Source organism: Drosophila ananassae (genome assembly GCF_017639315.1).
Source record: "Drosophila ananassae strain 14024-0371.13 chromosome 4 unlocalized genomic scaffold, ASM1763931v2 tig00000073, whole genome shotgun sequence".
In the NCBI taxonomy this organism is placed as follows: domain Eukaryota; kingdom Metazoa; phylum Arthropoda; class Insecta; order Diptera; family Drosophilidae; genus Drosophila; species Drosophila ananassae.
Window position 1 is genome coordinate 548,219 of NW_025319042.1, and position 60,948 is coordinate 609,166.

A 60,948-nucleotide genomic window follows, 5' to 3' on the forward strand; every position below is an offset into this window, starting at 1 on the left:
TACAGAACAAAAACTTAGCGAAGAAGCACCTTTACTTTCGGCAACATTACCAAATGGTTATCGTATACAGATAGTATTTCCGCCAGCATGTGAGCCTGATAAAGTAGTCATGTCGATTCGTAAGCCTTCTAGCATGCAGTTAGCACTCGATGATTACGAAAAAATGGGGGCTTTTTCTGAAACTGTTACAGAAGCAACTGATAATCCAGTTGACCGTCATTTGGATTTATTGTTAAGGCAAAAAAAAATAAAAGAGTTTTTAGAATACGCTGTAATAAGTAAGAAAAATATTATAATTAGTGGTGGAACTTCCACTGGTAAGACTACTTTTACTAATGCTACTTTGCGTGCTATTCCAGCTGAGGAAAGAATTATTACTGTTGAGGATGCAAGGGAAATCGTTTTGAACGATCATCCCAATAAAGTCCATCTAATTGCCTCTAAAGGAGGGCAGGGCAGAGCAAAAGTAACCACTCAAGATTTGATAGAAGCGTGCTTACGTTTAAGGCCAGACAGAATAATAGTTGGTGAGCTCCGTGGAGCGGAAGCTTTTAGTTTTCTCAGGGCGATAAATACTGGTCACCCTGGATCAATATCAACCCTTCATGCAGATAGTCCAACAATGGCCCTTGAGCAAATAAAATTGATGGTTATGCAGGCAAATCTTGGCATTCCTCCAGACCAAATTATACCATACATTAAAAATGTGATTGATATTGTTATTCAGCTAAAAAGAACCGGTGGGGGCAAAAGAAGCATTTCTGAGATATTATTTACTAGATCTGCGAGCGAAAATGCTTAAATTTATACATAAGTTAAGGAAGAGTAGTTTATGAGTAATGGAAATCACCTACGTAATATTCTCATAGGAGGTGTAGTAGCTTTTAGCGTACTTGAGTTTTGCTTCTATCTATCTGGTATATTGTTTGTTCTGTTTGCTGATGGTCCGGATGCTGTGGATTTTAAGGCAATTAATCCTAGTTTGACGCCTTTCCCTCAAGCTCTTTGGCCAACGATTTTTGATCATATACAATATTGTTGGCATCATCCAGAGTTATATAGCCTTGAGCTCAAAATCACATTAATTATATCTTCTGCACTGCCTATCATTGTTTTAATGATTATCTTATGGAATTTAAGAGAAAGGATAATTGAGTGGCGACCATTTAAAAAGAAGGAATCACTTCATGGAGATTCGCAGTGGGCATCAGAGAAAGACATACGAAAAGCAGGATTAAGAAGCAAAAAGGGATTATTGCTTGGTAAAGATAAAAGAGGATACTTCATTTCTGATGGGTTTCAGCATGCATTGTTATTTGCACCTACAGGTTCTGGTAAGGGTGTTGGCTTTGTAATTCCTAATTTATTATTTTGGACTGACTCGGTAATTGTACACGACATAAAATTAGAAAACTATGAAATAACAAGTGGTTGGCGAGAACGACAAGGACAAAAAGTATACGTATGGAATCCAGCGCAGCCAGATGGAATAAGTCACTGTTACAATCCATTACAATGGATTAGTGAAAAACCTGGACAGATGGTTGACGATGTGCAGAAAATAGCCAACCTAATTATGCCTGAACAAGACTTTTGGCAAAATGAAGCAAGAAGTTTATTTGTTGGAGTGGTATTATACTTACTTGCTGCACCAGAGAAAGTCAAATCTTTTGGTGAAGTTGTGCGTACGATGCGTAGTGATGATGTAGTCTATAATCTTGCTGTTGCTCTTGATACAATGGGTAAAATACTACACCCTGTAGCATATATGAACATTGCAGCTTTTTTACAAAAAGCTGATAAAGAAAGGTCGGGTGTTGTATCAACCATGAACTCATCACTTGAATTGTGGGCAAACCCATTGATTGATACTGCAACTGCGTCAAGTGATTTTAATATTTTAGATTTTAAAAAGAAGAAAACTACAGTTTATGTTGGTTTAACTCCTGACAACTTGACTAGGCTCAGGCCTTTAATGCAGGTTTTTTACCAACAGGCAACTGAGTTTTTATGTAGAAAATTGCCATCAGATGACGAGCCTTATGGCGTATTGTTTTTAATGGATGAGTTTCCTACACTTGGAAAAATGGAGCAATTTCAAACAGGTATTGCATATTTTCGTGGTTATCGAGTTAGGTTATTCTTAATTGTTCAAGATACTGAGCAGCTCAAAGGAATATACGAAGAAGCAGGGATGAACTCCTTTTTGTCAAACTCGACTTACAGAATAACTTTTGCAGCCAATAATATTGAAACAGCTAATTTAATATCGCAACTTATAGGAAATAAAACTGTACAACAAGAATCGTTAAACAAACCTAAGTTTTTAGACTTGAATCCTGCTTCAAGGTCGTTACATATCTCTGAAATACAGAGAGCATTGCTATTGCCTCAAGAAGTTATTATGTTGCCACGCGACGATCAGATAATTTTAATAGAGTCGACTTACCCAATTAAATCAAAGAAAATTTTGTACTATAGTGATAGCACCTTCACAAAAAGACTGCTCAAGCAAACTCGTGTGCCTACACAAGAACCATATGACCCAAACAAAGTTCTTTCTGCCGCTGCGAGCAAAGATAAGGTTAATAATGAGGGGAATAATGCTCTTGAGGGACCTAATTCAGTTGATTATCCTGCTGAAACTAAAACAGAAGATGCAGTATATGATGAATCAAATGAATTTGCAGACGAAGATATTGATGATGAAGATATCGACGATAAGTTTGAAGATGATGATGACGGGTTTGATGATGAGGAAAAGAGCGATGATGGGTTTGATGACGAAGAAGAGGAGGATGAATTTGAAGATGAGGATATTGATGATAAATTCAAAAATGACGAGAAGTAAGGTTAACTTCGCCTATTTTTTAGCTTAGGAAAGTGCAAGTTATGCAAATAATTAGGTTTTTCATATTAAGCCATTTTTAATTAATTAGTATTAGATTAGCTATTTTAACTAGGGGAGTAGTAATGATTAGTAAAAAAACATTAGCGGTTACAGCGCTTGCTTTGCTGTTGTCACAACAATCTTTTGCGAGTGAAACAGAAGGGTTTTACTTTGGTAGTGGGTATTACGGTCAATATTTAAATTACACGGGTGAGTTGAAAGCAAAAATTGGAGATACTGCTGCTACAGCTACCAATAATGTATCTGTAAATGACAGGAGTGCTCAGAACACAGAAGGTCAGTCACTAAGTAAGTATAAAGGAGATTATAATCCGCCTTTTGCTGCAAATGTAGCATTGGGTTATACAGGGGAATTGAATGGCAATAGCTACAGAGCTGAATTGGAAGGAATGTATTCTTCTGTAAAAGTGGATAATATTGGTTTAACAAGCGGCCAGATGACAATATCCTACACAAAGGATAAAACTAGACCAGAAGAGAGCTATGGAGCAATAGTCAATCATGACCAAATTGAGAACATATCTGTAATGGCAAATGTTTATCATCATTGGAAAAGTGACCGTTTCTCTTTTTCTCCTTATGTTGGGGTTGGAGTCGGTGCAACAAGAATGACAATGTTTGAAAAATCGTCAATAAGACCCGCAGGTCAATTAAAAGCTGGCCTTGATTATCGCATAAACGAAGATGTAAATATGCATATCGGATATAGAGGTTTTGGTGCTATTGGTAGCAGTGAGTATAAACTAGACACCTTAAAATGGGATCCCAACCATGATAATGGCAAAGATAAGCCAAAAGGTGGAATGGCTGAACAAACAGGTGATAATCAAGTATCTACTACCATACAGAACGACTTTTTTCACACACACGGCATAGAGGCTGGTCTTACTTTCCACTTTGCTAGTAAAGCTTAACTGCCCTTTAGAAAAACAATAGATCTCTTGGCATCATTCCAGCGCAGGCCAGGTTTTCCTACGTCATACCGCGATTCATTCGCGGTATAGATTCCGCTAACACGTAGCAGAATGACGATTTTTCAAATCGTCTTAGCTATAAGACTGGATCCTATCATAGGATTACAGAAGCGGAGCTATACATTGCTTCACAACAATGCATCTCTTCATTCCTGCCAAATCATATACATATTCCTGAAAAGCTAATTCGTATGAGGGGATTATTTTATCAATATTGCTTTGATCTTCACCTATCTCCAATATCGCAAACCCATTTTTTTTAAGACACCTCCTTAATATTGGAAAAATGCTCAAGTAACAGTTCAAACCATCAATACCACCATCAAGGGCAGTTTTTGGTTCCTTTTGTACTTCGGCTTGCAAGTCTTTCAATTTACTTCTTTTAATATATGGAGGATTGCTAATTATCAGATCAAATAAATCGCTGCACTCTATCCACGAACTTGGAAATATTTTGGCTCTGCTGAGAAGATCATGTTTTTTTGTGTTCTGATAGGCAACTTTGTATGCTTCCAAGCTTTTTTCAAAACCGACGCCAACAGCATATTTATACTCACTAAGTACGGATATCAATAAACAACCTGTGCCTGTGCCAAAATCTGCAATTTTTAGTCTCTGCTTTTTATTTGGGTAATATTTTAACACTGTTGAGATTAATGTTTCACTATCTGGTCTTGGATCCAAAACATGCTGATTAACTATAAAATTTTTACTCCAGAATTCACGATTACCTATTATTTGCGATATTGGATATCTTTCCGCTCTTTTTTTTGTTAATTTCCAAAATAAAAGTTCTTTCTCCATCGGCACTTGATCAGCATGGTTCACAATTATAAATGATCTTTCCACTCCAAGTACGTGCTGCATGATGATTTCACAATCTAAATGTGGTGATTCAACTTTATGTGACGATAATAACTCCGATCCTTCTTGAATTAAAGTGCTGATTGTTTTCATTATTCTAAAAATATGTTTCTTTCAGCCAAAAATAGCAAGATGAGCTTCCAGTTTAGGGTAGCTGCACTAAATCCCAGTGTCAAGCACGCAGCTGTACGAACATTGCAATTTGCAGATCCAAGTAGCTTGACTACTTGGATCCAGCTAAGTTGGTGAGCATAAAAGTATAGCTAATGCGAGCTTTACGTCATACCGTCACGGTATCTCTAGATTCCGCTAACACGTAGCGGGACGACGAGGTCAGGGTGTCATCCTAGTACCTTCTCCTGTCATCCCAGTGCCCTGACTACTTGGATCCAGGAAAAAGAATGGTGTCATCCAAGTAGCCTTCCTCCCCTGTCATCCCAGTGCCCAGACACTGGGATCCAGAAAAGTTTGCTTGTAAGCAAGCAAACTAGCACAGAAAGTGGTTACAACATTTTCGATGAGATTATATGGAAAACTGGATTCCAGTGTCAAGCACTGGAATGACACCTTCCTGCCCAGTTCATGTTGCCATAAATATTAAGAAATTTACCAAGCAAAAAAAAGGCAAAAGAAGCCCTAGTCATTGTCTATTTTCAGTATTGGCGTTTTTTAAGTCTTAAACACTGCAATTTAGCTGCTTTTAAATGCAACTCACCTTAGTTTAAATGTTTAAGAAATTTACTAAGCAGAAAAAAAGGCAAAAGATATCCCGTATTAGCTAGTTGTCACTCTCTAATCCTGCAAATTGGCGTACTATACTGTCTTAAACGCTTTATAAGCGCGTTTCAGCTTATATAGGTAAAAACCCAGAAATGTTGTGAAGACGTAAAGTGTGCATAGTGCAAAAAATTAAAAATAAGACGCCAATTACGTAATACTGTTGTCATTTAATCTGCACAGATTGAAGATAAATGAATACCTTCAGTACCATGATAATGGGGCTGGCGAAGGGTGTCAAGTAAGTTTTTTCGTTTCTACTGAATGACAGTTGTAGCTTGGGAGGTAGTGCAAGAAGTCTACTGATGGCTTTCAAGGCAGTTGAGCTTAATTATTAGAGTAGTAATGTTTATTTTTATATTGACTATTGAGGTTTATTATTTTATAACTAAAAACTTAGTTATTTTAATGAGCTTGAGTTTATAACATATGCCTACGATAAATCAATTAATACGTAAGGGTAGATTAGGATTGACCCATAAGAAAAAGGTACCAGCTTTGGGAAAAAGCAACCCTCAAAGGAGAGGTGTTTGCACTAAGGTGTATACTACAACTCCTAGAAAGCCTAACTCAGCACTCCGTAAAGTAGCCAGAGTAAAAATTAGTGGGTATGGTGAAGTGACGGCTTATATACCTGGTGAAGGTCATAATTTACAAGAACACTCTGTTGTTTTGATACGTGGTGGGCGGGTTAAAGATTTGCCAGGTGTGCGTTATCACATAATAAGAGGTGCCCTTGATCTGCGTGGTGTGCAAAATCGAAAGAAAGCTCGTTCAAAATATGGTGTAAAGAAATCTGGTTAAAGTTTATGGCTCGTCGGAATAAAGCAAAAAAAAGAGAAATAAGTCCTGATTCGCGTTACGGCAGTGTTTTGCTGATGCGTTTCATTAATACAATCATGAAATGTGGTAAAAAATCTACTGCAGAAAAGATTATCTATGACGCTTTGTCTTTAGCTGAAAAGAAAATAGGCGAAGGTGGGTTATCAATTTTTGAGACAGCAGTAGGAAATGTTACTCCTTCTATAGAAGTGCGTTCTCGACGCATTGGTGGTGCAACTTATCAAGTACCTGTTGAAGTTCGACAAGATAGAGCGGTTTCTTTAGCGTTAAGGTGGATTGCTAAAGCAACTTCTGCTGCTCGAAAAAAGAGTGGAAAAACCACTGTTGATTGTTTGCAATCTGAAATACTGGATGCTTATAATAAACGCGGTGGTGCGTTTAAGATGTGCGAAGAAAAATATAAAATGGCTGAAGCTAATAAGGCATTTTCTCATCTTCGTTTTTAATGTTAGCTAATTAATTGTGATATGGAAATTGGAATATCTAAATACAGAAATATAGGGATAATGGCTCACATAGATGCTGGTAAGACTACCACAACAGAGCGTATTTTATTTTATACTGGTAAGCAAAATAGAATTGGTGAAGTGCACGATGGTGCAGCTTCTATGGATTGGATGGAGCAGGAAAAAGAGCGTGGTATTACAATCACATCTGCTGCAACAACATGTTTTTGGAATGATCATAGGGTCAATATAATAGACACTCCTGGTCACGTTGATTTCACTATTGAAGTTGAGAGATCTTTAAGGGTTTTGGATGGTGCAGTTGCTGTATTTGATGGAGTTGCTGGAGTTGAACCTCAATCTGAGACAGTGTGGCGTCAAGCTGATAAATATAGCGTTCCTCGTATCTGCTTTGTTAATAAGATGGATAGAATAGGGGCAAATTTTTATCGATGTGTTGATATGATAAAGACGAAGCTTGGTGCAGCACCTTTAGTTATTCATTTACCAATAGGGAGTGAGAAAGATTTCAAAGGTATAATTGACCTTATTTCTATGAAAGCCATTATATGGCAAGAAGAAACGTTGGGCGCTAAATTTTCTTATGAAGATATTCCTTCTGATTTGCTTGATAAGGCTCAAGAATATCGAAATCTTTTATTAGATGCTGCAGCTGAGATGGATGACGAAGCGATGAATACTTACTTTGAGTCTAATGATCTGCCAGTAGATTTACTGAAAAAATGCGTGAGAAATGGGACCATTAAAGGAAAATTTGTTCCTGTGTTATGTGGATCAGCTTTTAAAAATAAAGGCGTACAACCACTTTTAGATGGTGTGGTTGACTTTTTACCTTCTCCTATTGATGTTGATGTAATTGTTGGAATTGATCCTAAAGATTCAGAAAAGAAAATTGAGGTCAAACCTTCAGAAAAAGAGAAATTTGTTGCTCTTGCATTTAAAGTGATGACGGATAAATTTGTAGGCAGCTTGACGTTTATCCGTATTTATTCTGGTAAATTAAAGTCTAAATCTACCGTTTCAAATGCGTTAAAAAACGAAACTGAAGGGATTGGCAGAATGTTACTTATGCATGCAAATAACCGAGAAGATATAACTGAGGCTAGGGCTGGAGATATAGTTGCTTTAGTTGGGCTAAAGAAAACAACCACCGGAGATACTTTATGTTCTGTTGATTTTCCTATATTATTGGAGCGTATGGAATTTCCTGAGCCTGTTATTGAAATTGCTGTGGAACCTAAAACCACTTCAGATCAGGAAAAATTAGGTATTGCTCTAAATAGGTTGGTTGCAGAAGATCCTTCTTTAAGAATGTCAGTAAATGCGGAAAGTGGCCAGACTATATTGAAAGGCATGGGTGAGCTCCATCTTGAGATTATTGTTGATAGAATGAAGCGCGAATTTAACGTTGAGGCTAACGTCGGTGCTCCTCAGGTTGCATATCGTGAAACTATCACTAAATCTGTTGAAATTGATTACACTCATAAAAAACAATCTGGTGGAGCTGGTCAGTTTGCTAAGGTTAAAATAAAATTTGAACCTCTTGAGCCTGGTTCTGGGTTTCAATTTGAAAGTAAAATTGTAGGTGGTGCTATTCCAAAAGAGTATATTCCTGGGGTAGAAAATGGCTTGGAGTTGATAAAAGAAGGTGGTATAATTTCGGGATTTCCGTTGATTGATTTTAAGGCTACCCTTCTTGATGGTGCTTTTCATGAGGTTGATTCTAGTCCTTTAGCTTTTGAACTTGCTGCTAAAGGTGCTTTTAAAGAGATGGCAAATAAAGCTGGTCCAAAAATGCTGGAGCCTATAATGAAAGTTGAAATCATTACTCCTGAAGAATATATGGGTGATGTTATGGGTGATATAAATAGTAGAAGAGGAAATGTTGCTGATATGCTCGATTTAGGTAATAATAGTAAAATAATTACTGCTTCGGTACCTCTTGCAAATATGTTTGGTTATATCAACGTTTTGCGTTCTATGTCTCAGGGAAGGGCGCAGTATAGTATGCATTTTTCTTGTTATGAGCAAGTGCCACAATATGTGGTTGATGAGTTAAAGTTAGAGTATAATTAAGGGTAATAATTATGACAGCAGTAGTGGAAGCATTTGGAAAGCCGCATGTAAATGTGGGAACAATAGGACATGTGGATCATGGGAAGACAACGTTAACAGCGGCAATAACAAAGCATTATGGAAATTTTGTAGCGTACGATCAGATAGATAAAGCGCCAGAAGAAAGGAAGAGGGGGATAACGATAGCAACAGCGCATGTTGAGTATCAGACAGAGAAAAGGCATTATGCACACGTTGATTGTCCTGGGCACGCTGACTATGTAAAGAACATGATAGTAGGTGCAGCACAGATGGATGCGGCGATATTGGTAGTGTCAGGGGTTGATGGGCCAATGCCACAAACGAGAGAGCATATATTGCTGGCGAAGCAGGTAGGTGTTGGATATATCGTGGTGTATATAAATAAAGCTGATGTTGCTGATGCTGATATGATAGATTTAGTAGAAATGGAAGTGAGGGAATTACTGAGTAAATACGGATTTCCAGGGGATGAAGTGCCTGTGGTGGTTGGTTCAGCGCTCAAGGCGCTGGAGGATGACAGCAGCGAATATGGAAAGAAATCAATAGACAAATTGATGGAAAAGTTAGATGAATATGTAGCGGTTCCACCAAGGCCTGTGGATTTACCATTTTTATTGCCAATCGAAGATGTGTTTTCGATATCGGGGCGAGGAACGGTGGTAACAGGAAGGATAGAGAAGGGAGAGATAAAGACGGGAGAAGAGATAGAGATAATAGGTCTGAAGGGAACGCAAAAGACGATATGCACAGGTGTAGAAATGTTTAAGAAGTTGCTGGATAAGGGAAGTGCAGGACTCAATGTAGGAATATTGTTAAGAGGAACAAAAAGAGAAGAAGTAGAGAGAGGGCAAGTATTGGCAAAACCGGGGACGATAACGCCGCATAGAAAGTTTAAGGCGGAGGTTTATATATTAAAGAAAGAGGAAGGAGGAAGGCATACACCATTTTTTGCGAATTACCAGCCACAGTTTTATTTAAGGACAACGGATGTAACTGGGAGCATAAAATTGCTAGATGGGAAGGAGATGGTAATGCCAGGAGATAATGTGAGTGTAGAAGTAGAATTGCAAGTACCGATAGCAATGGATAAGGGATTGCGTTTTGCGATAAGAGAAGGCGGTAGAACTGTTGGTTCTGGTGTTGTTTCTGAAATTTTGGAGTGAGAGTTTGAGTTATAGGAGTGTAGCTCAATTGGTAGAGCGCTGGTCTCCAAAACCAGAGGTTGTAGGTTCAATTCCTATCGCTCCTGCATTAATGTTGTGGTGGAAATGTTAAAAAGTTTGTGTGGTTTTTTCTGTGATATAAAGCAAGAAATACGAAGAATTGCTTGGGTAAAGAAACAGGAGGTGTTGTCATCTCTATTTGTTGTAATGATTGTTATATTATGCTTTTCGATTTTCTTCTGTTTTGTGGATTTTATGTCTCTTTACGTAATTAAGGCTTTATTTGGAATTATTTATGGAATGTGAATATAAATGGTATATCATTAAAGTTGATTATGGATATGAGCAAGGTATACGCGAATTGGTAAGTAATGCTGTTTATTTTAAGGAAGTGTTTATTCCTTATCAAACGGTATGTAATTCAAAGTCTGATATAAAAGAATTATGTGAAGTGTATGTATATATGCATCTGTGTGATGAAAGCAAAAATATTTTGAATCAAACGCCTGGATTCTGCAGTGGCGAATCTGGTAATTTTGAGATGATTTTAGATGATGAGATAAGTTTAAAGTGTAAAGAATTTAATAGGTATAAATGGTATATCTTGAGAGTTGCTTCTAATTGTGAAGAGAAAGTGCGCCAACATATATTGGAAAATTCTATGAGATTGGGTGTTAATGATTACTTTAAGGAAGTTTTTATTCCATATGAAGAGCTAAGTGAAGTAGAGTTGAAATCTAAGAAAATTGCTACACGAAGGAAATGCTTTCCTGGTTATGTCTTTTTATACGTGAATTTATGCGATGAAGTATTGAATTTTATCAATAGTATACCAAAATCTCTTAAGGTTTATGGATTTTTGAAAAACGGTAATATTCCAAAGGTGATTTTGGATGATGAGATTCACTCAATGTGTAATGCACTTTATAATGCTCAAGAGACAAAGAAGTTAGGTTATGGTTATGAAAAAGGTGAAAAAGTGAAAATTAATGATGGTCTTTTTCAAAATTTTACTGGTAAGGTAAATATGGTAAACGATGAGAAAAAAATTATTAATGTGGAAGTATCGATTTTAGGTAAGCCGACAATAATAGAGCTTGATCTGGCTCAAGTAGAGAAAATAGAGGATTAATTATGAGTGTTATAGTTGCTAAGATTAACTTACTTATGGAAGCTGGGAAAGCAGTTCCAGGACCGAAAATTGCTTCAGTACTTGGTCCACGTGGTATACCTGTTCCTAAGTTTTGTGAAGCTTTTAATAAAGTTACTAGTGCTGCTAACGCTAATTATAAAGTAGGCGATTTAGTAACAGTGCGAATTTCCATAAAGGATGATCGCTCTCATGATTTTACTGTCAGCGGTCCGCCTGTGGCTTATTTACTTAAGCAGGAGGCTAAATTAAGTAAAAGTTCTGGTAATCCTGGTAAAGAATTAGTGGCTAAATTACCTATGTCTGCTATAATTAAAGTAGCAAAGTGCAAGATGGTTGATATGAAAGTGGATAATGAAGATTCAGCAGTGAAAATGGTTGTAGGCACTGCAAAATCTATGGGTATAGAAGTTGTGGAAGGTTAGGTAAATGAATACATATAATGATAATCCTAAGCAGTGTTTGAAGAAGATTGTTGAGTCTGCTTCAGCAAAATTTAATGAATCAGTTGATATTGTGGTCAATTTAGGCGTAGATTCACGTAAATCTGAAGAGCAGGTGCGTGGTACAGTAGTTTTGCCTAAAGGTATCGGGAAGAATATTAAAGTAGCTGTTTTCGCTCAAGATAAACATTTATTAGAAGCTGAAAAAGCTGGTGCTGATATTGCAGGAGGAGAGGATTTAGTTGAAGAAATAAAAAAAGGTAGAAAGTTAGATGTTGATTGGTGCATTACTACTCCTGATTTTATGGCAAAAATCACTCCTATTGCAAAAGTATTGGGTGCTAAAGGGCTGATGCCTAACCCTAAATTTGGTACTGTGACTTCTAACATTGCAGAAGCTATTAAAACCATTAAGTCTGGTCAGGTAAAATTTAGAACAGATAAAAATGGTGTTATTCATGGTAAATTAGGAAATATTAAATTTGATATTGATGACTTGCTAGAAAATTTAAAAGCCTTTCTTAAAGTAATTAAAGATAATAAACCTATTTCTGCGAAAGGAATTTACTTTAAGGGTGTTTTTTTAAATTCAACTATGGGTAAAGCTTATAAGATAGGCAAAGTGGAAGATATAATTTAAGGGAGTGATACCGTGAAGCGTAAAGATAAGGATGAATTTATACAGAGCACAATAAACGTATTTGTAAATAATGATTTCTTGATATTAGTAAATTTTAAATCTATAAATGCTAATGATTCATTAACTCTGAGGAATAGTCTGAAGTCTATAGCAGGTGGGGTATTAGTAGTTAAAAACACTCTAGCGCGCTTGGCTTTGGGAAGGACTGGTAAATTCTCTTATTTATCAGGCAAATTTTCCGGTCCTGTTGCTATTATATACTCTAGTGGCATAGTAGAAGCTGCAAAATTAATAGTTGATTTTACTAATGCTAACAAAGAAAAAATGTCTGTGATTTGCGCAGCTCATTTAAATGAATTGTTAACAGTGGAAGATGTTAATAAACTGGCTAAGTTGCCTTCTCTGGATGAATTGCGTGTTAAAATTATGCGTTTAATATCTTATGATATTCCTGCTCGGTTAGCGTTGTCTATTAATTCATCTTCTATGAGGCTTATGAGAGTTTTGGATTATTATAGTTCTAAAAAATAAATTTGTTGTTAAGTAAGGTGGTAATTATGAGTAATGTAACAAGTGATTTGGTTGATAAAATATTATCTTTAAACCTATTAGAGGCTTCTGAACTTGTAAAAGTTTTAGAAGAGAAAATAGGGTTGCCTGCTGGTTCTTTTCTTGGTGGAGCTGTTGGTGCTGGGGCGCCTATTGGTGATAATGCTGCTGCTCCTGCTGCTCAAGAAAAAGCTGAGTATAAAGTTGTGATTAAAGAAATTGATGCGAGTAAAAAAATAGGAGTTATTAAAGCTGTGAGAGAGGTTAATTCTACATTGGGTTTAAAAGAAGCAAAAGAGTTGGTTGAATCTTTACCTAAAGATTTGACTGCTAATGTTCCTAAAGACGAAGCAGAAAAAATCAAGCAAAAACTTATTGAAGCAGGAGCAACTAAAGTGGAGCTTGAATAATATTTAATGTATTAATTTTATATTGATATAGCTCTTTTAATTAGTTTGGGGTATTTTAATGGTTGATTCTTCTTATATGTACGCTTCTGGTGCTTTTGTTCCTAGAGTTTCTTATTCTAGGTCGATTGATTTAAAAGATTCTTTATTGGATTTGGTTAAGGTTCAAAAAGAATCATATGATTCTTTTACTCCTAAGAATAAGGGTAATGAAAGACTTGAAGTTATCTTTCATACAATCTTTCCAATAAATGATCCTTTGCGTAGGGCTACTATTGAGTTTATAAGTTGTAGGGTAGATGATCCTAAGTATGATGAATCTGAGTGTATAAAGCGTGGTGTAACTTTTTCTGCTCAGGTTATTGCTTCTATACGTCTTGTTGTTATGCAGGATGGTATTTCTCTTGATGAATATAAATCGATTAAAGAGAGTGGAGATCATTCTAAACTTGCAACCGTTGTAAAATCTATAGAAGAGCAGAAAGTCCACTTTTGTGGGTTGCCTATGATGACTGATAAGGGCACTTTCATCATTAATGGTGTGGAAAAAGTTATCGTCTCACAAATGCATAGGTCTCCTGGTGTATTTTTTGATAGCGATAAGGGAAAAACTTACAATTCTGGTAAATTGATCTATTCTGCTAGAATTATTCCTTATAGGGGTTCTTGGCTTGATATTGAATTTGATGTTAAAGACCATTTGTATTTTCGTGTTGATAGAAAAAGAAAATTGCCAATTTCAGTTTTATTAAAGGCGTTGGGTCTATCAAATAATGATATACTCGATAGATTTTATGAGAAAATAAAGTATGTAAAACATAAAGATGGTTGGAAAGTGCCTTTTGTTCCTGATAAATTTAAAGGAGTGAGGCTGCCTTTCGACTTAATGGATATTGAAGGTAATGTGCTGCTTAAAGCTAACGTTCGTATTACCTCAAGACTAGCTAAAAAGCTATATGATAATGAATTGAAAGAGTATCTGGTTCCTTTTAATTCTATATGTGGTTTATTCCTCGCAGAAGATTTAATGGATAGTGCTAGCTCTACGAAAATTTTATCTGCTGGTGAATCTATAAAGCTGGAAGACATAAAGAAGCTTGAGTTATTATCTGTAGATGAAATATCAGTGTTGAACATAGATAATTTGTTTGTTGGACCTTATATATTAAATACGCTTTTCTTAGATGAAAACATGTCTTATCAGGATGCACTATATGAAATATATAGAGTTTTGCGTCCTGGTGAAGTTCCTGTTTTAGAGATAGTAGAAGAGTTTTTCCGTAATCTTTTCTTCAGTCCGGAATATTATGATTTGTCTAACATTGGTAGGTTGAAGCTTAACTCTTACCTTGGATTAAATTATGATGAGGATTTAACTGTTTTAACGCATGAAGATATTATTGAAATTGTGAAAAAAATAGTATTGTTACGTGACGGTCAAGGATCTGTAGATGATATTGATCATTTAGGAAACAGAAGAGTAAGATCAGTTGGAGAGTTTATAGAAAATCAATTTAGAACTGGGTTGTTGAAATTGGAACGCGCAATAGTTGATTCTATGTCCACTTCTAGTTTAGATAAAGTTTCTCCATCTGATTTTATTAATCCAAAAGTGTTAACTAATGTCTTAAGAGATTTCTTCAATTCTTCTCAATTATCTCAATTTATGGATCAGACTAATCCGTTATCTGAAATAACACATAAAAGAAGGTTATCCGCGTTAGGTCCTGGCGGTTTAACAAGAGAACGGGCAGGATTTGAGGTGCGTGATGTTCATCCAACTCATTATGGAAGAATTTGCCCTATTGAGACTCCTGAAGGGCAAAATATAGGGTTAATCAACAGCTTAGCTATATACGCGCGTATTAATAAATATGGTTTCATTGAAAGCCCTTATAGAAAAGCAGTCAATAGGGTTGTTACTGATCAAATTGAGTATCTTTCTGCTATAGACGAAGGCTCACATCATATAGCTGACACTAGCGTAAAGCTTGATGAAAATAATTGCTTTGTTGATGACATGCTATACTGTAGATATGCTGGTAGCTTCGTCATGGTAAGTAGCGACCAAGTTAGTTACATTGACGTATCTCCTAAGCAGGTAATATCAGTTGCAGCTTCCTTGATTCCATTTTTAGAAAATGATGATGCTAATAGAGCATTAATGGGCTCAAATATGCAACGTCAGGCCGTACCTTTATTGAAGCCTACCGCTCCTCTGGTTGCTACTGGTATGGAGTCTTTTGTAGCTTCTGGCTCTGGTGCTGTAGTTTTAGCAAAACGCGATGGCATAGTTGATAGTTCTGATAGTAACTCTATAGTTATACGTGCTTTTGATAAAGAAAGGGTTAACTACTTGGACGTAGATATTTATCATCTAAGGAAATTTCAGCGTTCTAACCATAATACTTGTATTAATCAAAGACCGCTAGTGTGCGTAGGTGATTATGTTAAAAAGGGTGATGTAATAGCTGATGGTCCTGCAATTAACAGTGGTGAGTTGGCGCTTGGTAAAAATTTGCTAGTTGCTTTTATGTCTTGGCAAGGTTATAATTTTGAAGACTCTATTATTATTTCTAGTGAAGTTGTTAAAAAAGATCTCTTTACTTCTATTCATATAGAAGAATTTGACTGTGTTGTACATGATACCCCTTTAGGATCAGAAAAAATAACTCGTGCTATACCTGGTGTTAATGAAGAAAATCTATATCACTTGGATGATAGTGGTATAGTGAAAATTGGTACAAGAGTTGGTCCAGGCTATATTCTGGTAGGTAAAGTTACACCTAAACCTTCTCTTTCATTGCCTCCTGAAACGAAGTTATTAATGACAATTTTTGGTGAAAAGTCATTCGATTGTGCGGATTCCTCTTTATATACATCTCCAGATGTTGAAGGGACAGTAATTGATGTACAAGTCTTTACACGCAGGGGGGTTGAAGAAAATGAAAGGGCATTACTCATCAAACAAAAAGAGATAAATGACTTTGAGGAAGAGCGAGATTATATAATCAATGTTACTAGTGAATATTTCTATGATGAACTGAAGAAACTTCTTATTAATTCTGGTTCTCAAGATCGAGAAAAATTTGACTCTATTGAACGTGAGCAATGGTGGGGTATAGGATTAAAAAACCAATCCATTTCTGAGCAAGTTAAGAGCTTAAAAAAAGATTTTGATGAAAAAGTATCACATGCAATAGCACAGTTTAAGCGAAAAGTAGAAAAATTACATGAAGGTTATGACCTGCCTCAAGGTGTGTCGATGTCAGTAAAAGTTTTCATTGCTGTGAAACATAGTCTGCAACCAGGGGATAAAATGGCTGGTAGACATGGAAATAAAGGTGTGATTTCTCGAGTTGTGCCAGTGGAAGATATGCCTTATTTGGAAGATGGTACTCCTGTTGATATTATTCTTAACCCTCTTGGTGTTCCTTCACGAATGAATGTAGGGCAAATACTGGAAACGCATGTAGGTTGGGCTTGTAGAAAATTAGGGGAAAAGGTAAGTAATATTCTCGATGAGATCAATAAGATCAAAAGTGCTTTTTGCAAGGGAATTAGGTCCCTTAACGATGATAATTTTACACAATTTGCAGTAGCATACCTTGATAATAAAAAAATTGAAAATATTGATGATGATGAAATAACGGCTTCTGTTTTAAATACACCTAATAAGAATGCACTAAATGACGAGTTGAATGAGTTAGTAGAGAACTATTTGAACTCTTGTAAAAGTTCATACAGCAATTTACGTAACTTCCTGATTGAGGTTTATAGCTATGGCAGTAACGTATCTATCTGTAATGATATTCGTAATATTAGTGATAATAATCTCATTGAATTTGCACGCAAATTACGTGATGGCGTTCCTGTTGCTGCACCTGTATTTGAGGGTCCAAAAGATGAACAAATAGCAAAATTATTTGAACTTGCTGGTTTAGATAACTCTGGACAAGCTGTATTATATGACGGTTGCAGTGGTGAAAAATTCGACCGCAAGGTTACAGTTGGTTACATGTACATGCTTAAGTTGCACCACTTGGTTGATGGTAAAATTCATGCGCGTTCAGTAGGGCCTTATAGTTTGGTTACTCAACAACCTCTTGGAGGAAAATCTCATTTTGGTGGTCAGCGTTTTGGTGAAATGGAATGTTGGGCATTACAAGCCTATGGTGCTGCTTATACTTTGCAGGAAATGTTAACTGTGAAGTCTGATGATATTAATGGTAGAGTTAAGATTTATGAATCGATAATAAAAGGTGACAGTAATTTTGAATGTGGAATTCCTGAATCCTTTAATGTGATGATAAAAGAACTACGTTCTTTATGTTTAAATGTAGATTTAAAGCAAAATGATGTAGTGATTGAAGATATATCTCACACTAACATTGCACAACCTTTTAATGAGGTTAGCATATCGATTGCTAGCCCTGAAAGTATTAAGCGTATATCTTGTGGTGAGATAGAAGATGTTTCAACTGCAAATTATCGTACGTTCAAAGTTGAGAAAGGTGGATTATTTTGCCCTAAGGTTTTTGGCCCTGTCAATGACGATGAATGTTTATGTGGAAAATACAAAAAAAGAAGACACAGAGGTCGCATATGCGAAAAATGCGGAGTAGAAGTTACATCTTCTAAAGTAAGAAGAGAAAGGATGGGTCATATAGAGCTTGCATCTCCTGTTGCTCATATATGGTTTTTGAAATCGCTTCCTTCAAGAATTGGAGCATTATTAGATATGTCTCTCAGAGATATTGAGAATATTTTATATAGCGATAATTATATCGTAATAGATCCTCTTGTTTCGCCTTTTGAAAAAGGTGAGATTATTAGTGAAAAAGCTTATAATGAAGCTAAAGATAGCTATGGGATCGATAGTTTTGTAGCTATGCAAGGTGTTGAAGCTATAAGAGAGTTGCTAACGCGCCTTGATTTACATGAAATTAGGAAGGATTTAAGACTAGAATTAGAATCTGTTGCTTCTGAGATAAGAAGAAAGAAAATTATAAAGAGATTGCGTATTGTTGAAAACTTCATTAAATCTGGAAATAGGCCTGAGTGGATGATACTTACAACTATACCTATTTTACCACCTGATTTGCGTCCTTTGGTATCGCTTGAGAGTGGTCGTCCTGCAGTTTCTGATCTGAATCATCATTATAGGACTATTATTAATAGAAATAACAGGTTGAGGAAATTGTTGAGCTTAAATCCTCCTGAGATTATGATTCGTAATGAAAAAAGGATGTTACAAGAAGCAGTTGATTCTCTTTTTGATAATAGTCGTCGTAATACTTTGGTAAATAAAGCTGGTGCTGTTGGATATAAAAAGTCCATTAGTGATATGTTAAAAGGAAAACAGGGTCGTTTTCGCCAGAACCTCTTAGGAAAAAGGGTAGACTACTCTGGACGTTCTGTAATAGTTGTTGGTCCAACTTTGAAACTAAATCAGTGTGGATTACCAAAAAGAATGGCTCTTGAACTATTCAAACCTTTTGTTTACTCAAAGCTTAAGATGTATGGTATGGCTCCAACTATTAAGTTTGCTAGTAAGTTGATAAGAGCAGAAAAACCAGAAGTTTGGGATATGCTTGAAGAGGTAATAAAAGAGCATCCTGTTTTGTTGAATAGAGCGCCTACGCTACATAGACTTGGTATTCAGGCTTTTGAGCCAATCCTTATTGAAGGCAAAGCAATACAGCTTCATCCGCTTGTCTGTACGGCGTTTAATGCTGATTTTGATGGTGATCAAATGGCAGTGCATGTGCCAATTTCATTGGAAGCTCAGCTTGAAGCTAGGGTGTTGATGATGTCCACTAATAACGTTTTAAGTCCTTCTAATGGCAGACCGATTATAGTTCCTAGTAAAGATATAGTACTTGGTATATATTATCTGACTTTACAAGAACCTAAGGAAGATAATTTACCATCTTTTGGTGCTTTTTGTGAAGTTGAGCATTCCTTGAGTGATGGTACTTTACATATTCATTCTAGTATAAAGTATAGGATGGAGTATATTAATAGCAGCGGTGAAACTCACTATAAAACTGTTTGTACAACTCCTGGCCGTTTAATATTATGGCAAATTTTTCCTAAGCATGAGAATCTAGGCTTCGATCTAATAAATCAGATATTAACAGTCAAGGAAATAACTGGTATAGTTGATTTGGTATATCGTAACTGTGGTCAAAGTGCTACAGTGGCATTTTCTGATAAATTAATGGTACTTGGCTTTGAGTATGCCACATTTTCTGGTGTCTCTTTTGGTCGTTGTGATATGGTTATACCTGAAACTAAAGCTACACATGTTGATCACGCGAGGGGTGAAATTAAGAAATTCTCTATGCAATATCAAGATGGGCTAATAACTAGAAGTGAGAGGTATAACAAGGTTATAGATGAATGGTCTAAGTGTACGGATATGATAGCTAATGATATGTTAAAAGCAATATCTATATATGATGGAAATAGTAAGTACAACTCAGTGTATATGATGGTTAACTCTGGTGCAAGGGGTTCTACTTCACAGATGAAACAGCTAGCAGGAATGCGAGGGCTCATGACCAAACCTTCTGGTGAGATTATAGAAACACCTATAATTTCTAATTTCCGTGAAGGATTGAACGTATTTGAATACTTTAATTCTACTCACGGTGCGCGTAAAGGTTTAGCTGACACTGCACTTAAAACTGCAAACTCTGGATACTTAACTCGTCGTTTAGTTGATGTATCTCAAAATTGCATAGTTACAAAGCATGACTGTAAAACAAAAAATGGTCTTGTTGTGAGAGCTACAGTTGAAGGAAGTACTATAGTTGCATCTCTAGAGAGTGTTGTGCTGGGTAGAACAGCTGCAAATGATATATATAACCCAGTGACAAAAGAATTATTAGTAAAAGCAGGGGAATTAATTGATGAGGATAAAGTAAAGCAAATCAGCATTGCAGGTCTTGATGTTGTAAAAATTAGATCGCCTTTAACTTGTGAAATAAGTCCTGGTGTATGTTCTTTATGTTATGGAAGAGACCTTGCAACTGGTAAAATTGTTTCAATAGGTGAAGCAGTTGGTGTTATAGCTGCTCAATCTGTTGGAGAGCCAGGTACTCAGTTAACGATGCGTACTTTTCATATAGGTGGAGTAATGACTAGAGGCGTTGAATCCTCGAATATTATAGCTTCTATTAATGCTAAAATAAAGTTAAACAATAGTAATATAATTATAGATAGAAACGGAAATAAAATTGTGATAAGCCGTTCCTGTGAAGTCGTGTTGATTGATAGCCTTGGTAGTGAGAAGTTGAAGCACAGTGTACCTTACGGCGCTAAGCTTTATGTAGATGAGAGTGGGTCAGTAAAAATTGGCGATAAAGTTGCGGAATGGGATCCTTATACATTGCCTATTATCACGGAGAAGACTGGTACAGTGTCTTATCAGGACTTAAAAGATGGAATTTCGATCACTGAAGTGATGGATGAATCTACAGGAATATCAAGCAAAGTAGTAAAAGACTGGAAATTGCATTCTGGTGGAGCTAATTTACGTCCTCGTATTGTGCTGCTTGACGATAATGGTAAAGTAATGACACTCGCAAGTGGCGTTGAAGCATGTTATTTTATACCAATCGGTGCAGTGCTCAATGTACAAGATGGCCAGAAGGTTCATGCAGGTGATGTTATTACAAGAACACCAAGAGAGTCAGTTAAAACTCGTGATATTACTGGTGGTTTACCGAGGGTTATAGAGTTATTTGAAGCACGTCGTCCTAAAGAGCATGCTATTGTTAGTGAGATAGATGGCTATGTAGCGTTTTCTGAAAAAGACCGTAGAGGAAAACGCAGTATATTAATTAAACCTGTAGATGAACAAATTTCTCCAGTTGAATATTTGGTATCAAGAAGTAAGCATGTAATAGTCAATGAAGGTGATTTTGTACGTAAAGGTGATCTATTGATGGATGGTGACCCTGATCTCCATGATATTTTACGTGTGCTTGGGTTAGAAGCTTTAGCGCACTATATGATTTCTGAAATACAGCAAGTTTATAGATTGCAGGGTGTTCGTATAGACAATAAGCATTTAGAGGTGATCTTAAAACAAATGCTACAAAAAGTGGAAATTACTGATCCTGGTGATACTATGTACTTGGTTGGCGAAAGCATTGACAAGCTGGAAGTTGATAGGGAAAATGATGCTATGAGTAACTCTGGCAAACGGTCTACTCATTATCTTCCTATTCTGCAGGGGATTACTAGGGCAAGTCTTGAAACTAGCTCCTTTATTTCTGCTGCCTCTTTCCAAGAGACAACAAAAGTACTTACAGAAGCAGCATTCTGCGGGAAGAGTGATCCTTTAAGTGGATTAAAAGAAAATGTTATAGTAGGAAGATTAATTCCTGCTGGTACAGGTTTGATTATGAATAAGATCAGAGCACTTTCACTTTGTGATAATGTGGATAAATATGAAAAATATTTTGATATTGAAACTTATGACGAGGAATGGTTGATGGATAATGGTTGTCATTTACACTCTGGTGAGGAAGAGAGCGTAGTGGCATACGATCAGTCGAATTGAGTACAGCTAGTGTGTCTCTTGACCAAAAAAGCCAATAATATTTTCTTTCACTTCTGTGCTATCTGTCATGTTATTTACTCTCACACGAAATTCAGATGAGCCTTGAAGCCCGCTACTGTACCAACCTATGTGTTTGCGGGCCATCTTTATTCCTGTGTCATTTCCATAGTACTCAAGAATATTGTCGTAATGCTCGAGTATGATGCTTAATCTCTCTGAAGCTGTTGGCTCAGAAGTTTCACTTCCACTGAGAAAGTTCATTGCTTGATTAATCAGCCAAGGTTTACCGTAGGCACCACGACCTATCATCACTCCGTCTGCTCCAGATTCTTTGAGAGCATTCTGAATATCATTTAAATTTTTAATATCGCCATTTACTATAACTGGAATTTTCACTTGCTCTTTAACATTTCTAACGAATTTCCAATCTGCTTGACCATTATAAAGCTGCGCTCTTGTTCTTCCATGCACAGTGATCATTTTTGCTCCTAAGTCTTCGGCAATTTTCGCAAGTCTCGGGGCATTGCGATTTTCATCGTTCCATCCAGTGCGCATTTTCACCGTAACTGGCATATTCACTGCTTTGACCACAGCTTCAATTATCTCAGCGGCTTTTTTCTCATCACGCATTAGCGCTGATCCTGCATAACCGTTTACAACTTTTTTAACAGGGCAACCAAAGTTTATGTCTATAATTTTTGCTCCCATGTCCTCGTTTAATTTTGCAGCCTCCGCCATAACATCTGGCTCACACCCAGCAAGCTGCACAGCAGTTAATGCATCGACTTTTGCTTTTTGCAAACTCTGGCGAGTTTGCATAATCATAGCTCTGCTTGCGATCATCTCTGAAACTAACAAACTTGCACCAAGTTTCTTCACAATACTTCTAAACGGATAATCAGTCACTCCAGACATTGGAGCTAAAATAACTGGAGAATCAATTGTCAAATTTCCTACTTGTAGGGACATATATTCTATGTGTTCAAACCTAGCGCATTTACACATACTGTTACAACACTTTGTATAGCCGAACTTACTTTTTCCATAAGAGAAGGCTCTACCTCTACTATCTCAGCTCTCTCATAATGACCAGGTGCCAAGTATACCGTTTCTTGTTCTTTATTTCCCCATAGCTCGTTGTTCTGCTGATAACCTTCATTTATCATTCCCGCATTTGGCAGAAACAATGTATTTACATCATTACCATTATTTTTATAGTAGACGTCAATTTCAATATTAGCCAGCGAAGCTAAGATAGAAATTTCTTCTATGAAAACATGGTAACTTTGGCTGCTGATTGCCTCTAGATAAGATCTATAAATGGATTTGCCATTGAGAAAAGAATTTGCTGCAGTATCACTATTATAATTTCTATCATATTTTCTTTCACTAATATTGAGATTACTAGCACTAATGCTTCTTAAATCACCTATAACTTCATTTTCTTTTAATGTTGTAAGACAACATAACTTTTTTATTAATTTATTAGTCTTTTTTTTGATCTTCTCTACCCGTCTGTTTGTATGCTGAACCAAATCTTTTATTGAGTCCGACATACCAATCAAATGATTTGGATTTTCTAAGAATGCACCAAAAACTTTCTGCATCTGTCCCTTCAATAACTCAGGCATCCTTGGATCATTCAAAGAGTTAAATTGACTTAAAAATTTGTGCCATCCCATTCTCATATCTTGTGCTTTTTCAGTTTTATATTGACCAGAGCTATTATCACCAAATACCGCATGGAAAAAGCAGTTGCCATCACCTGTAGTATTATATTGAACAATTTTTGTTTGCTTACTTTCTACTGAATCTAAACTTACTCCGCTATCTTTACGACTTATATTTCCTGGACCACCTAATACAGGGCTTGGCGTGCCAGCCCTGCTTTGTTCATCCTTTTTCAACGCTTTTGCAAATTCTTTTCTCTTCTCTATTAATTGCTCTGAACTAAGTTCATATTTTAGCTGATCATCAATTTCATCAAACGATTTGCCTGCTTTCAGCATATCTGTAATTTTCTTAGCATTCTCTAAGGCAAATATTCCACAATTATACTTATCATCTTGTTGTTTAGCTTTTGAGTTTCTAATACTACTATTGTCTATTCCTAGAGTTTTCTGTAGCGCACTTGATACCTCTTCTGGTAATGGTTCACCAAATGAATCGCAATAATATGCTCTAAACTTTTTACTCTTTTCATCATGAGAAATAACCAATGTTACCCAATGATTGTTATTTAAGTTAAGAATTGAAGATAATACTAAATTGTTATCCCCTTTTACTTTATCTTTATATTCTTGCAATCGGTTCCCCAGAAAAGATGTAAGATTATCGAGGCAAGAAAAGAACACTCCTTTGGAAAATTCCCTGTGACCTTTTTTACGATATGGCATCCATCCATAGTAACTTTTTGCAATCTCTGCAATATCAAAATTACTTAACCAAAATTTATAATCTTCTTTTTTATTTGTCTTATATACAAAAGAATCCTTATTTTCTTTGCAGTCAAAAATACCACTATCCCTATCAGGAGTTTTCGGTCTTGCTTGCTTTTCTGGAGTCTTGCCTTGCAAATCTTGTAGTTCTGTATCTTTTTCTTCACTCTTTTCCCCCTTTGAAGCTCTTTTTCCATTAATATAGTTCTTCGCTAAGTAAAATAAAGGTTCAACAACCATTTTGTATGCTACTGTAAGAATTATTCCCATTAAAACCCAAACTACGGGGTTAGAGATGAGCATAGCAAGTGGAAAGGTCAATAGAGGGGATCCTATTACCGCCCCTAAACAGCCAGCAGCGAATGTGGCTGCTAGGCATACACAAGTAGCGTAGATAACGAATTTCTCACCAGCAAAGTCAGTGCTCTCTTTCTGATTATTTTTTGTAATACCCAACATACTACACCCTATGAACGCTAAGTTAATTAAATTTTAACAAATTCTAACAAAAAAATCAACCATAATAATTTTAGTAGTATGAGAATATATTGAATATTAAGAGCTTTTGGAGTACAGTAACAATGTTAGTAATAGCACAATATATGCACGATATAGAATATATACGCAAAAACCCTGAAGGATTTGAAAAGGCAATGAAAAGCAGGGGAATTAGAGAATCTACTGCGGAAGAGATATTAGAAATCGATCACGAGAAAAGATCATTAACCACTAAACTGCAGGATTTGAATAGGCAGCGCAATGAAATTACAGAGGAAATAAAAAAGCTTAAAATGAGCAAGAGCCCCTGTGAAGAGCAAATAGAGTTGTCAAAAAGCATCACAAATGAGATAGAGGCAATCAGCTTAAAAGAACAAGCAGAAAAGGATAAGTTAGTGAATGTTTTATCTAACTTGCCGAATATTCCTGCGCAAGATGTGCCAATAGGCGCAGATGAGAACTCTAATTTAGAGGTGAGAAGATATGGAGGAAAAAGACAGTTTGATTTTGTACCAGAATCTCATTATGAACTCGGAGAAAAATTAGGTTTAATAGACTTCGAACAAGCGGCGAGAATTTCCGGATCAAGATTTACGATATTAAAAGGACAGTTAGCTAAGCTTGGACGAGCGCTAATAAATTGTATGCTTGAAATGCATGTTAATGAATTTGGCTATACTGAGGTGTACCACCCGGCTTTGGTGAAAAACGAAGCTATGTATAATGTTGGTCAGCTACCGAAATTTTCTGACGATTCGTATTTAACTACCGACGAATTGAGGTTGATTCCCACAAGTGAAGTGTTTTTAACAAATTTAGTTGCTGACAAAATAATGGAAGAAAAAGAACTGCCTATTCGCTTTACTGCGTATTCAGAGTGTTTTCGTAAAGAAGCAGGCAGCGCAGGGCGAGACACGAGAGGCATGATAAGGCAACACCAATTTGGTAAAGTGGAATTGGTGAGTATTACAACTGAAGACCAATCAAATGATGAGCTTGAGCGTATGACGAGTGTTGCTGAAGAGATATTAAAAAAATTAGAATTGCCATACAGAGTAATGCTGCTTTGCAGTGGCGATATGGGTTTTGCTGCACAAAGGACTTATGACATAGAGGTATGGTTACCTGGGCAAAATAAATATAGAGAAATATCAAGCTGCTCAAATTGTGGTGCATTTCAAGCAAGAAGGATGAACGCTAAATACTCTTCAGAAACTGATAAAAAGATAAAAAAATATGTTCACACTTTAAACGGCTCAGCTTTAGCTATAGGAAGAACGATTATTGCCATAATGGAGAATTATCAAAATTCTGACGGGTCGATTGCAATACCAAACGTGTTGCAAAAATACATGAGTAATGATACTGTTATAAGCAAATAATAATTTTGACATATAGAAAAGCGAGGAAATAAAGATGAAGGTTCTGGTTATAGGTTCTGGTGGGCGTGAGCATGCTCTACTTTGGGCTCTAAAAAAATCTCCTATCTTGACTGAGTTATATGTAACTCCTGGTCGCCAAGCTATGAAAGATCTTGGGGCTCTTGTGGATGTAAATATTCAAAATTCAGTGGATGTTACACAATTTTGCAAGAGAGAAAATATAGAGTTGGTTGTTATTGGTCCAGAACAACCAATAATTGATGGGCTTGCTGATGATTTAGTTGCAGAGGGAATAAATGTTTTTGCTCCAAGTCAAGCAACTGCAAAACTTGAGGGATCGAAGTCTTTCACCAAGGGACTATGTAAACGATATGGTATACCAACTGCCAAGTACGAGTGTTTTGTTGATGAAGGGTTAGCTAAAGATTTTGTACGTAGCAATAAAATAAAGTTTCCACTTGTAGTGAAAGCAAATGGAATTGCAGCAGGAAAAGGGGTGGTTATATGTAATACAGAAAGCGAAGCTTTTTCAGCAATAAATTCAATGCTAGTGGAGAAAAAATTTGGTGAATCAGGTGAAGAAATAATCATAGAAGAGTTTTTAGTTGGAGAAGAAGTAAGTTTTTTTGCTCTTATTGATGGGTTGAAAGTAGTAACTCTTGGGTGTGCAAAAGATTATAAGAGAGTTGATGAAAGTAATGAAAGCCAAAATACTGGAGGTATGGGGTCGTACTCATCACCTTCAATTATAAGTAAGGACATGGAGCAAAAAATTATCCAAAAAATAATATACCCTACAGCTCAAGCATTGGTTAACATGGGTACGTCTTATAAAGGAGTACTCTTTGCTGGTTTAATGATTTGCAAAGATAGCCCAAAACTTCTCGAGTATAACGTTAGATTCGGTGATCCAGAAACGCAATCTATATTACCTAGATTTGATTCAAATTGCGATTTGTTAAAATTGATGTTGTCAGTTGCAGAAGGAAAGTTAAATGTCAAAATGGTGGAACTTAACAACAAATCTACAGTTTGTGTAGTTGTTGCAAGTAAAGGCTATCCTGGTGATTATCAAAAGGGAGAAGTAATTAAAGGATTAGATAAGATTGAAAGCATTCCTGGTGTGTTGGTGTTTCATGCTGGTACTAAATTGGATGAAAGTGGTAACTTAGTTTCCGATGGCGGAAGAGTGCTAAATATAGTAGCAGAAGGGAGCACTATAGAGGAAGCCAAAAGTAAGGTGTACTCAGCATTAAATTTTTTAGAATGGCCAGGGGGCTTCTTCAGATACGATATCGGTAGTTAATGTTAGCTGTCGGTTAGCAGGTGGTTCACAGAAACGAAAAACTTCCTTGACAAACTCCGCCAGCCCCCTTATCATGAAACTGAAGCTATTGTATTTGCTTTCGCCAATCTGCAGATTAAAAGATAAGGATTACTTAATGTATCGGCGTCTTATGTTCAATTTTTTGCAGTATATAGATACTGTATGTCTTTACAAAACTTCATCTACATCTAGATTTTTATCTAAATAAGCTGAACGCGCTTATAAAGCGTTACAAGACATCAAAAAATGCCAATACTCGACAGAGATAGTAAAAGACTAGCTAACTCGGGGATTCTTTGTCTTTTTTTCTGCTTGGTAAATTTCTTAAACATTTGCAGCATAGGTTAGTTGCAATTAAAAGCAGCTAAATCTTGCTTGTCAAGCGTTTAAAACATAAAAAACGCCAATATTTTAAAGCAGATAATAACCCCAGGGCTTCTTTTGCCTTTTTTTTCATTTGGTAAATTTCTTAAATATTTATGGCTAAACGACAATCGTCATCCCGCTACTTGTTAGCGGGATCTAGAGATACCGCGGCGGTATGACGTAGGGAAACCTTTCTTGGGTTAGCTATAAAACTAATCAGCATCTTGTTTAGCACATATAAATTAAGTTTCACAAATATAGTGCTAAACCTTGAAAATATGTTATAGCTACTTCTTCCAATTTAGTGGTGGGTTTTGACAGTACACATGTTATTTTACTAGCTACCAACTCAAGTGTCACAGAAGTTGCAATCATTTTAAATGTCACAGAAGTTGCAATCACTGCATTTATATTCTGTACTTTAACATTTACTCTACTTTCTATTAGAGGCTTTACCCCCCCTACATCATTACGTACAGCAGTATGATTTATTTCATTTTTAGTTCCACTACTATGCTGCAACAAGATATCCCCATTAACTTTTATTTCAACATTTTTGTCACTACTACCATTGTTAAAATTTAATCCCTCATCTCTTCTACTTTGTCTTTTTTCTTTTAATTTTAATTCAGTTTCTCTTTCATCAAGTACGGAAACGGTAGGAAATGGGATGTGAGTTTTTTCCTGACCATCTTGATTTATAGCTCTTGTTGTATTAAAAGCTTCGTTGCTTTTACATGATATTGTATAAGTAAGTGGTGTGTAGATTTTTTCTTCACTATCTGGATATTTTATAGTTATTGTTGCATTAAGAATGTCTTTCAGAATATCGTTTTCTCTAGCTATGTCTAAAATTTCTTGAATAACTTTGCGATCATGTAATGCGGCAAGTAACTTATCAGTTACTTTTTGATTATTTTTATGTTTTATGGTTATTGTTGTGTTAAGAATGTCTTTCAGAATACCGTTTTCTTTAGCTACTCTTAACATTTTCTCAACAGCTATACTATCTTTACGTAGTATAGCATAAGCAAGTGGTGTGCAAGTTTCTTCCTGACCATCTGGATATTTTATAGTTGTTGTTGCGTCAAGAATGTCTTTCAGAATATCGTTTTCTTTAGCTACTCTTAACATTTTCTCAACAGCTATACTATCTTTACGTAGTATAGCATAAGCAAGTAGTGTGTAAGTTACTTCCCGGCTATCTGAATGTTTTATAGTTGTTGTTGCGTCAAGAATATCTTTCAGAATACCGTTTTCTTTAGCTACTCTTAACATTTTCTCAACAGCTATACTATCTTTACGTAGTATAGCATAAGTAAGCGGTGCGCACGTTTCTTCATGACCATCTGAACATTTTATAGTTGTTGTTGCATCAAGAATATCTTTCAGAATACCGTTTTCTTTAGAGATTTTTAAAATTTCTTCAATAGTTTTGCTATTTTTACATGATATAGCGTAAGTAAGCGGTGTGTAAATTTCTTCCTGACCATCTAGATATTTTATAGTAGTTGTTGCGTCAAGAATGTCTTTCAGAATATCGTTTTCTTTAGAGACTTTTAAAATTTCTTCAATAGTTTTGCTATTTTTACATGATATGGCATAAGTAAGTGGTGTGCAAGTTTCTTCCTGACCACCTGGATATTTTATAGTTGTTGTTGCGTCAAGAATGTCTTTCAGAATACCGTTTTCTTTAGCTACTCTTAACATTTTCTCAACAGCTATACTATCTTTACGTAGTATAGCATAAGCAAGTGATATAATAGTTGGTTCTTTACCCCGATGTTTGCTTACTTCCGTAGTAAGAATCCTTTGTTTTTCCTTTTTAGATATTTTTTCTAGTTCTTCAGCAATGCTACTTTTTTTGCCTTTTATTTTTGATGCTAATTTTAAAATACTTTTTTCATCTTTCTCTTTCAATTTCGAATCGTTTACCTGATGAGTCATTTTTTTTCTCAAGGTCTTTCTTATTAAACTAAGCATAACATTTTCTCTCTTCGTGGTTATAATATTTGCTTTTATGAATCAGTTGTGTTGATAATGTATTAATTGCATAGTTCAGACATTGTTTTATAAAGCAAAATTTTAGTAGACCACCTTACAAGAACGTTTCTTGCTAATTCTGAATCCGAAAAAAGGACGCAGTAAAGTTATTTGTAAGGGAAGAATGAAACTTGTAGCTATAGCTAAACTGACTTACGATAATTTGAAAAACCGTCATCCCGCTGCTTGTTAGCGGGATCTAGAGATACCGCGGCGGTATGACGGTTCGCAGTGGTATGACGGTTCGCGGCGGGATGACGATAAGCTCGTCATCCCGCTACATTAATATTGTATTAATAAAAACTTAATAATAATCCTTAATAATATATGAACTAACATGTTCGCAATTTCGTATGACAGAGGAAACAAAAGATGGATATGCTTCCTTATACGTTGCAATTCAGGAAGGTAATATTGAAGCTGCAGAACTACTAATAAAATGTGGCACAAACGTCAATGATCATTATGAACGCAATCGTACGCCACTGCATATTGCCATCGGACGCAAACAATTAGAAATAGCAAAATTGCTGATAAAAAATGGAGCAAACGTTAATGCAAAAACTCAAAATCATGGTAAAGATGATCTAACACCAATGCACTTTGCAGTTTTTGCAAATACGCCAGAATTTATAGAATTACTAGCTAGCCATGGTGCATTGATTAATGAAAGAGAAAGTACCGAAGGGTATACTCCTCTTCACTTTGCTGCTTTATATGGGAACAAAAATATAATACAAGCCTTAATTGATAAGGGACAAGATATTGAAGATGTGGACAATAATGGGCGAACAGCTCTGTTTTTAGCTGCTAGGCAGTGCACTGAAGCAGAAGATGATAGCAGAATAGAAATTATCAAGTATTTGATAGACAAGCTCAAAGCAGATGTAACAAAGAAAGACAATAATAACAATGCAGTACTCTTTCCTGCCGCTAATAATTGCCCTGGAAAAGTGGTAGAATTCATCATTGAGCAATATATAAAAATCTTTGAGTTAGAGAATTTTATCAACCACAAAAATAATGATGGAATGGATGCTTTGGATATTGCGCTGAATAGTGGAAACGAGAAAGCTATTGAAGTATTAAGATCATATGGAGCAGATATCAAGAATAAGGTAGATGGTAGCATTCAAAAAATTACTGCAGAAAAACCAAGTAGTACCCTAGACAGAGCAGAAAGTGCAGAGGTAGCGCCTCCAATTAAGCAAAGAGTATAAAGCTTTTTATAAAGCGATTATAAATTTCAGTAAGTTGCAGAGGCTCTACAATGGGAAGTGTAGTATGTTAGCAGATACAAATGACTAGATAAATTATATTTCATTAAAGTCATTTATCTTGAAACATAAGCAGGATTTTGTATAGTTGTTTCAATTTGGGTCTGTATATTGAAACAACGCGTGAAAATGACAGGTCATTGTACAAGAGATACCTAATTCGCCGACAAGAATACTAGATAAAGAAACTTACATTTCAATTATTTTACAATTTCTGTATAATCTTAAAAACTCAATTAGTGCGTTATGAAGATAATAATAGGTAATGCTAGTAAGGAATTAGGGGAATCAGTAGTTAACCGGCTAGATGTTCAACCATCCTCTGCTTGGATATCAAAGTTTACCGATGGCGAGGTAAATGTAGAAGTAGCAAATGATCTATATAATCAAGAAGTATATATAATACAATCTCTTTCTCCCCCTGTGAATGATAACCTTATGGAGCTTCTGCTTATAATTGATGCAGTAAATAGATTAGGAGCCAAAAGGATAGTAGTAATTATTCCTTATTATGGATATAGCAGACAAGATAGAATTATCAAAAACAATAATATGCAATCTGCTTTAAGTGCTAAATTAGTTGCAAATCTTATTCAAACTGCAGGTGCAAGTAGTGTTGCAGTTATTGATTTGCACTCAAGTCAAATTGAAGGATTCTTTGATGTACCGATAACTAATTTGAACTGCTTTGAAGCATTTGTTGACTCTATACACACGGAAAATTTGGCAATTGTTGCACCTGATGTTGGAGCAATTGGTAGAGCACGTGCTTTTGCAAAGACTTTAGAGGAAAAGTACAAGATAGGGTTAAGTGATAAGATTATTGTAGTAGATAAATATAGGGAGAAAGCAGGCACATCTCAAGTAATGAACATAATAGGAGAAGTTGCAAACAAAAATTGTGTCATTGTTGATGATATAGTTGACTCTGGTGGAACGTTGTGTAATGCAGCTCTTGCTTTAAAAAGTTACGGAGCAAAGTCCGTAACTTCATGCATCACACACGGTGTGCTTTCAGGAAGTGCAGTTGAGAAAATCTCTTCCTCTTCTTTAGATAAATTAGTGATTACGGATACCATACTTCACAAACTTGAAAAAACTGGTAAAATAGAAGTTGTTTCGGTTGTAAATATTTTAACTCACTTCATCCAAGGAGGTAGAAATGCCAGCTAAGTCAACAGAAGACGTTATTACTTCACTAATAGAATTTGCAAATAAGAGAAAAATAACAATTACCAAGGAAGAAATGCTTAAAATTGCACAGCTTGTAAGGATTAAGTTATCAAATGACGAGATTGATCACTACTCCAAAGAACTGACAATGCTGGATTGGATACATGATACTTTATTGCAAGTTAATACTGAAGGTGTTTCTCCTATGCGTTATGGCAGTATAGACAAGGACATTCATGTACGCGATGATGTTATAAATTCTCAAAATATTAAAGAAGAGATATTGTCCAATACAAAACCTGAGCATGGGTATTTTGTAGTGCCAAAGGTTATAAGCGATTAAAGTAAAATAAGGCTCATATCAAACCTATAATAGATCTACTTTCAAAAATAAGACCAATCCGGTAAAGAAGCATTTGTGGGAGTGGAAACCATTTTTTGATTTTTCTTTACTAAGTCTACTAAATATAGTTTAGAGTTGCTTGGTGATTCTGTTCTTGTAAAAATGATTTCTCTACCATTTGGTAGCCATGCCGGGGATTCAATTTTATGCCCCTCTGAAAGCAGACGTTCTTCTTTGCCATCTGGCTTCATAACTCCTATGTAAAATTTTCCTGACTGAATCTTTGTAAAAGCTATCAGATCTCCTTTTGGCGACCAAACAGGCGTAGCATATCTTCCACTTCCAAAACTAATTCTTTTAGGTTTTTTACTTTTGTTAGTAAAATCGATAACGTACAGTTGCTGACTCCCACTTATATCAGAACTAAAAGCCATATACTTTTGATCTGGAGAAAAAGAGGGAGAAGTGCTTATAGCTGAACCTTTAGTAATTTTTTTTGTTCGTTTACTACTTAAATCCAAAGATAATATATTCGTTTCACCACCCAATGAGTGGGAAATTAAAAGAGATTTACCATCGGGAGAAAATCTTGGTGCAGAAACAACTCCTTCAAATGTGCTGATTATTGATTCAGTGTTATCTTTTAAATTTTTTAATATTATATAACTTTTACCATTTGCGTACGAGATATAAACAATACCCTTTCCATTTGGTGAGAATCTCGGTGTTGACACAAATCTATCGCCATTTGTTAAGTATTTTATATTACTTCCATCTTGATTCATCACAGCAATTTTACGCACAGATTTGTAGTTGCTATCTTTTTCTTCAGCGATATACGTGATTTTTGTGTTGAAGTGCCCTTTCTCACCAATTAATCTATCATGTATCACATCCGAAACGAGGTGACCAATTTTTCTCCAGTCTTTTGCTGGAAAAACAACTGACTGAGTAAGTAATTCTCTTTTTGTAAAAGTGTCAAATAAACGAAATGATAGCTCTAATGCACTACCAGATATTTCGCTTAAACTTACTGTGACTACAGTATCGCTTTTCCAAGATTTAGATTCAGCTTCCGCGCCACGTTTTACATTAAATAAGCCACAATTAGATAAATTTGTTCCTATTACCTTTGCAATATTTTCGCTTAATTCGCTTTCCAACGCTGTTTTACATGTACATTTAGATACAACAAGACCAATGTTGCCAACACTGCTTTTTTTTATATCAACATATAAAGCAGCTTTTGTAAAATAAGGAATAAATAACGAAATAAATAACACCAGATGAACGAATAGCTTCATTCATTTCATACCTGTTCTATCTGAACCTCAATTATAGGCCTTTTTAGTAAATATTCCTTTAAGATACTCAATATTGAACTTTCAATCTTATTTTTAATTTTTTTTGTTGGCTGCAAACTAAACAACGACTCAACTTTCTTGACAATTTTCTGTATGGTAGCTGCATCTTCTAGCACTTCAAAAACACCAGGTACAAATACTTTTGGTTTAGCAAGCAATTTATTTTTCTTGTTTACAACTGCTGTTACCACAATAACTCCGGCATCTCTCATTCTTTTACGCATTTTTATAACACTGCTCTCCGGATGACGTAGCAGCATACCATCAATACCAAAGTAGTCAACATCAATTGAATCAACTTTTTCTCCGTTCTCCAAATTAACAATATCACCTGGTGCAATCATTATTGCTTTTGCCACACCGCACTCTTTAGCAAATTTTACATGTGCATGCGTGTGAATATATTCGCCGTGAACTGGAATAGACATCTTCGGTTTTATTAAAGAATACATTTCCTTTAGCTCTTCTCTTGTTGGATGCCCAGAAGCATGAACATGCTCTGTTTTTTCAGTAATAACTTCTACCCCCATCTCAATAAAGGCATTGAGCATGTTGTGCGCACGAGTTTCATTTCCAGGAATGATTTTTGACGAAAAGATCATGGTATCACCTTGCTGCATTTTAAATGCTTGATGACTCTTAGCAGCAAGTCTTGCGGTAGCTGCCAGTGGCTCACCTTGACAACCTGTGCAAAGTAGCACCAGTTCTTCCCTTGGAAAATTTACTGCTTCCTTTGCTTCAAGAAACTGAGGAGAATCAGTTAAATAACCACTATCTTGCGCAACTTTCACTATTCTCCATAAAGATCTACCAAGTAAAACTACTTTTCTATTTAGTGCTTTTGCAGCTTGGCTTATCGTTTCAATTCGTGCCACATTTGAAGCGAATAGCGAAACAGCAACTAATTTTTTAGACCGCTTTATTATGTTATAAATATTATTATAAATTTCACCTTCTGACTCAGGGTGATGCTTGCTTAATATATTGGTTGAATCGCAAATTGCTGCAAGCAGGTCACCTTTATCGCCAATTTCTTTTAGACGCTCCATATTAGAAGTTAATCCAACAACAGGTTTTGGATCAAATTTCCAGTCTCCGGTATGGAGTGCACTACCCATTTCAGTGCTAATTAATATTGAATTTGCCTCAGGAATTGAATGAGTTACATTTATAAACTCGACGGTAAAAGGACCCAAATTTATGCTGCCATTTATGTCTACCTCTTTTACAGGCACTATACCTTCCAATCGAAATTCTTTTAGTTTTTCTTTAAGAAAATTAACCGTAAACTTTGTTGTATATATGGAGCACTGCAACTCTTCCCACAAGTGGGGCACTGCACCGCAGTGGTCCTCATGTGCATGTGTAATTATTATTCCAAGTAAATCTTTTTTTCTTTGAGCAATAAAATCTATATCAGCAATGAGCAGCTCAACACCTGGCATAGTTTCATCTGCAAAACCAACACCAAGGTCGATCATAATCCACTTACCTTGGTAATGATATAGGCTAACATTCATCCCGATTCTTCCTACTCCCCCAAGCGGAAGAAATAAAAACTCATTTTTGTTTATATTCATTAAATTTAAATTATTAAAACCTGAGAATAGCAAAACTTCGACCTTAAATAAAGAAATTTATTGCTTTTACATAGTTTTAAGGAACTAAGAAGTTTCTGTTGGCTAATAATAACACTATTGTTAAGTTTTCCATTAATAAGGTCAAAGAATTGCAGGATTAAATGAAAACCCGTAAACAGTTACCCCTTTATGTCATTTAGCAGATTTCTTATTTTTTTTTTACTTTACTAAAAAACCCTTCAGATTGCTGTTGTACACTTGCATTTTCCTCTTCTTCAAGCGCTTTTAATAGTTCAATTTGCTTTTTAGTTAAATTTTTTGGATTTAAAGTCTCAACTATTACCTGTACGTATAAATCACCACGAGCATGTGAGTTCATATATGGCATACCCTTTTCCCTACAACGTAGTTTGGTACCAGTTTGAGTGCCTTCAGGGACCTTTACTTTTATTTTAGCTCCATCAATTGATTGAATATCGATTTCACCACCAAGCACTGCTAGTGTCATTCTTATAGGCACTTTACAGTGTAAATCTGCTTTATTTCTAGCAAAGATTTTATGGAAAATTATTTTCACGTATACGTATAAATCTCCACTTTTTCCACCTTTTGTTCCAGCTTCTCCTTTACCACTTATCCTTACCTTAGCTCCTTCTTCTATGCCTTTTGGAATTGAAACGGATATATTTACTTCATCTCTTCTACGTCCACTTCCACCACATTTCTTACATTTGTTTTGTATTATTTCTCCTTCCCCATAGCATGTAGTACATGTTCTTTCGATGGTAAAAAAGCCTTGTTGAGTTCTAATCCTACCGCTTCCCTGGCATGTGTGGCACTGAACTGGTTTAATTGCTCCTTCGCCACCTGTGCCTTGGCATGTATCACATTTTACATTTGTCACATAATGTATAGGCGCTTGTATTCCTTTAAATGCATCTTCTAAGGTAATTTCAAGATCATAACGTAGGTCTGCTCCAGATACTCCTGTTGTACTTCTTTTTGCTCTCGATCTACTTGCACCACCACCGAATCCTCCACCAAAGAAGTCATTGAATATGTCGCTAAAATCTCCTGCAGAGCTAAAGCCTTGAAATCCACCAGAAGCACCTTCGTGGCCATAACGGTCATAGCCTGCCCTTTTCTCAGAGTCAGACAGAACTTCATATGCAGCTGTTACTTCTTTAAATTTTTCCTCTGCTTCTTGATTGCCAGGATTTCTATCAGGATGATATTTTAATGCTAATTTTTTATACGCTTTTTTTATCTCATCAATACTGGCATTTCTGCCTACTTCCAGCAGATCATAGTAGTCTTTTTTGCTCATATATAATAGTTTAGTGCTTAACCTTTAAAGATAGGTATTACATATATTAATTTCAAGTGTGACTTCTGTTTCCTATAAAATGTGGTGCACCCTGAGCGACTTGAACGCCCGACCTTTTGATCCGTAGTCAAATGCTCTAATCCAACTGAGCTAAGGGTGCTTTCACAAAGTTAACTTTAGCAGGTTTTGTAGCTTGATTCAATTAATTTGGCTAAAAATAAAACTGTTAATTTTTATCACGCGTGAACCCCTTACAATTCCCAAACTTCTGTTGCAAATAAGGATTATCAAATGCATTTTGAGGAGGAGCAGTTGGAGTAGTATTAGGATCTTGAGAAAAGTAAGGAGGTGGTGCATCATAACGAGAAGAATCTCCATAACCATGCCCTTGTCTAAGACAGCTATCTACCGCTCCTTTAGCTTTCTCGATATTTTCTGATTCTTCCTCATGCTTCATATGAAAAGCTAAACCACCAGCAAAACATACGAGAGAATTAACGCCAAGGATAGCTAAACCCCACACTGGTAAGACTGGGTAAACAGCACAAGCTACCAAAGCTGCCAAAGAAACAACGCCAACCGCAAATTCTATATTTCTGAACGTTTTAAATTTACTATCCAGGTAATCTATTTTTTCTTTTTTTCTAGCCACTTTTCTGCTGCTGTTATACCAAAAACACATACCAGCATGGAAAGCAACACACACAACTGCAGCTACTATACCCAAAGCTAATAGCTTTCTACTGTCTTCTGATTCTTTTTTATTCTCTTTTCTCCCTTGATGAGTGGTATTACCATTGTTAATATTCGTTATATTATTAACCGTAGTGTGACCACGTCCACCGAATAAAGAATCCATCCAGCATTGTAATAGCAAATAATCCCAAAAGTCTAAACCTCTATTGTGTACATGTATATGTGTAATCTGAGAGCCTGTAGGTTGTGCGTTATTCCCTGCGTTATATTGATCATTTCTGCTTCCTGTATCGTGCCTATTGCTTGAATTTGGATGTGTAAATTTTTCATACGCATTTTTAAAATTCTCCTCACTCCAATTTGTGGTATTTTGCGTATTACAAAATTGTAAAAACTCTTTAACATCACTGTTACTACCAGATTTCTTTATATAGGCTAACGCATACCTTTTTAAAACACTATAACTTGCTACCATAAATACCCTCTTAAGTTAAGATTAAATTAATAAATATTTATTATAACAAGATAACATCTACTTGTCAACTTGAGCCTGATTCAAGTATCCGTTCAGAGTGTGGCAGAAGAACTTATTCAAATAAAGTAGGTGGTAAAATATAAACATTTTATAAAGTGAAAAATGGATTTTTCAGACCACTGCCGAGCTAAAAAAGCCCTAAAAACCGTGATACTTAGGCCACTTCTTGCTTAAGCTGTACAATTTCAGCTTGAGAAAGGCCAGTGGATTCAGCTATTAAATTAACAGATACACCAGCTTTAAGTAAATTTTTTGCAACTTCGATTTTTCCTTTCTCTATACCTTCCTCAAGTTTGTATTCAAGAATGGCTTCTTCTTTCCGCAGATCCATTATTCTTTCTTCATATGCTACTAAATCTTTTTCATTCCAGCAAAACTTGTCTAACTCATCATATGCTAGCTTTACTATTGGTGATTTTTCTGCTATCAACTATGTTTTTTAAAAATTTTTTTATTTGTGTAATTTTGCAAATTATATGGGCAATAAAAACCCGTTTGTCATAGAAATAGAATTTTATATCAAACAGCTACCACAGCAATTTCTGCTTAAGCTAATGAATATGTGCTTTAAGTCTGTGTGGACGCACATATTCATTAGCCAATTTCAGTTACCGTTGTGAAGATTTTTAAGTATGCAAATTAATTGCTTCTTTAAGTCTTGTATTAGCAATTACTATAATTTTACGCATTAGGGCTGTTATAGCCACCATCTTCTTCTTACCACTTTCAACAAGCTTAGAATAAAAGGCGCCAAGTATAGATTTTGACCTTGTAGCAGCCATAGCGGCTGTAAAGAGCTTTGAACGAACGTTACTTCTACCACCTGTAATCCTTCGGTAACCAACAGCTTTACCACTTTCTTTTGGATGCGGTGCAACTCCGGCAAGACTTGCTACTTCTTTTCTGTTTAAGTAACCAAGCTCTGGCATTAAACACAAAAAATCTTGTGATAACTTTTTACCTATTCCAGGAACTGTTTTAAGAATTTTTTGGCGTTGTTGTAATTCGCGGCTTTCATCAATAATCTTTTGTATAGTATCATTGAGTTCGTTTATTTGACTATCGAAAAACTCAATGGTCTTTTGACAGCTTTCTTTTATATGATCATTTTCCGGTGCTTCAAGTCTGCATTTTTCTTGAGTTCTCATTTGCGTAATATCATCACGACGTTGACAAAGTGCAGCCAAAGTTGATTGTTCTGTAGAGGTAGGTACAAATAGAGAGATAGTTCTATGGCGTTCAAATCCATATTGAGCAAGAGCTCTTGCATCTAGACTTTGCTAAAGTTCCGTGAGATAAAATAAAGCTTTTTACTTTACGAGTATTAGCTCGATGCACGGCAATATTTTTGTCGGTAAGAAAATGTGATAAGCCAAGCTCATATTTCCCTGTATTTTCTAAAGTCACTAAAGCATTAGGTAGAATATCTGAAAACTCTTGAAATAATTGTTGCCAACCAGAAGCATTATTATCAAATTCGACAGCATTCTTCTGTTTGTGAATTGCAACGACATTTTTAAATTTTCCGATGTCAATGCCAATAAAATTTTGATAAGATGTAACCATAATAAACCTCGATAGTTTTAGTTAATTTAAGATTGTAAACGGGTGCATATATATGTCCCAAGCAACTATTCAAACGTATCGAGAGATAGGGCTAGCGTACCTTGATACCAACGGTTGTAATACCAATTTCCTTTCGGTCGCGCACGCCCGCTATTCCTAGTGAGCAGGGTTATCTTTCTCTCTTATCTCTTTTATATCACGTTTTTAACTTACAATTTCCTTAGATGGAAAATAGAGATATTACATAAAATTTTAAATCCGGTCTCAAAGTTGAAGAATGTAGGCTTGGAATAGCAGAAAGACTAATGAGATATCTAACAGTTGTGAGTATTATTGCTTGGAGAATTTTCTTTATTACATCAATTGCAAGAACTAACCCAACATTACCATGTACTGCCTTATTAGCTGAGGAAGAATGGAAAGTTTTATATGTTAAAATACACAGGAAACCATGTCCAAATATAGCCCCTACTATAAAAGAAGCCGTTTCGTGAACTTGGAGGTCATTTAGCAAGAAAAAGCGACCCAAAACCAGGACCAATTACTCTTTGGAAAGGATATAAACGTCTCTTTGATTTAGCAGAAGGATGGCGACTTGCTCACGAACCTCATATTTGTGGGTAATAGTAAGATTTGATATGCTGCCAACACTTATGTTCAAATTAAAAATGTCATTTATGATACTAGCCACTTCACGCTTTGAGTTTTTGTAAAATCCGCTGAGTGCTGCAATTATAGACTTAACCCTTGGACCAAATGTATCTGGCGTAACACCTTCTGGTAACTTGCTACTTTTTCTTTTTCTGCATCTCCAACAACGACCATGTTCCAATTACTACATAAGGCCTAATTTCCGGAAGATCAACTTTTTGGTGAACATAAGGTTTTTCGCATATTACAAGCTCTCCTCCGCATTCGCAAATATTAGGCAACTCTATTTTTACTACTTTATCCGCTTCCATTGTGGCATGAAAATTTCCTTTATGCCCAACCTGATCGCCAACATTCCTTTCGCTTTTTGGCTTGTCCTTTTTTGTTTTGTACAATTCTTTAGAGCTCGGTAGAGATGAATTTTTCGAGTTTAAACCAAGCCTCTCTTTCAACTCAGCGTTCTCAATCCTCAAGGCCTTATTTTCTGCCTCTAACTCTTCTATCCTCCCTTCCAACTTTTCTATTTTTTGCTGTAAATTTTTGCAGAGTTCTCAAAGGTTTACCACATTACCTCACTTTTGCTCTATGATTATCTTTATTATCTTGCTTTGTCTACCTTATTTTGCCGCTCCCCTGAACGGATACAATTTACTAAACAGAAAAAAAGGCAAAAGAAACCCCGTGTTAGCTAGTTGTCACTCTCTAATCCTGCAAATTGGCGTACTATACTGTCTTGAACGACTTATAAGCGCGTTTCAGCTTGTGTAGGTAAAAACCTAGAAATATTGTGAAGACATAAGGTGCACATAGTGCAAAAAATTAAAAATAAGACGCCAACTACGTTGTTTTCTTGCTGTTTAATCTGCACAGATGAAGATAACTGAATACCTTCAGTTTTATGATAAGAGGGCTGGCGGAGTTTGTAAAGTAATTTTTTCGTTTCTATTCCCAATAAAAGTTTGTTATATGGTTATGCAAGAAGTCTATTATAAATGAAATGAATGTGAAAAATATCTTATTAGCGTTTTTAGTACAAATGGTATTCAGTTTGCCGCTATTTGCAGCTGATCCTGTTTTGCTCAACTGCATTGAAACTCCAGAAATATATGACCTTGATGCAAGGCCAAAAAATTTTAACTCTTCAAACAATTTAAGAAGAAAACCTGGTTCTCCAAATAGTGCAATAGGAGAATTAATACACATAGTAGGTAAAATTACTGATATAAACTGTTTACCAATACAAAACGCTGTAGTTTCTATATGGCACGCGAATTCACGCGGCGTGAACCATTACGATAAGAATATAGAGGATGATCTGAATTTTGCTGGATCAGGAAGGTTTGTAGTGAATAATCTTGGCTATTATAATTTTATTACGATAGCACCTGGTAAAATTGGTGATAGAGCTCCACATATCAACTTTCTAGTTCAACATCCGGATTTTCCAGAATTCACAACGCAAATGTTTTTTGCTGACCATAATTGCGATAATTGCGCTGATCCTGTTCTTGAAGATTTTGTTAGTAATGGGCTTGCAAGCCTTCTCATAACACCATTTACTTACAGTGATCAGGTCATAAAAACCTATACGTTTAACATTACCTTGGGCGGATATAATAAGTTCTCTAATAAAAGATAAAAAACCTTGCATGTAAGGGAGTCCATAGTAAACTTAAGTGTTATTGTACTTAGGATGTATATGAAAAATATCTTACTGATGTTTTTGCTATGTTTTATGTACAGTTTACAATTATTTGCAACGGAGATACCAGCAATGAAAATAACAATTTCTAAAATTTCGCCCGATTTTAAAACAATAGTAATGGGTTTATTTGAAGACAACGAAACCGTAAATGATGACGGAGTTTTGCAAGGAAAACAGGTCATAGATAATATAAAGCAATTTAGCGATTTCAATGGAAGTTTTGGTGAATTTTTCTCTACTGCTTTGCCAGAAGAAAAAAATGTTATAGTTGTTGGACTGGGTAAGAAGGATGAATGGAATGAAAATAAAGAATTAAATATTGGTGGTAAAATATATTGTGAGCTAAGCAGATTAAAAATTAAAAAAGCAGCGGTTTTAATCGAAGGTAGTGCAGCAAATGTTGCATATGGTGCGTTTCTGCGTAGTTTTAAGTTTGATAAGTATAAAACTAAAAAGGATGAGAAAATTACAGAGGTAGAGGAGATTACCGTATTAGTAAAAGATGAACAATTAAGTAATGCTGAAAGATCATTTGAGCACTTAAGGCAAGAAGGTGAGAGTATATTCCTTGCGCGCTCTTTTATAACAGAGCCTCCTAACATTCTATATCCAGAATCCTATGCTGATCATATAAAAAAAGAACTTACTAAGCTTGGCCTTGAAATCGAGGTGCTTGATAAAAAGCAGATGGAAGAGAAAAAAATGGGAGCCTTGCTTGGAGTTGCACAAGGAAGTAGTAAAGAACCAAAATTAGTAGTGATAAAATGGAATGGGGCTTCTAAAGAACAAAAGCCTATAGCTTTTGTTGGTAAAGGTATAACGTTTGACACTGGTGGAGTATCACTCAAACCTTCACGTGGTATGGAGTCGATGAAATATGATATGGCAGGCTCTGCTACTGTGGTTGGGGTGATGCATGCTTTAGCAGGACGAAAAGCAAAAGTAAATGCAATTGGCGTGGTCGCACTTGCAGAAAATGCAGTGGGTGGTAATGCTCAAAGACCAAGTGATGTAGTAACTTCAATGTCTGGACAAACAATAGAAGTGTTGAACACCGATGCAGAAGGAAGGCTCATACTTGCAGATGCTTTATGGTATACGCAAGATAGATTCTCACCAAAATTTATGATTGATCTTGCAACTTTAACTGGTGCTATAGTGGTTGCACTTGGAAATAACGAATATGCTGGTCTTTTTTCAAATAATGATGAATTAGCAAACCGTCTGATTGATGCAGGAAATGAAGTAAATGAGAAGTTATGGCGTTTTCCTATGAATGAAACTTATGACAAAATTATTGATTCACCGATTGCTGATGTTCAAAACATCGCTCCTGCAGGCTCTGGTGGAGATAGCATAATGGCTGCACAGTTTTTACAGCGTTTTGTGAATGAAACTTGCTGGGCACATTTAGATATCGCAGGCACTGCTTGGCACGAGAAAGGTACTGACATTTGTCCAAGAGGAGCAGTAGGTTTTGGTGTAAGGTTACTTAATAAGTTGGTTGAGAAGTACTACGAAGCCAATGATTAAAGGTCTTTATACTGGATTTATGGCTTAGCTACATGAGCGTTTATTTTCGAGGCGCAGCAAATGAAAGTAGCTGATACATATTTCTTTTTTTCTGGATTCCAGTGTCAGCTACTTTCATGACACCCTGACAACCGTCATCCCGCTACTTGTTAGCGGCTGAGATACCGCGAATGAATCGCGGTATGACGGTTCGTGGCGGCGTGACGATAAGCTCGTCATCCCGCTGCTTGTTAGCGGGATCTAGAGATACCGCGGCGGTATGACGTAGGACTGCTGTCATCCCAGTGCTCCTTTTTTTGTCATCCAAGTAGCCTCCTATGGTGTCATCCCAGTGCCCAGACACTGGGATCCAGTTGAGCTATTTCAACAAAAATACTGCATTTTGAGATGAACGTTTATTTTCACCAGATTATTTACAAGTATAACAATTAAAGTCTGGATTCCAGTGTCAAGCACTGGAATGACACCGTCTTGGATGGAAACCAGTGTTGGCTACTCGGATGACATCATAGGGGCGCTGGGATGACACCCTGACAATCGTCATCCCGCTGCTTGTTAGCGGCTAAGAGATACCGCGGCGGCATGACGTAGGGAAACCGTTTTTTGGGTTAGCTATAACAGTAGTCAGGAAACAATAGCTTAAAAAGAGACTTAGTGTTAAATTTCTAATAGATTACTTATAAAAATAAATCTTATGGAAAGCAGAGCTAAGGCTTGGTTCATTTGGCTGATTAGTAACTTGGTTGTTATATTCAGCAACATGCAGATAATTTATACCTTTATAAGTGTAAATCTCGAAAAGGAACTTGGACTTACAATCGCGCAAGTTGCACTGGCTAATTCAGTATATACTTGGACTTTCGCCATCTTACAATTTTTTAGTGGAGCAACGTTTAATGTTTTTTCCAGTAAAAAAATTTATTTTTTCTCGTTATCAACTATGATCTTGGGGTTTTTTGTCCTTATTAATAGTGACAATTTCTCCCATTTGATTTTGTCTCAAGTGTTGATTGCAACTGGAGCATCATTTGGTTTTATTGGTGCTGCTCACACAAGTAGCATATGTTTTTCCGCTGCCCAATTTGGACTAATGTTTTCACTAGTGCAGACAATTTCAAGCCTTTCTGCTTTGGTAATTCAAATACTGTTCTCTAACTTGCTTGCCGAAGATGCATATTGGAAAAATCTGATTGTATGCATAATACTATTTGGTGTGTTGATATTTGTACTTACGCTTTTTTGTCCAAACACACTTCCAGAAAGCAGCTCAGAAAAGCGCACAATAAAAAGCTCTATGAAGACAGTAATGTGCTCTATATTAACAGTGCTAAAATTAAGAGATATCTGGATAACTTCAGTGGTGGGTGCTATTACTTTTGGAACATTTTTAGCACTTAATACCTTGTGGGCTCCAAGGTTACTGGGCAACTCAGAACTCAATGCAATGGAGTCAGGTATAGCAACTGCAATACTATGGCTTGGTCTTGCAGTTGGTGCTCCAATTGCAGATCGAATCTCAAACTTATTTAAAAATAGGAAACATGTAATTTCTGCTTTTGCTTTATTGCAAGGCGTCTCAATTATTATTTTACTATACAGCCATTTAACAGTCCACGTTGTGTACTTTTGTATGTTAATGTTCGGGTTTTTTGCGGGAGGACATATGCTTAATTTTACTGTCGGCAGCGAGATTGTGAAACGAAAATACATCAGCACATCATCATCCATTATCAATGGATTTATGTTTATTGGCAGTGGAGTTATAGTGTCAATGTTAGCACTTTTTACAGATCATAAAATGGCACTTTTTGCAATATTTGCGATATTGATAGTTGCCGGTATTTTAAATTATGCAACAAAAGAGACATACTCTAAAAAATAAAGTAGCTGAATCTCGAGTCGATTGCTATATTATATTTACGTATTGTAATATTTATCAATAATGGATCACGTTACAACAAAAGACACAACAGTAACTAAGGCAACGATAGTTGGAGATATAAACCAAGAAATAGGATTATCAAAGGAAGACTCTGCTTCGATAATAGATGATATATTGGACGAAATAAAGACGAGCTTGGCAAAGGATGGAATAGTGAAAATATCGTCATTTGGAACATTCTTGGTCAAAAAAAAGAAGGAAAGGCCAGGAAATATACCAAATACATCGGAGAAAGTGATGATTCAGGCAAGAAATTCAGTTTCTTTTAGGCCTTCAAAAATTATAAAAAAATCAATCAATAATTAATGAACAAGGAAAAATTATTTTATACGATTGGGGAAGTAGCTGAAGAGCTACATTTGGAACAGCATGTTTTGAGATTCTGGGAAGGTCAATTTCATCAAATTAAGCCTACAAAGCGTAAAGGAAGAAGGCTATATGATCGTAAGTGTATAGAGGCCATAAAGAAAGTAAAATACATGCTATATGATAAAGGATATACAATAAAAGGAGTGCAAAAAGAATTTGGTAATGATATAAAAGTCACAAAGAATTTGTTGCAAGAACTCACCGATTTGAGAGACTATTTAACTAGTAAAATAAATAGCGAGGAAAGTAACAAGCAGACGTGAAACACTACGTCTCGCTAAAATTTTGGAGTTTTATGAGAGTTTAAAATGTGGCATATAGCCTCATTTCTTATGTTATTAGCAATATTAATAGGCTGTGGCCTGCAAAAACCCGCACCTGTGCTGCTTAAAGGCGAAGAATTTTACGGAAAAAGAGATCTGGAATATACAAGAGAGTACCATTTAATTAGGGAGCCTTCAGTGCAAAAAGAAAGTAGAAAAGCCATCATAAATAGGATATACAGAGATAACAATAATGCACAAAACGTGGAGGTAAATTGTAAATTTGTAATGCCAGTTAAAGGTTCAGCTACCTCTTCTGATGAAACGTGTAAGGATGGCATAAAAATTGCTGCTCAAAATGGAACGAACGTAATTGCCTCCGCACCCGGCAAAGTGATATATGTAGGCAAAGGGCTGAGATGGTATGGAAATTTAATTATAGTGGAACACAAAGATAATTACATGACTGTGTACTCCTATTTAAAAAACATACATGTTGAAATTGGTGATAAAGTAAAACAAGGTCAAGTAATTGGATCTGCAGGTAAATCAAGCACACAAGATAAAGACCCGCAGATGTGTTTCACAATACGGCATAATGGCCAAGCGGTTGATCCTTTGGCGCACACAAACTGTGATTAAATTTGGATTTATATGAAATATGATTTTAAAAACGTCGAAAGGTTTTGTCAAGATAAATGGGATTTTTCTGTAAGCAAGAGTAGTAAACAAGAGAAATGTTACGTATTGGAGATGTTTCCATATCCATCTGGTAAAATTCATATGGGGCACTTACGTAACTATGCAATAGGGGATGTGATAGCGCGTTACAAGAGAGCTCGTGGATTTGAGGTTTTGCATCCAATTGGCTGGGATGCGTTTGGATTACCAGCTGAAAATGCAGCAAGGGACAACAATATTAGCCCTGAAATATGGACAAAAGAGAATATAGATAATATGCGTGCACAGTTGAAATCTATAGGTCTTTCTTATAATTGGAACCGTGAACTTTCCACGTGTGAGCCTAATTATTACACACATGAACAAAAATTTTTCCTGGATTTTTTAAAGCATGGGCTTGCCTATCGAAAAGAGTCATGGGTTAACTGGGACCCGGTAGACCAAACAGTGCTTGCAAATGAACAGGTGGTTGATGGAAAAGGATGGCGATCAGGTGCAGTTGTTGAAAAACGTAAGTTATCCCAATGGTTTTTAAAGATTACTGATTTTGCTGAAGATTTACTCAAGTGCCTGCAAAGTTTGAAAAATTGGCCAGAAAAAGTCAAAACAATGCAGGAGCGTTGGATAGGAAAATCTGAAGGAGCAACTATAGAGTTTGAAGTAGTTGGCTTAAATAAGAAATTGAAGGTTTTTACAACTTATCCTCATACTTTGTTTGGGGCTTCTTTTTGTGCAGTGGCAGCAGAGCATCCTATTGTGCAGGATTTAAAGAATGGTTCTTCTGTTGTCATCCCAGTGCTTGACACTGGGATCCAGGAAATAAAATCGAAAAGAGAGAACGATGAAAAAATAGGAGTTTACACCGGATTAAACGTCAAACATCCATTTCTTGATAAGGAATTGCCGCTTTACATAGCGAATTTTGTGTTGATGGAATATGGGGAAGGCGCGATTTTTGGTTGCCCTGCACATGATCAGCGTGACTTTGAATTTGCACAGAAATATAATTTGCCGATAATTCCCGTTATTTCTTCAGCCCACTTAGGTGTCATTCCAGCGCGTGACCAGAATTCTTACAATGGATCCCAGTGTCAAGCTACTCAGATGACAAAGGAGGCGTATACTGGTGATGGGGTAATGTTTAACTCCGAATTCTTAAACGGATTAATGGTTAGTGAAGCAAAGGAAGTAATTATTAAAAAGCTCAAAGAAAAAGGAATAGGCAAGAAAACAACAAACTATCGTTTGCACGATTGGGGAGTTTCAAGACAGCGTTATTGGGGATGCCCTATACCTATCATATATTGCAAAGACTGTGGTACTGTTCCAGTGCCAGAAAAAGACCTGCCTGTAATACTGCCCGCGGATGTGGAATTCACAAGTGGTGGCAATCCACTTGATAAACATCCTACTTGGAAATTTGTTGATTGCCCAAAATGTGGAAAGCAAGCAGAGCGTGAAACTGATACGTTTGACACCTTTTTTGAATCCTCTTGGTATTTTGCTGCATTCTGTAGCGAAGATAAATCAATAGACAAAGATGCGTGTAATCGTTTTATGCCTGTTGATTATTATATAGGTGGAATAGAGCATGCAATTCTGCATTTGCTTTACTCACGATTTTTCTGCCGTGCTTTAACCAAATGTGGCTATTTTGATATTAAAGAGCCTTTCTCTACTTTAATCACTCAAGGAATGGTCTGCCATGCAACTTATAAAGACGAAAATGGTAAGTGGCTATTTCCCGCAGAAGCAAAAGAATTAATAGCGCGAGGTACAAAAGTTCAAGTGGGCAAAGTTGAAAAAATGAGCAAATCGAAAAAGAATACAGTTGACCCAAACTTTATCATAGAAAAGTATGGTGCTGATACTGCTCGCTTGTTTGTGTTGTCTGACACTCCTCCAGAGAAAGATATGGAATGGTCCGATGATGGTGTGGAAGGTTGTTCTCGTTATGTAAATAAATTGTGGCGTATGGTCATGCAGCTTAAGCCTGTGAATATGCACTATGATAACAAAAGTGTTACGGGTGGACTTCTAGAGTACAGAAAAAAAATTCATAAACTCTTACATGGACTTACAGATGACTTGGAAAACTGCAGATTAAACTGTGTAGTGGCAAAATTTCGTGAAATGACGAATTTAATAGCTGAAATAGACGTAGCAGCTGGAAAATCTCTTATTGATGAAGGTATATGCATACTAATCAGAGTAATCGAACCATTTATGCCGCATTTAGCTGAAAGCCTATGGCAAGAAATAGGAGGTCAACCTTGGCCAAAAGCTGATGAATCATTATTAGTTGACGATACGGTAACTATAGCAGTGCAGATCAATGGAAAGTTGCGTGCGACAATCGAAGTGGCAATTAACTTACCTCAAGAAGAATTGAAGAAAATAGCGATAGACTCTGTGTCCAGTAAGATCGATCAAAACAAAGTTCGCACTGTATATGCTGTACCAAATAAGATAGTAAATATAGTTATATAAAAAATCCGTAGCGCATCTTTGACTTCATGGTTATACTCTTTTTAACATGCGATTATATCTTTTTTAATATAAAGGATATATACTTATGCATTATATATTTTTTTGTATGAGGAGTTATATGAAAATGAAAAGATTATGTGCTTTAGCTGTGTTGCTCACTTCATCTCTAGCAGGTACAGCTAATAATAGTGCAAGTAAGTCAGAAGATCAGTACTATGCAGGTTTAAACTTTGGTGCTGGATGGGGTGGTGGCTTAAAAATAAAACCTAGCGTTGTTTTTGGTTATCATCATGACAAAAACTCTAAGTTTGAACTTGAGGTTCTCACTGACATAAGTGATATGTTTGGTAAAGAAGAAAAGAAAATGGGGGCTAGCTTATTAGCAAATTACCGTTATTACCCCGACCTTGATATTGATCCCGTTAAGCTATATGTCAGCGGAGGTTTAGGAGGATACCTACAAGTAATACCTTTTGGCTTTGGTAACAGTGGTACAAGTGAACCTGCAAGCAAAGATATTGAAGCTGCTGGAGAGAAGGCATCTGTAGTAGATAAAATACTGGGTTCTATTTCCTATAAACTAAAGGTCGGTGTTGATTATGAAATTACTCCACAGATAGTTGGTACAGTTGGTATTACCGCAGGCGGGCAACTAAGTGGCTTTAAACCACCAGTACAAATACCGGACGCGATTCTAGAAGTAGGAATACGTTATAATTTTTAATGCTGCTACTTAGTTCATAAAGGTAGAGGCAATGTTGAGGATGAAATAAACAGCATTAAAAAAATCTGGAAATATATGAGATACTTTTCGAATATGGTTTTGAACGCTGACTATAGATTAGAAAAATAACAAGAAAAAGGGTAAACATACTGTAATTGCTGTTGAATGATGGAGTCCATTATTTTAGCACGAAGTAACGAATTCAGTAGAATAAGTTCTTCAAAAATAATTTAAACTTTTATTAGTAGGAGCAGTCTCATGGAATATTATAGCGATCTCACTAAAAGAAACTTTTATAAGTATCGTTGATGAGAAAGGAAAAATTGTTAAGGAAGAAGTTGTTGCAAGAGAAAGTAAGGCAATAGCTGAATTTTTTCTTGGTCAAGGCAAAAAATATGAATCCATGGGAATAGAAAGTGGACAGTTGTCAATTGACCTTACCCAGAAAAAGTGGAGAGAAAGTGTGGAATGTTTTTTACAAAAAGAATGATGCATCAAATTGTTCTGGAATGCAATAGTTAGAGGTTGTCCGGAAACAAGTAAAAGGCTATAATATCTGAAATTTTAGTACGGGGTAAAGATGAGAAAAAAGTATCCAACAGATCTAAGCGAAAGGGAATGGGCAAGAATAGAAAAACACTTCAGAGTATCATACAAGAAAGGAGGAAGGCCGCCAAAGTATAGCAAAAGAGAAATATTAGAAGCAATTTTCTATGTATTGCGTACAGGGTGTCAATGGCGGTATTTACCAAATGATTTTCCGCTATGGAAGACTGTGTATGAGCAGTTCAGGCAATGGAAGAAGCAGGGAATTTTTGAGAAAATGAATTATGAAATTACAAAATATAGTAGAAGAAAAATAGGAAGGAATGAGCAGCCGAGTGCCTGTATAGTAGATAGTCAATCTGTAAAGACTACAGAAAAGGGGGGATCAAAGGCTATGATGGAAGTAAAAAAGTAAAGGGTAGAAAAAGGCATATAATTACAGACACTCAGGGTTTTATACTAGGTTGTTACGTAGGCGCTGCTAACGAAAATGATAGAGATGGTATTAAAATAGCATTAAACAATATGAGAACAAAATATACTAAAGTTAAAAAAATGTGGGCTGACATGGGATACCAAGGAAGAAATTTAAAGAATCACATAAAGGAAGAATATGACATAGATATTGAAATTGTTAAAAGGCCTCCATGTAGATTTTGGGTGCACAAAGATACGCCACCTGAGCTACTACCAACAAGAGAACAAGGGTTTAAAGTACAGCCAAGAAGATGGGTTGTAGAAAGGACTTTTGCTTGGGTTAATAGGAATAGAAGGCTATCGAAGGAGTATGATTTACTCACAACATCCACTGAGAATTTCATATACCTAGCTATGAGTAGGGTTATGTTAAAGAGGGAATATGCTTGAATTTACTAGTTTCCGGACAACCTCTTAATAGTGACGTTGTTTGTTATAAAAAATTTCTATGTATTCAAATATTGCAGTTCTAGTGTGTTGAGCAGAGTGTTGTGAAGTATCAATAAGTATTTCTCTTTTCAATGAGCTAAAGAAGCTTTCTGCAACAGAATTGTCGTAACAACAGCCTTTATTACTCATCTATATTCTTTACAGCTAAGAGATATTGATACCCTTGCGCAGTATATTGTGAACCTTGGTCACTGTGCAGCAGTAGATTTTTAACAGGTTTACGCCTATTAATGGCCATTAATAAAGAGTTCATAACCAATTGTTTATTTATTGCACTACTCATTAACTACCATACGTGAGAATTATTGCTGCCAAATATAGCCATCCCTCCTTGGTTTTGATGTAAGTAATCCCATACTTTATTTGGTTGATCAACAATAAAGTTTTGATCTAGTATATTGGGAGCTACAGCTCTATTATCTGTTTGTTGTTTTTTAATTTTAAACTTTCTTCTCAGTATAGCCCTGATGTCATTTTTCTGCATAATACTTTGCACCGTTTTCAAATTGCAACTTTTACCCAAAGCCTTCAATTCAGCATGAATTTTAGGAGCTCCATATCTACATTTAGAAACTTGATATATTTTTTGAATAGCTTCGAGTAGCTCTTTATTCGCTGATTCTCTACTGCTTATTTTTCTTGTGGTCCACTTATAGTAGCCACTAGCAGAAAATCCTACATAATTCCTGTACTTTATAGCAGTTACTATATAAAAAAATATTTTACTCTTTTTGACTGGCCAGGGCTTTTTTTTAAATGTCTCTTTCCCTTGTTACTCTTGCTTTGTAAATCAAACCTCTCTTTGTCGTAAGGAGCCATGTTACCTCTACCTGGAAATGCATCTGCTGCCGACTTTTTTTCGTTGTGTTTCTTTATCCATTTTCCTAATAAACCACCCTTTATTCCTAAATCTCTTGCTATTTTTGTAATTGTTTGACCTACCTTTCTTTGTTCATTTGCCAGCTTAACAGCTTCCAATTTGAATTCTGCCGTATATTCTCTTGCCATTTCTAATCCTCCAAAATTTTATTTTACCCGAAAAAACTCCTTTCTTTCTCTCCACTTTTTCTGGGTAAGGTCAAACAATGACTATGCAAAAAAACTAATAACATGTATAATCTATAAATAATTTCTGAGGTAGATTGTGAAACTAGGTGTTAATATCGATCACGTTGCAACCCTCCGCAACGCACGCGGAACTTCTTATCCAGATCCATTGAAAGCAGCAGAAATAGCCATTGACGCTGGAGCAGACTTTATTACTGTACACTTACGAGAAGATAGAAGGCATATTAGAGATGAAGACGTATTTAACCTAAAAAAAAGCATTAGCACTGAGTTAAATCTTGAAATTGCAGCCACGGAAGAAATGCTTGAAATAGCAAAAAAGGTAAAACCCTATTCGATTAGTATAGTACCAGAAAAAAGAGAAGAATTAACAACCGAAGGTGGCCTGGATATCGTGAATATGCACAGTAAACTTTCTAGTATAATAGAGGAAATGCATAGCTCTAGCATAAAAGTCTCACTGTTTATCGATCCAAATATTGATCAACTAAAATATCTTGAAAAGCTAGGGACAAAACCTGACATAATAGAAATTCACACAGGGGATTACTGTGATAATCCATCAGAAAAAAAGTTACAGTTAATTACTAATGCTGCAGAGTACGTCAATAAATTAGGAATAGAATGCCACGCAGGACATGGCATAACTTATGAACACGCTAAGAAGATGACAAGAATACCTCACATCTCAGCTCTTAACATAGGCCACTATTTAATTAGCGAAGCTGTATTTTACGGCTTACACAGCGTAGTAAAAACAATGAAAATGACAATGTCTAACTAACTGCTGCTTTTTCCTTCTCATTTAAAATACTTAAAAGAGTTTGGCTTGCTTTAAATTTTACCCTTGTCTTTTTAGGAACAGTCATGATCTCACCACTTTGGGGGTTACGACATTGTTTTTCCTGACTGATAGCAGTAGAAAATGTTCCTATTCCATGCAAACGTATTTCACCTTTCCCATGCAGCTCATTCTTTATTATTTTAATAAACGCATCATGAATCTTGCTCAAATCAGATTTTGTTATATCTATATTCTGACTAGAACAATCTTCCTTTAATTGTTTTATTATATCTTCTTTACTCATAAATTACCTTAATATTGAAAAAATCACATAAATAGCATATTATGTTGACACCGATAGTCAACTAAATTCATCACAAAAATAGAGGATATCATACATTTTTGCAAATATTTGTATAATACTTACAAAAAAACACCACTATAAAATAACTATCTCTTAGAAAATTGACACTTTTTCCGAGCTTTATGTTGACCATATTTCTTACGTTCAACAACACGTGAATCTCTAGTTAAGAACTCACCATTACGTAATATAGAATGCAAATCTTGGCTTACGCTACTTAAAGCTCTGCTTATTCCATGAGCTAGAGCACCTGCTTGACCAGATAGCCCTCCACCTTTTACAGTTGCAAATACATCATATTTATCTAACATAGAGGTTGCAACAAATGGCATTTTTACTGTTTGGCACACTGACTCTCTTTTAAAATAAGAAATTAGATCGCCTTTTTTGTTAACACTAAATTTTCCACTCCCCGGCTTTATCCATACTCTTGCTACAGATTCTTTTCTTCGGCCTGTAGCATATAAACGACCAAGCGAATCAACTGCTGATTTAATTGTCTTTTCTGACCAATCATTGTTATTTATTGTAGAACTCTTCATTTTTACTCCATTACTTTTTATTTTTACGATTCAAAGAGGCAAAATCTATCTTTTCAGGTTGCTGTCCTTGATGCTTATGCTCTGAACCAGAATAAACATACAAATTTTCAAAGCGTCTACGTGCCATAGGCCCATCATCAAGCATCCTTTTCACTGCCATTTCTATTACACGCTCAGGAAATTTGCCATTTAAAATATTATCTGGAGTAGTTTTCTTCAAACCACCAGAATAACCTGTATGCTTATAGTAAATTTTATCTTTAAGCTTCTTTCCGGTGAAATGCACCTTTTCTGCGTTGATAATAATTACATTATCGCCACAATCCATATGAGGTGTATACTCAGGTTTATGCTTTCCACGTAATAGTGTCGCTACAAATGCTGCAAGCCTCCCTACCACTAATCCTTCTGCATCTATGACAAACCACTTTTTATTGATTTGTTTCTCCTTTAAGAAAAAAGTCTTCATTATTTGATCCAACAATAGTAAGCTATGATATACTTAATTTCTCAATAGTGTCAACAATATTAGTTATTGATTATTAAAGTAATTTATGTTAGTAATTGAGCTGCGCAACCAATATGCATAGGAATTAGAATGTTTCGATTGATTATCACACTTGCGATCATTTTTAATACTATAAGTTGCTATGCAACCGATGTGGGAGAAGTGATAAGCAAAGCCATCAAAAATAGCTCAAAAATAAAGTCTCAATTTTACCAATATAAAAGCGCAGAAAAACACTATAAATCTTCTGGGTTAGCTGGATTTTTACCTGACATTAATTTGCAATACAATTTCGATAGTAACTTTAATCTTGATACATCTGAAAAAAAACTTACATTGCGCCAGAAATTAATCGATGGCGGTGGTACCTTTGCCACATTCAGTCGATCAAGCCATCTTCTCAAAGCAGAAAAGATGCGATTTCAGCAATTAAAACAAGAGCTTGCACTTAATGCTGTGAAAGCATATGTTAATGTTTTACAAAAGACAGAAATATTAAAGCTCAGAGAACATAAAGAACGCGTTTCTTTGGAACATTTGTCAGCTATGAAAAAACGCTTTTCCCTTGGAGAGGTAACCAATGCTGAAGTTTTGTTAGCAAAAGCAAAATTTTCGTCTTCTATATCCGAAAGAGTTGATGCTGAAGGTAAATTAAAGTTGGTAAATATTGCTTATTATCATTTGATTGGCGAAGATGCTGATGACCTTTCTGAAGCTAATGATAAACTACCTTCTGTTCCAGAGCTAAATGAATGTTTACAGTTAGCAAAAACCAATAATTTATCTTTAAAAGCAGCAGTTTATCAAAAAAGAGCAGCCGGAATGGAAGTGATCGCTGAAAGCTCCAAGTGGCTTCCTTCTTTAAATCTAAGTGCAAGCAAAAATTTTGGGGAGGATGGTATGAAGGTAGACAAACTATTAGAAAATGTTCATGTAGTTTTTACTCTTGATGTTCCAATCTTTAAGAGAGGAGTTAATGCTTTTGGTGTCAGTAAAGCTAAAATGGATGCAAAAAAATCTACCTACGATTATTATGAAACGGTAAAAAATATAGAACAAGCAGTTGTAAATGCTTGGAATAATGTGTTGACAGCAAAGGCCATTATCAAAGCAAGTCAAGAAGCGGAAAAAGCAGCAGCTCTAGCATTGGAAGGAGTTGAGCAAGAAGTAAACTTAAATTTAAAGAGTACATCTGACCTTTTGGACACTGAAGATGCATTATTTAAAGCACGTTCAGACTTAGTTGAAGCAAAAAGCAATTATGTGATTAGTGTTTACAACTTGCTTTTTATGATAAATAGTATAGACCTCTAAATTTAATGGTATTAGCACTATGCATGATGAACAAGGCAATCAATCTGTAAAAGATATCCTAGAAGATATAAAAAAAGCTATATCGGGTAAAAACGCGAGTAACGATAAAGCAGAAATAAAGGATGAAAATGATGATGTGCTATACCTTGAGGAAGAGTATCCAGAAGAAATAGAAGAAGATGGCAAAAAAGAAAATAGTGAAAAAGAGGACATTGATAATGATGACCAAGGTGAAGAAATGGCTTGCAACAGTAACCAATTTAATGGCCATAGCTACAATTCAGAAGAAAAAAAAGATATTTATTTGTACGATAATATCCAAACGAGTAATAAAAAAGTGAGTAATAGTGGCTTACAAGCGCAAAATAACGATCATCTAATTTTAAAAGAGAATATGGAAGAGATCAAAGCGTTGCTTGGAAAAATGCAAAACGAATTACAGCATAAACAACAAAAAAAAGCGAACCTTACTGTTGAAGAATTAGTTACATCTCTTTTAAAACCTCAGCTCTCAGAATGGCTGAATAAATATCTACATGCACTGGTAAAAGAAGTAGTTGAAAAAGAGCTTAAAGATATAATCAATAATAAGTAGGGTATTAGCAATAAAAACTAGAGTAAAGACGGCTAGAGGCAGAAAACTATCTTCAACAAGGTGGCTACATCGTCATTTGAATGATCAGTATGTGCAAAAAACTAGCAAGGATGGTTATAGGTCACGCTCAGCATATAAGCTGGTAGAAATGGATAACAAATTTAAATTATTCCAAGAAGGGCAAAAAATTATTGATCTTGGTGCTTCTCCTGGTGGATGGTTACAAGTTGCATCTCAGAAAGGTGCAAATGTGGTTGCTCTTGACGTAAAACCAATGAACGCAATTAATGGAGTAGAGTTTATACAATGTGATATTATCAATGAGTTTGAAATTTTAAGAGAAAAATTCAAGGATCAAAAATTTGATGTAATTTTATCTGATATGGCGCCCGAATCTTGTGGTTTAAAATCGTTGGATCATATCAGAATTATGCTTTTATGTGAGGCAGCGCTCAATTTTGCAAAGCATTTCTTGAGCCATGGTGGCACGTTTGTAGTAAAAATTTTCCAAGGAGAATCTGATAAAGATTTTTGTAACGAGCTAAAAAAAATGTTTAAAACAGTAAAATACTTTAAACCAAAGTCAAGTAGATCTGAATCTACAGAAATGTATTTGGTAAGTTTAGGCTTTATTGGCAGCAGACTTTCTATATAATATTAATCTAGGTAGTTCGCAGAAACAAAAAACTTACTTGACAAACTCCGCCAGCCCACTTATCATGAAACTGAAGCTATTGTATTTGCTTTCGCCAATCTGCAGATTAAAAGGTAAGGATTACTTAATGTATCGGCGTCTTATGTTCAATTTTTTGCAGTATATAGATACTGTATGTCTTTACAAAACTTCATCTACATCTAGATTTTTATCTAAATAAGCTGAACGCGCTTATAAAGCGTTACAAGACATCAAAAAATGCCAATACTCGACAGAGATAGTAAAAGACTAGCTAACTCGGGGATTCTTTGTCTTTTTTTCTGCTTAGTAAATTTCTTAAACATTTGCAGCGTAGGTTAGTTGCAATTAAAAGCAGCTAAATCTTGCTTGTCAAGCGTTTAAAACATAAAAAACGCCAATATTTTAAAGCAGATAATAACCCCAGGGCTTCTTTTGCCTTTTTTTTTATTTGGTAAATTTCTTAAATATTTATAGCTAAACGACAATCGTCATCCCAGCGGGATCTGGAGATACCGCGGCGGTATGACGTAGGACTGCTGTCATTCTGCTACTTGTTAGCGGCTGAGATACCGCGAATGAATCGCGGTATGACGGTTCGCGTTGGCATGATGTAGGACTGCTGTGACACCATTATAGAATGAACCAGTGTCAGCTACTTGCATAGAAAATGTTTATGACTAATTTTTAGATCAAACATGGAATTTCGACAAACTTAACTTTTTTGTGAGACTGTTCAGCAATAATAAATAAATTGAGAGGAAAGGTTATGGCAATGGAAAAGAAAAAGTTTTTTGAAATAATAAATGAGGTAAGCAAGAGTGAAGGTTTAAATGAGAATAATTTACTTGAAAGAATAGGGAATAAGCTAAAAGATGCAGACTCAATAGTATATAGCACTTATAACAATTTGAAGATAGATAAGATGTTCAGTATATTAGATTCAGACAAAATTGTAGATTATATGTTAGTACATCTTGCTGTGGAATGTAACAGTGTACCAATAGTAAAACTCCTACTAGCAAAGGAAGCAAAAGTTAATGAACCAATATATGAACTTGATGAAGCTAAGTCTAAGCTAACTGCTTTGCACATTGCTGCTTTGCATGGTCATCAAGAGATAGTTCAGCTTTTATTGAATAATGACGCAAATCCTTTACTAAAAGATAGTCAAGGCCGAACTCCAAGGGATATTGTCGGTGATGTAAAAGGTAAAAAGGCTATAATAGAAATGTTAGAGGAAGGAGATAGTCAAGGCCGAACTCCAAGGGATATTGTCGGTGATGTAAAAGGTAAAAAGGCTATAATAGAAATGTTAGAGGAAGGAGAACAACGTTATGCTGAGGCAGGAGCTACGAGAAGACAAAATAGACAAGGCACTTTACCGCAGCCTAATAATAAAACTCCAGGAAATTTAGCTGTGAACGGAAATAACGCAACTGCTGCAGTGCAAGCATGTAATGCAAGAGATCAGGAAGAGAACAACGGAACTACACCAAACAACAGAAAAATCTATGTACAAGATGAGGATGAACAGACTTCTTCAAACTCAATCATTAATGAAAACAATACAGACAAAGTAGATGATACATTAGAAAGAGAACAGGCTCTAAGAGAAAGAAATGCTGTGGAGCAAAAGTTGCAAGAGGTAGAACAAAGACTTGCCAATAATCAGAAGCGCATAGAACAAACCGGTCATAATCAACATTCGGAACAATACGGTGCTACATATAATGGTGAACAGACCTTTTTAAATAAAAGTAATAGTGGCGATAGTGGAATATATTTTGATGCAGATGAATCTGAAGCTTTAGGCCAATCTATATTAGAAAATGGAGAAGACATTAATGCACAAGATAAAGATGGCGTGACCCATTTACATTATGCTGCTACATATGGTTATGTAGAGATTGCAGAATATCTAATAGATAATGGAGCAGATGTTGATGCACAAGATAAAGATGGCGTGACCCCTTTACACTATGCTGCTGCAAAAAGCGCTAAAGAATCAGTAAAACTTTTGATAAAACGTAAAGCAAATATTAATGCACAAGATAAAGATGGACATACCCCTTTATATTTTGCTGTTGCAAATGACAATAAAGAATTAGCAAAACTTTTGATAAAATATGGAGCAGATCGCTCATTGATAAAGGATGAAGACCTAATAGATAGACTAAACAGTATGTGTGATCAGCCATCTGAGGTTGTATCTAGTACTTCTTCCCATTCCAAAACACACAACGCAATGGAAACTCCAGAAGAAGCAGAAAAGGTTAAAAAAAGTAAAGTTAAGTTAAAAGAATTACGTACTCAGCTAAAGGATAAGCAGAAAAAGAATGAATTGCTAAAACAACAAATACAAGATCTAGAAAGTGAAAAAGCAACGCTTAAGGATAAATTAGACAAAACAGAAAGTCAGCATTCTAAAACAGAAGTGTTGTTAGAAAAAGCGCAAAAAGAACTAGAAGAATCAAAAAGTTGTATAGCTGGATATGGGACTAAGTTGAAAGAATTCAATAAAGAGAATGAATCACTAAGACAAGAAATACAAGATCTAGAAAGTGAAAACACAACACTTAAGGGTGAACTAGGCAAAACAAAAACTAAAACAAATGAAGTGTCGCTAGAAAAAGCAGGAAAAAGACAAATGAGTTTCTTAAAAGTTGCTTCTGTGAATCTTGTAACTATGTTAACAGTAGGTGCTACTCTCAGTATTGCTTTCGACTTGTCTGTTCTACCAATAATTGTAGTTTTTGTAACATCTGCATTGATAGCTAGCGGCGTTACATATGCAATATCAACGAAACCTACCACTGAATTGAAAGAAGTGGATATTCAAGGTTCAGCACAACGGTGTTTGTAAAACTTAGCACCCACAGTTGTACGAACATTGCAATTTGCAGATGCAAGTAGCTGCACTGGAATCCCAAAAAAGGATGATGTCATTCCAGTCTGGAATCCAGCCTTGCCGTAATCTCATCAAGAACGTTGTGTTTTAACATAAAACGGCTACTTTTATGCTTACCAACTTAATAAAATTCCTGGATCCCAGTGTCAGCTACTCGGATGACAAGAAGAGAGGGTACTTGGATAAGAGTCATTGCCCTCCTGGTAGGCCCAAATTGCAATGTTCGTACAGTTATGAGTTACACAGTAGTGCGAATTTTTTACTTTGGTAGTTTTTTTATTACAGTTATAATCATAAAAGTAGTTGAGTTTAATTGATATGAAAACTTTTACGAAAAATTTTAAAAATAACGAAAAAAAGCTAGAGGAGTTTAATAAGGAAATTGAAGATATAACAACTATAGCTCAAGATAAATTTGCACATGAACTTGAGAACATCGCATATGACAGTGTGCAGAAATTTCGCAGTCTGCTTGCTAAAGAGTTAAACTCCATCTTCAACAATATTCATTCTCAAAATGTTAATCTACTAAAATCTAGCCTAGTTGAATATGCTATAAGTTCAAATTTTATCAATAAAAAAG

General features: G+C 35.8%; 5 protein-coding genes and 2 non-coding genes across 9 annotated transcripts in view; 5 read left to right on the top strand and 2 right to left on the bottom strand.

Moving 5' to 3' along the window:
* LOC123257861 (type IV secretion system protein VirB11-like) overlaps positions 1-3,969 on the top strand; it is a 7,215-nt gene extending 3,246 nt beyond the window's left edge. For all 3 annotated transcript variants that reach the window (XM_044717833.1, XM_044717834.1, XM_044717835.1), the window contains one exon: positions 1-3,969. This exon is cut by the window's left edge. In XM_044717833.1, coding sequence (XP_044573768.1) covers positions 833-2,851 — 2,019 coding nt within the window. In that variant the 5' untranslated portion in view covers positions 1-832 and the 3' untranslated portion in view covers positions 2,852-3,969.
* A 4,918-nt stretch (positions 3,970-8,887) lies between these two features.
* Positions 8,888-12,037, top strand: LOC123257893 (elongation factor Tu 1). Its single transcript, XM_044717862.1, has one exon. It carries the CDS (start codon positions 8,924-8,926, stop codon positions 10,094-10,096), a length of 1,173 nt encoding a protein of 390 aa, XP_044573797.1. The 5' UTR covers positions 8,888-8,923; the 3' UTR covers positions 10,097-12,037.
* Positions 10,110-10,182, top strand: Trnaw-cca. The gene has a single exon. It is a non-coding gene; the product is annotated as a tRNA-Trp (tRNA).
* Positions 12,038-35,720: 23,683 nt separating the features above from the next.
* On the bottom strand, positions 35,721-36,997 carry LOC123257874 (chaperone protein DnaJ). The gene has a single exon (XM_044717846.1). The coding sequence runs from the start codon at positions 36,976-36,978 to the stop codon at positions 35,860-35,862; it is 1,119 nt and encodes a 372-aa protein (XP_044573781.1). The 5' UTR covers positions 36,979-36,997; the 3' UTR covers positions 35,721-35,859.
* Positions 36,998-37,063: 66 nt separating this feature from the next.
* Positions 37,064-37,138, bottom strand: Trnar-acg. The gene has a single exon. It is a non-coding gene; the product is annotated as a tRNA-Arg (tRNA).
* Positions 37,139-42,110: 4,972 nt separating this feature from the next.
* Positions 42,111-43,788, top strand: LOC123257869 (probable cytosol aminopeptidase). Its single transcript, XM_044717841.1, has one exon. The coding sequence runs from the start codon at positions 42,120-42,122 to the stop codon at positions 43,662-43,664; it is 1,545 nt and encodes a 514-aa protein (XP_044573776.1). The 5' UTR covers positions 42,111-42,119; the 3' UTR covers positions 43,665-43,788.
* Positions 43,789-58,583: 14,795 nt separating this feature from the next.
* Positions 58,584-59,732, top strand: LOC123257876 (ankyrin repeat domain-containing protein EMB506, chloroplastic-like; the record flags this gene model as incomplete). The annotated part of the gene is made up of 1 exon (XM_044717848.1): positions 58,584-59,732. A coding segment is annotated over exon 1 (1,047 nt), but the record flags the coding sequence as incomplete, so codon positions are not given.
* Between the last annotated feature and the right edge of the window lie 1,216 nt (positions 59,733-60,948).

What these genes read in the sequence shown, in the direction of transcription:
- LOC123257893 (XM_044717862.1), top strand. Translation starts at nt 8,924, where the DNA reads ATGACAGCAGTAGTGGAAGCATTTGGAAAGCCGCATGTAAATGTGGGA.
- LOC123257874 (XM_044717846.1), bottom strand. Translation starts at nt 36,978, where the DNA reads ATGAGCAAAAAAGACTACTATGATCTGCTGGAAGTAGGCAGAAATGCC.
- LOC123257869 (XM_044717841.1), top strand. Translation starts at nt 42,120, where the DNA reads ATGTATATGAAAAATATCTTACTGATGTTTTTGCTATGTTTTATGTAC.